The sequence below is a fragment of the Pseudophryne corroboree genome, chromosome 3 (assembly GCF_028390025.1).
Source record: "Pseudophryne corroboree isolate aPseCor3 chromosome 3, aPseCor3.hap2, whole genome shotgun sequence".
NCBI classification, from domain to species: domain Eukaryota; kingdom Metazoa; phylum Chordata; class Amphibia; order Anura; family Myobatrachidae; genus Pseudophryne; species Pseudophryne corroboree.
This window is the reverse complement of record NC_086446.1, coordinates 464,414,672-464,486,760: the sequence shown is the minus strand read 5'-3', so window position 1 is coordinate 464,486,760 and position 72,089 is coordinate 464,414,672. Positions and strand designations below refer to the sequence as shown.

The window sequence follows — 72,089 nt, the reverse complement described above, 5'->3', positions numbered from 1 at the left end:
CGTCCAACTCTGTATAGCCTGCAACTCCGCTGACACGCCCTCGCTGAACTTAAGAGCATATTCAGTTGCCCACAATGTTAATTGCCCAGACGTATTTAATTAATTGCAAATTCCCATGGTGTTAAACCCACAAGTAGTATGTGGTAACTTATAGATTCTGCTTTATGTGCTGGAATCTGTGGGTTTCCACTTTCCACGCATGTAAGTTCCCACAGGGTGCATTTTCATGCATATTTCCCTTGCAGCTCCTGTGGCTGTGATAAGAAAAAAAAATCTGTATTAAGTGTACCCTCTGGAGCACTACTTGAATAAGTCCAGGCAGACAATTCGCAGTGGGGAAAACCCTGCGGCTAATTAGATCTGCCCCTTAATCTATGTCAAAGTGCCCAGTTACAGTGCAGTTTTGCTTGATCAGGTGGTGATGCGGTTTAAATGTATACAGCTTTTTATCATCTGTATTTGTGTACCTTTGGCTCTATTACATTCACAGGGCAAATCCACGCAAGATATGCCCGTGAATGGACACTTCATAGGGTTAAAGCCTCATAGTGCTTAATGTGTGCATTACTGGTTTTGTTCAAATCATCTTTGTGAGTTAGCTAGAACAATGTAATGATTTTTATCATGACAGTGTCTCTTCTCCTCTTCCTAACACATATTTTATCCCCGTCAAGTGACAAATGATCCCAATCATCTTGACTCTGAAAATATAATTTGCCTGACAATTAATGTCAGTGCTCTCAGCTCTGGACAATACTGTTATTTGGGAAGGGATGGAGAAATGCTGCAGGATCTTGTAATGAACCCATCTTTTCGTAATGGGACACTTTACTTCAAAATAATTTATGGTGTCTTGGAATTGAAACTGCAAAAAAAGATAAACTGTCTCAGAGTGAGTTTTAGATACTATTTAGTTTGTGCACATACTGTATATGTGCTTATGTGAGCAGAATGTACAGTATACAGTCATAGTAATAAAAGTACTTTTAGTAATACAAGTATAAATGCACATGGAGTAAATAGCAATATATATATATATATATATATATCAGATCTGGCAAGCCCTTAACCATCCCCTTGATGAAGTCCACAAACTAAGACGAAACGTGTTGGGACTTATGCCTTCTGGACCCCTTTTGATGGACAGATAAGCCTTCTTTTAACTTATTTCTTGTACGTTTTCTACCTATTGGTTACCATTTGGAATATCTGTGTTTAAGGAACCGGTTGTCTCTGGACCCAATGTTTGTGCAGATAAGCTTATTGTTTTTTATCTTGTACGTGCAGTAACTTTCGGTTGCCACTTGGAATATTATGTCGATTAAATTATTGTTTTTATATATAAAAAAACATTCTACACTGTTTTCTTGGAATTTGCAACAGTTTCTAAATACAGTTCCTTTATATGAGAAAAATGTATATATGCACAACCATTCCTTGCACCATAACAGGTTGCACTATGTTTTTATTGTTCTTTGTTTGTTTTGCATATAACTTTAATTCCACCATGGTCATTTGACTGAAGACTGAAGACTTTAATATAAAGGAAGCTAAGTCTATCTCTGTATCCATAGGTGTGCGCAGGGGAGGTGCCTGGTGCGCACAGGCACCCCCTAATGTCTGGCACCCCGATCTCACATGCCTGATGCAGCGATCGCCGAGCAGGCTGATTGCTGTCCCCTCTGCGCTGCACCCTGTCAGGACTGCATTACTGACTGGACGTTAATCAAGGGAGCCACTGTCACCGGCTTTCAAACTCCTGGTTCCACCTCCATGTACAAAAACAGCGTAATGTGACGTGATTACATCATGCTGCTCGCACGCCCACCCGTCACACCCGCCACATGCCAACCTCTCTCCTTCTATGCTATGCCAAAGCCAGCCACTGATGAGGAGCAGCATGCAGCCAGCGTTCCTCTTAGGAAGACAAATTCAATACTGGTAGGCGGTCGGCAGCAGCATTGACACGTCACTCGTTTTTCCAGCAGCAGTACTAGTCTGCGACTGTCAGTGAGTGACTGACTTGTAAGTAAGCTGCTGCAGCTTGCAGGGGAAAGAGAGGGGGAGCCAGACCAGGCTGAGGAGGAGCAGTATAATTGCAGTGAGTGCCATCAGGGGTGTTTGTTTGGTGCACACCACAACATCTGACAATGTATCTGCTTTATTAGAATTGCTACAAAGGTGGATATTTTATATGCGTTGACCGTCAATAGATGGTGCTAGACACGCCCAAAAGGCGATGCTAGACACACCCCTCCAATGGTGCACCCCCTAATAAAATGTGCTGCGCATGCCAGTGTCTGTATCTTAATTATTTATTATTTTTCCACACCATTAGGCCCTATATTCACTCCAGCGTACTATATGATAATATTCAATACCCAGTTTGATGAAAGATCGTTGTTGGTTGCCATAGCCATCAAAGAACTTTGGCAGATTTTGTCCACTGATTCTTCATTGATGATGCACAACAAAGAAGCGCCAATGATGGCATACAGAAGGGGTAGGAATCTAAAACAACTCCTGATGCACCCCAGTAGATCGAAAAATACTGAGGACAATACCTGGTTGATGACACAGAAACTTGGTTGCATCAAATGCATTGGATGCACCTGTCGTTCTATGGTTCCTGGCATGAGTTTTCTGCATCCTCAAAATGGAAGGCTGATCCGGATTCGCTATAAGTTACCCTACCATATGGAGTATGTTATCTACTTATTGATGTGCCCTTGTGGGTTGTCCTACGTGGGGTTGACAACATGTGTTTTCCGGGAGAGAATGGCCAACCATAGGATGACGATTCGCCAGGCCGTAGCCACTGGGGTAACTGATAAACCAGTTGCTTATCACTTTATGACATCTGGACACCAGAATTCTACGTTACAGTGTTGTATTATTTATTACGTACCACCTCTGTCACGAGGAGGAGACAGGGCATCGATCCTCAAGAAGCTCAAGGCGAGATGGATTTTTCATCTAGGAACTGTATTACTGTCGCTATGTATGTGATTTCTGTCCAACTCCGCTCTGTATTATTGAGTCTTTTGTTTACATACACACCCACTAGCATGGGCGTGAGTGTGTTCTCAGCGCCGTTGCTATGGTTCTTTCTGGCGTGTGAGGCGTCCTATGAAATATAGATGCTGTGCATGACGCGGCCGCCGGAAGTGACGCGGCTGCACATTCATGCCTGTTACCAGAAGCAATATGCATTCCACCGGTTTCTGGTGGAATGCACGCCAGCCGCAGCCGCTGTTTTAATTATTTTGGTCGCCATTCTCAGCGGTGAATGCCATTATAAGAGGGGTCTTGCTGGATGTTCTATTCTTAATAACATATTTATATCAATGTGATGTTGGACAATACCACATCTTAAACCATTATGGTTCGTTCCATAGTTGATGATTGGTGCATGGCCTTTGGCATTGGTTTTTTAGATCACTCGGGGTATTTTAAGGGGCATGTCAGGCATTATCCATTTGACACTGGTGAATATGGACAGCTGAACTACACTGTATGTGCTGTAAAAGTTGTGCATCCTGATGATGATCCTGATTGGATCGAAACGTTGACTGAACTGATAAGCTGTATCATCATGCTAATAAGTATGAATTAAACTGTGTGACTTTTTAAGTGCAAATTTCTATTTTGCTTTTATATATATATATATATATATATATATATACACGTCATAAATAATAAAGAGCGTCATACTGTGCTTACCTTGAAATGGATCTTTGTTGGTCCATGATATAGATGATGAAAATTGTTTAATGTGCTCAGTATTATACAAGAAATTGTATAATCCTGAAGCTTTATCCATACTTGAACTTCTGATTTTTGTAGAGATTTTGTCAGGCAAAATGAATTACTTAAAAAAAAAAGGGGATGGGGGGGTGGGGGGGCTGGACTGCACACCCTATTACTAAAGATATTAAGAGGTGCTGTCATGCTGAGGCTTCTAATACTATGCTGGAGGAAGAGACATGCAGATGCACACTCCTAGCACTAAGAACACTGATAATAAGAGTTATTTAAATAAACCCTCACAATTAACATGGAGTATAAGTGAAGTTCTTAGCACACATTTACGCAAATATGCGGGCCCATGTACCGCGACCAGGTGACTTCATCACATGGGTCCTAACATCCCTAATAATATCACATTATATAAAATTTATCAAGAACTTACCTCCCAATAGTACCCTTATCAATGTGTGATCTGAACAGCAGAACCTTGCTAATGAAACACTGAGGGGAACTTGGTGGGGTGGTAGTACCAGAGAAAGGAGCCTTGCCTTTCAGTGTACAACATATACACAAATATAGAGAAAAAAGGATTGGGGGGGGGGGGGGGGGGCTGGACTGCGCACCCTACTACTTTTAGTAATAGGATGTGCAGTCCAGGTCCCCCACCCCATTTCTCTATATTTGTGTATATATTGCCAGCGCCAGCTACCCCCGGCCCCCAGGAACAGCTTTAAACAATCAGTCCTGAAGTAGCACTGACTCGCCTCATTCCCCCTTTCCCTGAGGCCATGCCCCCTTTAACAGGATAATGTTTGAGGGTATGTAGATCGTTCTGTAATCTATAATTCTTGTCTGAGCAGAGATTGTTTAAGCAGGTCTGTTACAATTGGGGATACAATTGGGTGGTTTAACTACAGAGAATACTTAATATTTAGAACCAAGTATTTACATAGGATAGATCACTCTGCAATTCATGATTCTTGTCCGAGCAGAGATTGATTAAACATGTCTGCTTAAACATACATAGTATGGAGTGCCTGGTGCTTGGTTTAGTTAGCCATGTGATTTTAAACCAAGGATATAACTGGCTAGAGCAAGAAATTTAAGGCCATCAGAGGAGGCAATCAGGTTTTCCTTGAGAAAGCTACACAGTGAAACGTGTTGGAAGCAGGGGCTCCGCTGTATGTTAAACTTTTATGCAATACACACATTATGTTTAAAGCTATGACAGTGCGGCTAATTCAGGGAGAGAAAGGAGCAGTCCAAATGATACAAATAAATCATATATACTAATATAACAGATGATTGTTTGGTATAAAAACTGATATACTGTTCTCCTGAATTAAGTGGTTACTTTTTAACATAACAGGAGAAATTTACTTTAATACTTAAATAATACTATTGTAACCATTTAATTGCCAGTCCAGTCACCAATACACATTACGGTTGAAGTGTGGATAATTGAGGTGGACACACAAGATACTTTTACATGATTAATCCAGAGTGACCTAAAAACAATCTTTTTTTTTTTTAAAGAGGATATTTCATACCCCAAATAGGGAGATAATGTATCCTTCGGATTATTGTGCAATTTTTCCTCTGTGCTTTTTGATCTGCACACCTACAGTTATTCAATTAAATGGTGGATATTCTAGCTGAATCATATAAAGTGGCATCAGCAAATCAATAATATGAGGATTTCAAATGGATACATTATATCACATCTCTGTTGTGACTGGGATCTATACACAGCCACATATTGTTACCAATATTCTGTCCTCTTTAAACAATTGAGGAAATAGTAAATCATATACTATGACTGTGTATGATCATATTTGATCCCTTTAAGTGTCACTCCACGTTGGTAAAACTAGATCATTTTCTATGTTATACTTAATTTCAGTCCACCACAGGATACCACAGACTATCTTATATCAGAATATTATTCAAGATTTGTGCTTATAACACAAGATTATTAATTATTACTATTAAACACAGTGGAATCTCCTTGAGTTTTAATTTAAAACACTTTATTTTATTTATTTTTTCACTTGAATCTTCATCTATGCTTTTTATTCTTCATTAGTGTAGTTTCTTTAAACAATTTGAATATGATATACAGATGTAGCCACGCTAATTGTGGCTACATCTTATCACGATCGTGCCTTCTTAGGCGCGACCGCATGTATGTCTGGGGCGTGTGCATGTCTTACATGCACACGCGCCCCATTTACATGAATGGGAGCGAAAAATGCCACAGCTCAGTACGGCTAGGTGAGGGCGTGCCTAACCACACCGAGAGTGCATGTTTACAGCAGATGTAGCCAAACTCCGGCTGCATAGAGACCTCCAATAAGAGGGTCTATGCGTGGCCAGGGATTGAGGCTTCAGAGGGGTAGTGATGTGGCCACAGGGTAGGAGGGATTGTTTGCCCAGGAGAGGGTGCTGAGTGGTTGTTTGCCTGGAGGTACCTACTTATTTGTGTGGCCATGGGGGTTAGTAGCCTATGGGGGTTATCTACTCATTAATGTGGCTGCATGGGTAGTGGAGGTTATTGTTTGCCTGGGGGGGAGAGGGGGGTAGCTGCCCTGCAGTGTGGATGCGGAAGGCTGGTATGCCAGGGGGTATCCCATTGGTTGTGTAGCCGTGGGGTTGGTTTGCCTGAGACTATACGCTGTAGTATATGTATTAAGCCAAAGACTATGCACCTTAGTATACATGCAGTTATGTAATTTGTAATATTTGGCCAAGCCATTGTGGTGGCTGCCCACACCACTTGTAGTGGCTGGTTACACCTCTTAAGCATGGGCCACTATATTCGCCCTTCATGCCCCACCCAGCCAGACATTAGAACATTCTCCAATACAGTGAAATATTTGTTTCATACCTTATTTTACATGTTTGCTGGCAGATACTTCCTTAACAGCAGTTAAGAACTGTAATGCCGGGTAAACACTTAACGATGTGTGTATCCGGCGATATCTGAGGCGACGGAACCCGGTAGGGTTCCAACATCAACAAGTGCATACGCACTTGCCGATGTCGGCTGTGACGGAGCAGCGGGGGAAGGGGGGGAAGCGGGGTCATGCTGGATTTGACCTTTCGGCCATGCATGCATGTCTGACGGGCAATGTCGCTGAAAACACACGGGAGTACTCATCGTCAGCAACATAGAACATACACACGATAGTTGTTAATCTGCAAGGATTATTGTTCTAGTAAAAAAAGTTCCTCCTTAAATGGACTAACCTGTGTACTAAACTTCTCTATTTATTATTCTTATTGAGCTGCTTATTATTACTAACTTCAGCATTCCAGTTTATGCATGTGGTTATGTTAAATTAACATTTTACAGTGATTCCAATTTTATAAAGTCTATACATTTTTAATTATAAAGTCTATGGCGCAAACGAGATAATCACATTTATTCTTGTGATTATTTTTAGTTTTTTGTTTTTCTAATTAAGACAGCGCTGTAGTTTCCTTTCTGTTTTATGCTTTTCTTGAGATGCAAGAGTTCTATTATTATATGCTACTCATAATCTGTGTCTATGAAATGCTCTTTGCAGACATTTCCTCATCGGAAGCAGAGCCAAATTAAGGGAGGGTCCCTGTGGGTAAGTACCCTGAGCCCCCCTTTCTAAAAGGGCCCCCGCCAGCAGTCACAGATCTGATGCTGACCGATGTGCCTTGGGCTCTCTCCTGGAGTCCAGCCTTCAATACACCCCCAGGAGAGAGGCCCTGCACCATCCACCGCATCCCGCACCCGGCTGCACGGATTGGGGCTATCACTCTTCACCCGGCAGCACCCGGGAGAGTGGCCCCCGTGCTGCACGGACCGCTGCTCCCTGCACCCAGCAGCACAACAGCTGCAACCCAACGAGGCTCCGCACCGTCCTCCATGCCTTACACCTCTGCTCCTCCGGCTGCTGAATACCCGCAGCTGCAGCTCCGGCATAAAGGTGAGCAGGTACAGTAGAACCTGCGCTGGTGCTGACACGAGGGGGAAGGAGGGCATCCCTGTGTTAAGTGCCTCATGTCCCCCGAATGCTTAGGGGTCAATTAGGAGCCAATTGGCTGGTACTTTATCTCCAGCGACTTTATCTCCATCCAAGCCTTGGTAAATAGACCCCTCAATCCAGTGCTGATCAGTAGCAAGTACAGGTAAGAGTACAGTGTGAAATAGAAGCTGATTTGAAGCTCATCTCATTTGCCATGACTAGCGTACCCGCGAATATGCACAAGCACTGGGTACGCACCTTGCGATCCACAGGATCGCATGGTGCACACAGTTCTATGGCTGAGTTGCACTGAAGCGTGAAAAATCATACCCGCAATGCATACGCATATGGTGTAATAGATGAGGAAGTACACATCTCTAGCTTCTATTTCACACTGTGTGATCTTGAAACTGGAGATGATGACATAGGTGATGGTCACTACTCATTAAGCATGTGATTTTGTAAGTGCAGTGTTTGGTTTGTATGTTTTTTTTAAACTATATACAGCACAGGTTCTCAAACTCGGTCCTCAGGACCCCACACGGTTCATGTTTTGCAGGTCACCTGTAGATTTTTAAAATGTAACAGTTGGTGATACACAGTGTAGTTGCTGGGTGACATGGAAAACGTGAACCATGTGGGGTCCTGAGGACCGAGTTTGAGAACCACTGATTAGAGTATATGTACTGTGCCTTTTGTTTGTAATAAAATTTTGGTGCTCATTTATCAACAAGTGATAAAACTTGTTGTGAATAATAAAACTTGTTGCGTATGATAAATGGCGCTCCAGCCAATCAGCTCCCAACTGTCATTTTTCAAACACATGATAGTTACAAGCTGATTGGCTGGAGCACCATTTATCATATGAAACGAGTTTTATCATTCACATGAATTATTAATATTCATTGATAAATGAGTCCTTTTATCTGAGCAATGATTGTTTATGTTGTTGGATAGATGCTAATTCAAGTAATTTTTATCTATCTATCTATCTATCTATCTATCTATCTATCTATCTATCTATCTATCTATCTATATATTCCATAGACAAAAAACCTTACGGTTTCACATGTCCCATTAAGGCTTCTTACACATGATCTGGCATTTCAGAAACCTGTTGTAACTCTTCCACTCAAACTACAAAAAGCAATGAAATTCCGATCATTAAGGCTGACGCCTTAATGGATGTGTTCCTTGCACAATACAGATATGGTATGCCATCACAGCCTGTGGGTAAGTGCAGATTCAGCACTCTCACAGAGTGAGATTGCTGTCACTCACACAATGGTGGAGCTGCTAATTTACAGATTTGTGTGCTCATTGGAATACACACATGCAGTCTATGCAACTGAGGCTCTGAGTGGAAGACAAAGCTTCTTGGATGAGGTAAGAGTGGCGTGAATGGGGGGAGGAGACAGAGCAGTATGGATGAGGGGACAGAAATGTGTGGATAGGGGGAAGACTAAGCAGCACTGATTGGGGGACAAAGAAACACAGAAAACAGTGGTGCAGACGGGAGGAGGTAAGACAGAGTGCAACAGATGGGGAAAGAGTGGGATTCTGCCCTGAGGAAGAGTTGAAGGACTCGAAACGCGTTGGCGGCATCCAGTGATCCCTTACCTGTACTAAGAACCCGAGGGGAACCTTGCCAGGTCCAGTGGTCAGCAGTTTGCGTGAAGGGAGGAGGGAGGAATTCCGGAACCTTCCGATTACACTTTCTTCACTGTTCCATGCTGGGAGCTTGACACGGTACGGTTCCAATTTTACCAGAGAGTGGAGTTATCATTTTAATCTATTTTATGCTCTTTTGTTCATTTAATAAATCAAATTTTAAATTCAAATTACTACACTATATACGCCATTCTTTCCTTCTATGAACCACATCGTCTTACAAGAAAACCAACTTGAAGAGGCGTGAACCTTCAGAAGAAGGAACAGTCCAAGTATATAAAGTGACTTTATTTGGAATCAACATCTAAAGACTAATACATAAGGACATTACATGATTTCCAGAAAGTGGTAGCGCCTAAAGGTTTATTCAATATTTGTTGTTGTATATTAGCCTTCTCGGTGATTGGGAGTCACCCGAATATACCTAGGGCTGCTTCTCCCACTTTAAGCGCTATTTTCTATTCCTCTTTCACATTCATTCTGTATAAAAAGAGTGGCACAGATGGGAGAAAGAATGGTGCAGATGGGGGAAAAGACAATGGCACAGATGGTGGGAAGACAGAGAGGTGTGGATGGGTGGACAGTGCCGTGTGGATGAGTGGGACAGAGCAGCACAGATGTAAAGGGGTGAGAGCAGTACAGATGGAAAGAAACAGTGGCATGGATGATGGGAAGGAAGTCCCAATATCAGAGGGAGTAAGTATTTTACCTACCCTTGGGGCTTGGCAGCTAGGCCTAATCCTCGGAGGGGGGGTGGCTAGTGCTAACACTTCCCCTTCCCCGGGCCGTAACACTAACCATGACCCTGATACTTATACCTTCAGGATGACGGCGATGTCCGCTACATGAATGGGGTAAGAGTGGTGTAGATAGGGGGGAGATTAAGCAGCATGTATGGGAAGGGAGGCAGAGTGGTGCGGATGGGGTCAACAATGCAGATGGGTTGAAAACACTTGCACGGATGGGTAGAAAACTGGTGCAGATGGGAGAGAAGACAGTATAGCAGGTATGGGAGGAGACAGAGTGACACTGAAGAGGGAAACACTGAGCAGTGCAGAGAAGGAAACGGTGGTACGGACAAGGCACAGATGGGGAAAGACAGATGGTGCAGATAAGTGAATACAGACCAGCACACATGGGAGAACACAGCAGTAGGGATTGGGGAAGACAGAGCAGCATGGAAGCATATAGAGGAAGTAAGTGTAGATGCATAGACCGTAGATGGGATATTATAGTTTTAGCAATTAACTAAGATGTTTGAGGGAGCTAAATGTGTATACTAAATTAAGATGGATGTATGGAGTGAGAAGGATGTTGGAAAAAGGTGGGATTGTTGTGGTGACCAAATGGGATGGTTGTGGACACTGAGCAGGATGGGTGAACTACATAACTGCTCAGACCTTCAGTTGCATAGACTGCATGGGGCAATATTTACTAATATTCGTGTTTGAGTCGGTTTGTGTAGTGTTTAAACTCGTTTTGTATCGGGTGCATTTTCATGCAACTTTTTGAATCCATATACGCAAAGTTGCGAAGCAGTTGACTTTATGGTTTTTGTGTTTTCCGATGTCGCTGCCAGTCGTTTTTTTTTTTGGCACATTTACGGCCGTCATTGTCGTTTGCGTACGTGTTTTTGTTGGATTTGCTGTTTTTTCCCTAAGTTAAACGCGGCAGGGTTTTTTTTCCCCGCGGCCGCATTTTCACTTTCAGTTTCGATTTTCATCCCCGTTCGTGATTAGTTGTGTTTCAGATGGTAGGAGTGTCTGTGCACAACCATATAAATACTAGAGATGTGCACTTGAAATTTTTCGGGTTTTGTGTTTTGGTTTTGGGTTCGGTTCCGCGGCCGTGTTTTGGGTTCGACCGCGTTTTGGCAAAACCTCACCGAATTTTTTTTGTCAGATTCGGGTGTGTTTTGAATTCAGGTGTTTTTTTCAAAAAACACTAAAAAACAGCTTAAATCATAGAATGTGGGGGTCATTTTGATCCCAAAGTATTATTAACCTCAAAAACCATAATTTCCACTCATTTTCAGTCTATTCTGAACACCTCACACCTCACAATATTATTTTTAGTCCTAAAATTTGCACCGAGGTCGCTGGATGACTAAGCTAAGCGACCCTAGTGGCCGACACAAACACCTGGCCCATCTAGGAGTGGCACTGCAGTGTCACGCAGGATGGCCCTTCCAAAAAACACTCCCCAAACAGCACATGACGCAAAGAAAAAAAGAGGCGCAATGAGGTAGCTGTGTGAGTAAGCTAAGCGACCCTAGTGGCCGACAGAAACACCTGGCCCATCTAAGAGTGGCACTGCAGTGTCACGCAGGATGGCCCTTCCAAAAAACACTCCCCAAACAGCACATGACGCAAAGAAAAAAAGAGGCGCAATGAGGTAGCTGTGTGAGTAAGATAAGCGACCCTAGTGGCCGACACAAACACCTGGCCCATCTAAGAGTGGCACTGCAGTGTCACGCAGGATGGCCCTTCCAAAAAACACTCCCCAAACAGCACATGACGCAAAGAAAAAAAGAGGCGCAATGAGGTAGCTGTGTGAGTAAGATAAGCGACCCTAGTGGCCGACACAAACACCTGGCCCATCTAGGAGTGGCACTGCAGTGTCACGCAGGATGGCCCTTCAAAAAAATACTCCCCAAACAGCACATGACGCAAAGAAAAATGAAAGAAAAAAGAGGTGCAAGATGGAATTGTCCTTGGGCCCTCCCACCCACCCTTATGTTGTATAAACAGGACATGCACACTTTAACCAACCCATCATTTCAGTGACAGGGTCTGCCACACGACTGTGACTGAAATGACGGGTTGGTTTGGACCCCCACCAAAAAAGAAGCAATTAATCTCTCCTTGCACAAACTGGCTCTACAGAGGCAAGATGTCCACCTCATCATCATCCTCCGATATATCACCGTGTACATCCCCCTCCTCACAGATTATCAATTCGTCCCCACTGGAATCCACCATCTCAGCTCCCTGTGTACTTTGTGGAGGCAATTGCTACTGGTCAATGTCTCCACGGAGGAATTGATTATAATTCATTTTAATGAACATCATCTTCTCCACATTTTCTGGAAGTAACCTCATACGCCGATTGCTGACAAGGTGAGCGGCGGCACTAAACACTCTTTCGGAGTACACACTTGTGGGAGGGCAACTTAGGTAGAATAAAGCCAGTTTGTGCAAGGGCCTCCAAATTGCCTCTTTTTCCTGCCAGGATAAGTACGGACTGTCTGACGTGCCTACTTGGATGCGGTCACTCATATAATCCTCCACCATTCTTTCAATGGGGAGAGAAGCATATGCAGTGCCAGTAGACGACATGTCCGTAATCGTTGTCAGGTCCTTCAGTCCGGACCAGATGTCAGCATCAGCAGTCGCTCCAGACTGCCCTGCATCACCGCCAGCGGGTGGGCTCGGAATTCTGAGCCTTTTCCTCGCACCCCCAGTTGCGGGAGAATGTGAAGGAGGAGATGTTGACAGGTCGCGTTCCGCTTGACTTGACAATTTTCTCACCAGCAGGTCTTTGAACCCCAGCAGACTTGTGTGTGCCGGAAAGAGAGATCCAAGGTAGGTTTTAAATCTAGGATCGAGCACGGTGGCCAAAATGTAGTGCTCTGATTTCAACAGATTGACCACCCGTGAATCCTTGTTAAGCGAATTAAGGGCTCCATCCACAAGTCCCACATGCCTAGCGGAATCGCTCTGTGTTAGCTCCTCCTTCAATGTCTCCAGCTTCTTCTGCAAAAGCCTGATGAGGGGAATGACCTGACTCAGGCTGGCAGTGTCTGAACTGACTTCACGTGTGGCAAGTTCAAAGGGCAGCAGAACCTTGCACAACGTTGAAATCATTCTCCACTGCGCTTGTGACAGGTGCATTCCACCTCCTATATCGTGCTCAATTGTATAGGCTTGAATGGCCTTTTGCTGCTCCTCCAACCTCTGAAGCATATAGAGGGTTGAATTCCACCTCGTTACCACTTCTTGCTTCAGATGATGGCAGGGCAGGTTCAGGCATTTTTGGTGTTGCTCCAGTCTTCTGTACGTGGTGCCTGTACGCCGAAAGTGTCCCGCAATTCTTCTGGCCACCAACAGCATCTCTTGCACGCCCCTCTCGTTTTTTAAATAATTCTGCACCACCAAATTCAAGGTATGTGCAAAACATGGGACGTGCTGGAATTTGCCCATATTTAATGCACACACAATATTGCTGGCGTTGTCCGATGCCACAAATCCACAGGAGAGTCCAATTGGGGTAAGCCATTCCGCGATGATCTTCCTCAGTTGCCGTAAGAGGTTTTCAGCTGTGTGCGTATTCTGGAAACCGGTGATACAAAGCGTAGCCTGCCTAGGAAAGAGTTGGCGTTTGCGAGATGCTGCTACTGGTGCCGCCGCTGCTGTTCTTGCGGCGGGAGTCCATACATCTACCCAGTGGGCTGTCACAGTCATATAGTCCTGACCCTGCCCTGCTCCACTTGTCCACATGTCCGTGGTTAAGTGGACATTGGGTACAACTGCATTTTTTAGGACACTGGTGAGTCTTTTTCTGACGTCCGTGTACATTCTCGGTATCGCCTGCCTAGAGAAGTGGAACCTAGATGGTATTTGGTAACGGGGGCACACTACCTCAAGAAATTGTCTAGTTCCCTGTGAACTAACGGCGGATACCGGACGCACGTCTAACACCAACATAGTTGTCAAGGCCTCAGTTATCCGCTTTGCAACAGGATGACTGCTGTGATATTTCATCTTCCTCGCAAAGGACTGTTGGACAGTCAATTGCTTGGTGGAAGTAGTAAAAGTGGGCTTACGACTTCCCCTCTGGGATGACCATCGACTCCCAGCAGCAACAACAGCAGCGCCAGCAGCAGTAGGCGTTACACGCAAGGATGCATCGGAGGAATCCCAGGCAGGAGAGGACTCGTCAGAATTGCCAGTGACATGGCCTGCAGGACTATTGGCATTCCTGGGGAAGGAGGAAATTGACACTGAGGGAGTTGGTGGGGTGGTTTGCGTGAGCTTGGTTACAAGAGGAAGGGATTTACTGGTCAGTGGACTGCTTCCGCTGTCGCCCAAAGTTTTTGAACTTGTCACTGACTTATTATCAATGCGCTGCAGGTGACGTATAAGGGAGGATGTTCCGAGGTGGTTAACGTCCTTACCCCTACTTATTACAGCTTGACAAAGGCAACACACGGCTTGACAAATGTTGTCCGCATTTCTGTTGAAATACTTCCACACCGAAGAGCTGATTTTTTTGGTATTTTCACCAGACATGTCAATGGCCATATTCCTCCCACGGACAACAGGTGTCTCCCCGGGTGCCTGACTTAAACAAACCACCTCACCATCAGAATCCTCCTGGTCAATTTCCTCCCCAGCGCCAGCAACACCCATATCCTCCTCATCCTGGTGTACTTCAACACTGACATCTTCAATCTGACTATCAGGAACTGGACTGCGGGTGCTCCTTCCAGCACTTGCAGGGGGCGTGCAAATGGTGGAAGGCGCATGCTCTTCACGTCCAGTGTTGGGAAGGTCAGGCATCGCAACCGACACAATTGGACTCTCCTTGTGGATTTGGGATTTCGAAGAACGCACAGTTCTTTGCTGTGCTTTTGCCAGCTTGAGTCTTTTCATTTTTCTAGCAAGAGGCTGAGTGCTTCCATCCTCATGTGAAGCTGAACCACTAGCCATGAACATAGGCCAGGGCCTCAGCCGTTCCTTGCCACTCCGTGTGGTAAATGGCATATTGGCAAGTTTACGCTTCTCCTCCGACAATTTTATTTTAGATTTTTGAGTCCTTTTTTTACTGATATTTGGTGTTTTGGATTTTACATGCTCTGTACTATGACATTGGGCATCGGCCTTGGCAGACGACGTTGCTGGCATTTCATCGTCTCGGCCATGACTAGTGGCAGCAGCTTCAGCACGAGGTGGAAGTCGATCTTGATCTTTCCCTATTTTTGGAACCTCTACATTTTTGTTCTCCATATTTTAATAGGCACAACTAAAAGGCACCTCAGGTAAACAATGGAGATGGATGGATACTAGTATACTTATGGATGACGAGCGACTGCCGACACAGAGGTAGCTACAGCCGTGGACTACCGTACTGTGTCTGCTGCTAATATAGACTGGATGATAATGAGATAAAATTAAAATATATATATATATCACACTAGTACTGCAGCCGGACAGGTATATATTATGTAATGACAGACCTGCTGGACACTGTCTGTCAGACTCAGCACTGCAGACTCCTAAAGTAAGCTACTAGTATCAAGAAGATAGAAAAAAAAAACCACGGGTAGGTGGTATACAATTATGGATGGACGAGCGACTGCCGACACAGAGGTAGCTACAGCCGTGGACTACCGTACTGTGTCTGCTGCTAATATAGACTGGATGATAATGAGATAAAATTAAAATATATATATATATATCACACTAGTACTGCAGCCGGACAGGTATATATTATGTAATGACGGACCTGCTGGACACTGTCTGTCAGCACTGCAGACTCCTAAAGTAAGCTACTAGTATCAAGAAGATAGAAAAAAAAAACCACGGGTAGGTGGTATACAATTATGGATGGACGAGCGACTGCCGACACAGAGGTAGCTACAGCCGTGGACTACCGTACTGTGTCTGCTGCTAATATAGACTGGATGATAATGAGATAAAATTAAAATATATATATATATCACACTAGTACTGCAGCCGGACAGGTATATATTATGTAATGACGGACCTGCTGGACACTGTCTGTCAGCACTGCAGACTCCTAAAGTAAGCTACTAGTATCAAGAAGATAGAAAAAAAAAAACCACGGGTAGGTGGTATACAATTATGGATGGACGAGCGACTGCCGACACAGAGGTAGCTACAGCCGTGGACTACCGTACTGTGTCTGCTGCTAATATAGACTGGATGATAATGAGATAAAATTAAAATATATATATATTATATATCACACTAGTACTGCAGCCGGACAGGTATATATTATGTAATGACGGACCTGCTGGACACTGTCTGTCAGACTCAGCACTGCAGACTCCTAAAGTAAGCTACTAGTATCAAGAAGATAGAAAGAAAAAAAAACCACGGGTAGGTGGTATACAATTATGGATGGACGAGCGACTGCCGACACAGAGGTAGCTACAGCCGTGGACTACCGTACTGTGTCTGCTGCTAATATAGACTGGATGATAATGAGATAAAATTAAAATATATATATATATATCACACTAGTACTGCAGCCGGACAGGTATATATTATGTAATGACGGACCTGCTGGACACTGTCTGCAGAATGCGTTTATAAAAACACCACACGACGAGTGTTTAACTATTTCAGGCAGACAATCACAATATACTGGTGGTCAGAAGACAATCACAATACTGGTGGTCAGTGGTCACTGGTCAGTCACACTGGCAGTGGCACTCTGGCAGCAAAAGTGTGCACTGTACTTAAAATATGTACTCCTGCTATAACTGCTCCCCAGTCTCCCCCACAATTAAGCTGTGTGAGCAGTGAGCACTCAGCACAGTCAGATAATGATATACAGTATTACATATGATGCAGCACACTGGGCTGAGCACAGATATGGTATGTGACTGTGTCACACTGTGTATCGTTTTTTTTCAGGCAGAGAACGGATTAATTAAACTGGTGGTCACTGGTCACACTATCAGCAGCAAGTAGTACTCCTCCTAATAATATGCTCCCCAAAATTTGTGTCTCTCTCTAGTACTCTAGTCTAAACGGAGAGGACGCCAGCCACGTCCTCTCCCTATCAATCTCAATGCACGTGTGAAAATGGCGGCGACGCGCGGCTCCTTATATAGAATCCGAGTCTCGCGATAGAATACGAGCCTCGCGAGAATCCGACAGCGGGATGATGACGTTCGGGCGCGCTCGGGTTAACCGAGCAAGGCGGGAAGATCCGAGTCGCTCGGCCCCGTGTAAAAAAACCTGAAGTTCGGGCGGGTTCGGATTCCGAGGAACCGAACCCGCTCATCTCTAATAAATATGCCTTAAACCGTCCGCACCTCGTGGGTTTAGTTAGTGGTGAGGAGGAGGGAGGTTGTGCTGTGGAGGTAGGTGAATTTGTGGTTTGAAGAGGAGTGTTGGTAGCGATTTCTGAGTGTGGTATTGTGTTTGAAAGTCGTCTTGTCATTCTTGTTGTCTTGTATTTTGTGGTTTTGTCTCATTTTTAGTCCAAGTTATTTTTCTTTATAGTCCCTTGTCTGTGTTTGTGTGTGTGTGTGTGTGTGTGTGTGTGTGTGTGTGTGTGTGTGTGTGTGTGTCTGTGTGTGTGAGTTGTGTAGTGGTAGTGGAGGAGTGTGTTGTTTGTCTTTTTTTTTCCCGTGTTAACTGTTTAGACACACAATTATGTGTGACTCAGAGGTGGAGGGTGTGAGTGAGGGGGAGGAGGTCGGTCAGGTGGAGGAGGTGAGTGTTAGTGAGGTTAGTGAGGTGGAGGAGGTGGGTGAGGTTGCTGCTGCAGCCTCAAGTGACAGTCAGAGTGCTCCGCAGCCACGAACCACTACTAAGACTGGGCGGAATGTTAAGTTTAGTTTTGCTGAAAATGTGGCATTGGTGCATGAGCTGATGAAGTATCAGAGGCAGCTATTTGGCCCTGAGTCCACCAAGGTGCCAACACGGAGGAAGACGGTGTTGTGGTCGAAAGTTGTTGCTGCTGTCAATAGTGAGGGGGTGGTCAAGCGGACGGAGGACACATGCCGCAAACGGTACTATGACATAAAGCGAAGTGTCAAGTCCAAAATGGCCAAGGAGGCCAAGGAGGCTCGGCAAACCGGTGGTGGGCAGCCCTATATTGCAAGATATCTGGAGTATGAGGAGCCCATGCGGAGTGTAATACCTCCTGAAGTTGTCTCTGCAACCCATGTCCGGGATTCAGATAGGCCAAGGAAGAATGGTGAGCATGTTTTTTTTTTTGTAAAAAAGTTTTATTTTGGAATCTGTGTCATGTGACGTTGCATATTACTCCCATCTTCAAGTGTGTGTCTGCAAATACATTGTTTTGGGTCATGTGTTAGCTAAAAGCCAATGTAAGATCTTACTTTATTGTATGTCATGTGTTTTTCAGACAGATATTTAGCATGTGTAGTTTGGACTTGTTGTGTCTCTGATTTGTCCTGCAATAATGTTTTCCTTTTGGGCGTTTTTTACGTTAAAAATTATGACTATGTTTTATATATAAGTGATCCATGTTTTTTTTTATTAAAAAAAGTCGTTGTCATGTTAGAGGCTGGAGTACTGGAAAGTGGTTTGTAAACCACTTACATGTTTAATGTCATCTTTAGAGAATGTTATGGGGTTTTTTTTATTTAAATTTATTTTTGCTTGTATTTGTACCGTGACACCAATCATACTGCATTTTTTTAAATCATAAAATTTGCTGGGTTTTTTTTTGGTCATATAGTGGTAATGTGTCTTTGGAGTGCCACATCACAGAGCAAATTAGATATTGCATCTGTATTATTTTTAAAAACAATACAAAATGAAGTTGTGTTTTTTTTAAAATAAAAAACCTTTCCTTTAACTTGTGGCCTATGTCAGTGTCCTGTACATGTACATATATGTATCTCTATATATATCCTGTACATGTTTGCCTGTCTTGATGTTGCCATAGTGCATATGTGTTTTGGTTTTTTTTTTTTTTTTGTATTTCTGGTCCTTATGTTTGTTTGAATTAAAAACCAAGCATTTCTAAATGTAAAAATGTTTATAAGCATAATGGGTGGATGTATACACAATAGCATGATTTAAGAATATATCTCATTTTATACAGTGTCTAAAAAAAGCAGTACCACTCGTCGGCCAGTAAATCCTAACACATCTGATGATGATGACGCTGCGGAAGCAGGTAAAGTGTCCATTGTAGTATAGGGTATGCTTGTAAAGGAATGGCCATAACAAAATTGCACTTTCATTAAAAGGTCCATCAACAGAAGTATGGAGCAGCAGAAGTGGCTCTTCTGTTAGACATCACCACAAGAAACCTGTGGCCGAAAAGAAAGCAAGGTCGTCTGTCCCGCCACAAACACAGCAGGCTACCCCGCCACAAAGATTATCGTCCGTATGTTCTGTCCTCCCACTCCAAATTTTGGACACACCTCCAAGACGTCATCCACACTCCCCTCATCTTGATTGTGAGTATCAAACTGAAAAAAAAGTGTAAAATGTCAGAACATAATCATAATCAGTCATAACCGCATTAAGTCAAAACACATCCAAAACAAAAATACTTACCGCAGTAAGTAAAAGCTGAAATGGAATCCAAACTAAATGGCCTTGTCCACATCCAGTAAAGATATGTATGTCCACTTGAGTCATACAGTATGACATTGGGTATAAGATGCTGCAACAAAAAAGCATGTTGGTTTGTTTGTAAAAAGTAAGTTTGTTTTTCAAAAAATCTCATGTGTGCTTAAGGTAACATTGCAAAATACATACAAAAACATTACTATGTTTGTTTGAACAAAGCTATAAGGTAACACATTATGTATTACAATGTTTTTTTTTATGGTGGAGTATGTGTGAGCTACAATAAAACTAAAGTGTTTGCTTTCACAATTAAGTAACCAGACACATTTGCCACAAACAGGCACATGTATGTATTTAAGCTATGAGTGATGATGTTGCTAGGCAGAATAGTTGAAAGCAACAGTGAATGACATGTGTTCCATGTGTAGTGATTTTTTATCATTTCACAAACATATGGATAGCTAACGGAGATATGTTAAACATTTCAGCTTTGAGTCCTGGGAACAGCATCCCTCCGCAACAACACCAACACAGTGACATGGAGGAGACAAACATCTTAGAAATGCAGCCATTAATGCAAGGAATGAGCCCGCCAGCACCTGTGAGTACACCACCACAGCAAAGCACACCACCACCACAACACAGCCCAACAACACCAGGAACACAAGGCCCTGATCAGCTGTTTTGGACTATTTGGGCTAGACAGCAGGCCACTAATGAAGATTGCCTGCGTAAGCAGACACAAATGTTTGCAAGCCTACCATCTCACCTCAGAAGAATCTCAAGAAATCTGAGTCGACAAAATGAGCAAACAACCAGAATAGGCAATACCATGGAACTCATGCGTACAGACATTACAGAGGTCATGGGTAACTTACAGCGCATAATGGAAGAACAGCACAGACTAATGGAAGAACAGCACAGACTAATGGAAGAACAGCACAGACAACAGGCAAGTTATATGAGCATTTTTCAAAACAGTCAAAAGATTAATGAAAGTTTATTCAGAATAGTAGACAATCAAAATGCTGCTACACGTGAACTCAATGCCACCCTCACTAACCTGAATGAAACACTCAGATGCATGCACCAACAGCAAACAACCAGCAGTTCTGGTACGACTACTCCAAATATCACGCCAGTCTCATCACCACCAAGACGGTCCACCAGAGCACGCCAACATAACAGTGCTAAAGGCAAAGGGCAGGACAAGCAGCCACCAAAAAAAACGTTAAAAAAAAGTTAGACATTTGTGAAAAGTAACTCAAAATAGCAAGTGTTTTTGATGCTTTACAAAATATCACACTTAGCTCCTTGACCCTTTTTTTAACATCATTAATTATAAGTGGACCAAATTAATTGTAAAAAATAGTACGCACATTTATTCCTTTTCATTTTTTTTTATATTGGAGGAGGAAAATGTTGATGGAGCCACACATACATGTTAGCAGGAAGTAAACTGACTACTTGATTTTTTTCAAATCATTACTCTTTCTAGATTCCAATCATTCTCTTTGCCTGCAGATACAATAATTGCCAGCCAGGCAGAATGTCTTTAGCAGGAAGTAAACTGACCACTTGATTTTTTTCTAATCATTACTCTTTCTAGATTCCAATCATTCTCTTTGCCTGCAGATACAATAATTGCCAGCCAGGCAGAATGTCTTTAGCAGGAAGCAAACTGACCACTTGATTTTTTTCAAATCATTACTCTTTCTAGATTCCAATCATTCTCTTTGCCTGCAGATACAATAATTGCCAGCCAGGCAGAACGTCTTTAGCAGGAAGTAAACTGACCACTTGATTTTTTTCTAATCATTACTCTTTCTAGATTCTAATCATTCTCCTTGCCTGCAGACAATCCAAATTACAATGTTAGTGATAAATATCTTAGCTATCTTATCTATACAACATTACAAGATGAACACAATTGAGTGGCGTAAAAAGCTTGTAATATGTTGCCTTTGTTTTGTTTGAAAAACATTGTCCAAATGAATGTCAGTATTGTTGGGACAGGTTTGTGTGTGCTAAAAATTCTTAAGCATGTTTTTACACATGATGCTGAAACAAACAAATATGTACTTTTACCAAAAAAAAAAACCTGTTTATAATAATGTATATGTGTGGCAAACTGTGTATTTACTTACACATCATCAAGTTTACAGCATCAAACATTAGGAAATAAATTATTCCTGATTACAGTAAGTTTGTGAGTCTTAAATATGATGGTGCATCACACATAGGGACACATGTATTCCTCAAGGCAAACATATTATATGTTGAGGAGTGTTTTTTGGGAGCACAGGTTCTCAAACTCGGCCATCAGGAACCCACACAGTGCATGTTTTGCAGGTCTACTCACAGAATCACAAGTGACATAATTAGCTCCACCTGTGAACCTTTTAACATATGTCTGTGAGTAATTCATACACCTGTGCTTCTACTGGGTTACGAGAAAAACATGCACTGTGTGTGGTCCTGAGGGCCGAGTTTGTGAACCTGTGCATTAGGACATTACACACAATGATAAAGTGAAATAGTAAATGGATGATGTGGGCTTGTAAGAAATTAGCATTGCAAGATTTCGAACACTTATCCAGACTTAATGCATGCCACTCATAATCTGTTGTTTTGATATTAAAAAGACACACAATACACATGCAACATTTGTTTATCATATAGCGAGGGTATGTTTGTATGTGTCAAGGAGACAGACACATTCTGAGTAATGGATTTTGACCAAAAAAACAAAACATCTATTTATGAAGACACAACAAATGAAATAAGCAAACCAAGCTTACCTTAGAAATAGAGATTGATGATCTGTTGCCTAACCTGCCTCCCTACATCAATACTCCAAGTATCACCAGATGTCTCTAATTCCTCTGCTTGCTGGCTGCTTTCTTCCTCCTCCTCCTCAACATGTGGTAGATGTTGTTGCAAACACATGTTATGAAGAAAGCAGCAGCAGAACACAATTTGAGTCACCTTGGAGGGACTATACAACAAAAGGCGACCAGACTTAACCAGACACCGAAACCTAGATTTCAGCACACCAAAACATCTTTCTATCACATTCCGCGTGGACTTATGTGCATAATTGTAATTGTGTTCAGCAGGGGTATCAGGTCGGGACAATGGAGTTAGAAGCCAAGAGAAACAGCCATATCCTCCATCACCTAAAAGATAGATATAGTAACGTGATTCATGTTAAGATACAGCAACACATAAGTAACACACTGTGGGGCAGATGTATTAACCTGTAGAAGGCACAAGGAAGTGAAGAACCAGTGATATGTGCAAGGTAATAAAGGCAGCAGACAATCTGATCCTAAATGTTAATTTACATATTGGAGCAGATTGGCTGGTGCCTTTATCACCTTGCACAGATCACTGGTTTCTCACTTCCTTATGCCTTCTACAGGTTAATACATCTGCACCTGTATTTGGACAAAGTATACGCAGGCCTACACATATCAAATTACATACCCAGCAGCCATCCATCTGGCATTTGTCCGTCCTCAAACTTATATGAACATACAGCTAGAGATAAATCTCAAACTGTATATATATCTGGCGCTGAAATGCAATGTATGGTAATAATTTACCAGATGGTGATCAGTAAAAATCGTGACTTATAGGGCTGCTGAGCAAAACAGCTGGTTAGGCTGAACAACTAATTGAAGTACAAAGAAGGAAGAAATGCTCTGCGCACCAAAAATCACTTGGAATTAATTAATTGATTAATTAAGTGCAGTCTAGCAAGGAGAATGATTGACTCAATGAAGCTTGACCTTTTTTTAAAATTAATTAATTCCAAGTGATTTTTGGTGCGCAGAGCATTTTTTCCTTCTTCGTCCTCAAACTTATCAAAGAGGGATGACTGACTGAGGATGAAGGAGTCATGGCAGCCCCCAGGGTAACCAGCAACAACACTCATTATTTTGAGATTTGCATCACAAACCACCTGCACATTTGTGGAGTGTTCAAAATGGCGGTTTGTATATATGTGCTGCCTGCCCCTAGGTGGTCTCAGCTGAATGTGTGTGCAATCTATGGCTCCAAGCACATTGGGCATGCCAGCCAGCTCATAGAAATCTACCCTGACGGCATGCCACTGAGACTCCTGGGTAGGGAAGCAGATTGAGGCCTCGATGTGGGGCTGCAAAACAGCCAAAACCTGTGTGAACATTTTAAAGAACAATAAACTTGAGATTTTAGGACAGAACTGGCCACCGAGAAATTAAAACAAACACAAAACAGAAGAGCTCGTTAGGTATACATCACCTGTGTTAAGATTCTGGAAAATGAGGGCTGTGAGATTCCTATGACATCCCCAGACACAGCCTGAAAGCTGCCAGTAGCCATAAAGAGCAACACAGCCAGGAGTTTGTGCAGGCCTGATACAGGGCGAGAGCGTGCTGTCTCAGGGTCTAGGCCCAGTTTGACAAGGTCATACAGACGGAAAATGTTGTTACGATTTAGACTGAATATCTGTATGACCTTATCATCGGACAATGCGTTCAAGTTTAAACGCCCCCTAAAAAAACGAGGCCTGCGCAGCCTCCGCGGAACCTGTACAACCTGCTGACCATGTTCAGTTTCTTGGCCCTGGGTACTTACAGGCTGATGTCTGAGTCTGAGGAATCCCACAGCACACAAAAGATCTTCGGGCATCGCGAGCGAAGCGGTACATTAATTGGGCTTCCCGGTCACTGTACGGAGAAAACGACACCAAAAAAACATGAAAAACTCATGGCGACCTTTTGACCTGTCGACCTAGAACATGTCGACCTAGAAACCCTGGTAGAGTTGGACAGGTAGAGTTGGTGACTGAGGCAGGGGTGACAGGTAGAGTTGGTGACTGAGGCAGGGGTGACAGGGAGATAGTGGATGACTGGTGAGGCAGGGGTGACAGGGAGATAGTTGGTGACTGAGGCAGGGGTGACAGGGAGATAGTGGGTGACTGAGGCAGGGGTGATAGGCCGATAGTGGGTGACTGAGGCAGGGGTGACAGGGAGATAGTGGTTGACTGAGGCAGGGGTGACAGGGAGATAGTGGATGACTGGTGAGGCAGGGATGACAGGGAGATAGTGGGTGACTGAGGCAGGGGTGACAGGGAGATAGTTGGTGACTGAGGCAGGGGTGACAGGGCGATAGTGGGTGACTGAAGCAGGGGTGACAGGGAGATAGTGGGTGACTGAGGCAGGGGTGACAGGGAGATAGTGGTTGACTGAGGCAGGAGTAATAGGGAGAAAGTGGGTGACTGAGGCAGGGGTGACTGGGAGATAGTGGATGACTGGTGAGGCAGGGATGACAGGGAGATAGTGGGTGACTGAGGCAGAGGTGACAGGGAGATAGTGGTTGACTGAAGCAGGGGTGACAGGGAGATAGTGGGTGACTGAGGCAGGGGTGACAGGGAGATAGTGGGTGACTGAGGCAGGAGTAATAGGGATGTAACCCTGATTTAGGGTTTAAACAACACTTATACTGAGGTAGTTATAATATGGTGACTAAAATGGAGTATAAGCATATATATTATTCATATAAAAGTTAATGGATGTTGTAATACTGTATGCATGTTTTGAGGTAAATAATACAGTTCACATATATGTAATTGTATGTACATTGATGTAAATGTAGTGGTGAATACAATTAAGGCTTATTTTATGGTTTCACAGTGTATCTAAAGGGTTAATGTCCTTGTGCTCCTAACTGTCAATCACCTAGTGGGGTGATTGCCAGTGGGCGGAGCATCACCTCAGAGTGGGTCATGTGACTACTAGAGAGGGGTGGGGAGGTGCTGTGAGTATAGCTGAGGAAGAGACTGCATATCCCTTGGTGAGAAGACATAGTTTTTTGCTGCTCCGGCCGTCGCCCGCATTAGAGCTGAGCGGTATACATTGCGGCGGCCGGAGGGTGCTTAGTGTGTGTAGCCAGAACAGGGCTTCCTTACTGTAAAGGTGGTGACAGCAGCATTGAGACTCAGAACTGTTCATAGAACCCAAGATCAGCGCTCGTCAACTCACCCAGCAGTATTGGAAGGGCACATCTGTGACAGGGAGACAGAGAGGGTTCCTTCCTACCTATTACCGGCACAGACTCTGACAGCCACAGCAAAGAAGCCAGGACCAGCAGCAGAGGCTCCATTCTGTGTGGCTGTAAGTGTAAGGGAGGAGTCGGGGGAGCATTCTGCAGCAGCATCACTAGATGGTAGAAGTGTGAGTGCATAATCCAGCCATTTATATTACCCCTACACTAAGCACAGCAAGCCATAGGTGACTATTGTACATAGTCAATTTCATATTGGGACTAAGGACTCCAGGGCTAGGCCGCAATAATGGCTATTAAGCAGGAGGATAGTAATGGGTCACAGTAGTCAGAGTGACCTATAATGACAGTTCCATGTATGGCTTAATCATAGTGCTAAGGAGAAGGTAGAAAGCACTGGGTATATATATGTAACAGGAGGAGTGGAGTGAAACTTGAACTGTTTAACGCTTCATAAATAGTTTTAAAGCTCCCCCATATATCAGCATCACATCAGTCAAAGGAGAGCCAGAGACATTGTTCCGCAGCGCTAAATAGAAAGTAACACCCTAAAGCTGCCACCTAATGTGTGTATTTATGCCCCTGAATTAGCAGAATTAGAGTCAAGGACATTAAAGGTAGCCATACTACAGTGACATTGGATGGATGTTAAAGCCTCTTAGCCACAAAGGATTAGAATATCATCCCGATTCAAGGACTAGCTTGTGGCACTTTAATACAACTGTGTTATATGTATATTCGTGAACCCGTAAGAAGGACTGACACGTAAGAGACTATTAGTTTTAAAGTTAAAGGATTTGAGCTCGCTGTGACTATGATAAGAGAAACCATCTCTTGCAGATATATTTAATATAGACTCATCCTAAGAGACAACAATAATTTGAGGCATACAGGAATCGAAAAGCTATATATGCTCTGAAATATAGAAAGCATCAGCTACTTCAAATGGACACAAGGACGCAGCATAACAAAGGTTTATCATACCAGCTTCTTAGGAGTTTAGTTTAATACTGGACAACTACGGTAACATTTTTACTGAGGAAAGGATACAGATTCCTTGGTAATCAACTGTTGATGTTACTATCTATGAGCTAAATAGATACTTTCTGTTATCTGCCAAGGAGGAACTATAAGTAACCTTATAGGAGAAAGTAATCGCTACCATAAGTAGACTGAGCCAAACATCTTTCTCTTTAACTGAAGGGAGAACTGATAGTTGATACTAAAACATAGTGTCAGACATTCTGTATTAACTGCTGTTATTTTTAGGAAGTTTATGGGCCCTTATAGTGCACTATCATATTAAGAGTACCCGGGTCACTCTAACACCTAAGGGTGTCTTGAAAGAAAAAGGATTTGTTGTATTGCATGCAGGTACTGTGTATAGGCCTAATTGACAGGGGGTTAGCATGGATTAATGACTTAAAGGGGAATGTGTAATTGATGAAATGTTAATGTATACTTAATCCATTTGGTACTGGTCATTAAAGTGTTATACTTTCCATGTGTGTGTGGTCCGTCTGGAAGTTGATCTGAAGATCCTGGAAGAAAGAGACAGGTATATTAGATAATATATCTATGATATAAGGGAATCATCCCCTAAGGATAGAGATCAGGCTTACTCAAGCAAGCCTTAACGGTAGTTAAATACTACACATAGCTTGAGTGGAGGCACAGCTATTAGGTAACCATCCCTTAATAGAATACATAGACAGCTCTCGTTCAAGGTATTGAGGGTAGGGTTACATTTGGAGGCACCGCGTGAGATAGAAGTTACACTCAGGCCCTGTTACACTACAGGTGTCAGCTGCCATTAATTATTATTGATAAAGTCCTCACATCCCTAAAAATAAAATACAAATATGGGAAAGAAGCAAAGGAACAGGGAGAAGGTTGGACATAAAGCTATTGCTGTATCAGTTGGGAGAGTTGAAGCCATTAGAGAATGTAAAAGTATGGACAAACAAGAGTACCATAAGGGACCAGGCTTAAAGGAAGAGGTGACATGCAAGTTTGTGGGAACTTCTGTAAATAACCTAGGTGTGGAAAATGAAAAAATATTAGATGTCCCTGTAGAGTTGGAGAAGAGAAAGAAGAAATTAAAGGACAAGAAAGTCAGACTTGATCCCCACCTAAAGGATAGTGAGGGAGGTGTTAGTGACAACCTTGCTCATACTTTGGTCGCTAACATGGATTATGGAATGAAAGGAGATAAGAATGTTCTACCACTGAAAGAGAGAGTTCCAGGGGAAGTGAAGATAGATGTAGGTATACAGAAATTAGAAACTGTGCTAAAGCAAATAGCTGAGGATTATAAGAAACATGGACAATTAGTATTAGCTCTGCCAAAAGATCAACAGAAGGACCTGCTTTCCCTGTTTCCAACTTCCATTGAGGAACCAACAAGAAGAGTTAGCCCAGTGGATCTACAGACCCCGATAGAGGTGATAAGACATATAGCACTGGACAGATCTAAACATATTTATCAGTTGTTGGAGGTTCTAGATGAAACCCGATGGAAGCTAAAAGAAGAACAGATGTTTAACACCAAAATTGATGAGAGGAACGAAGAGCTTGAAAGAGAACTTTGGTTTATACAGAGAGAGATGGAAACCATGGCATCTGATGAAAGACAAACCAGAGTGGATCAGGAGCAACAAAAGTTGATAATGTACCAGCAGCAGGAAGACAATATTCATTCTCTGGAATCAAAAATAACTGAGTTGTCTGAATTATTGGAAGTGGGTAAAGAAACTGAAAAGGAGGATCATATTCGTCTGAATGAAATGAAAGAAAGACTGTCTCAGCTAGAATCTGAGAATAAAATACTGAAGGATGCCAACTTCCTAAACAACTGTCCTGAAGACCGTATCCATGAATTTTCTATGCGACCGGATACTAAGGACATAGCATTACAGACTGAGGTAGTGGATGGTATATTGCTGAGACAATCTTCTATGAATAAAGTTGATAGTAAAGGGACACAGTATATGTCTCTTAAAATGACTGGCACAGTAATATGGTTCCATGTGAAGAAAGGCTATGGCTTCATTAAAAGGCATGACACCGGAGAAGACATATTTGTACATTGGACATCCATAACGAAGAATAACCCCCTAAAACTGTTGTACAGTGTAGGAGATGGAGAGAAAGTAGAATTTGAAGTGTTGGAAGGGGAAAAGGGTGTACATGCAGCAAATGTGACTGGCATTGGTGGAGTACCAGTGAAAGGGAGTCGATTTGCTCCAAACCGACGAGGATCATACAGTTATTGTTATCAACCACGAGAAAAAGCGGTTGATGAAGGAAGTGCATATTCAGAACAAAGGCAAGGGAGAGATCCAGCTCCATGTCATCCTTCTACAACCTTACATTTCCGACCTCTCTCGAGATTCAATGGTAGATTAAATCAGTCCCAGGATCAAGAAACGGAAAATTCAGATGCTAAAGACTTGATAACTTTAGAAGCTTCGTCAGAGAAAGAAACTAGTCTCAGTGACAATCGTAGTGCGGTACATGATAACTTTACCCTAGCACAATCTCTTAAATCTTCCATCCGAAGTCCAGTACTAAAAGAAGTCAATAAATCAGGTGTAGAAGAGCAAGGGAAACCAGCACGATCAGAGAACACTATCCCTGGGAGGCATGAAGGCTATGTAGTTCCATCCCTCCCTATTTGGCCAACAGTTAAAATGGTTGAGATGAGGTGGCTTGCTAATGGATGTGAATGAATATATACTATTTTAGCATAGTGAGTAAGGTAGATGGTGCATTGGCACCTAAAGATGTTAAACAGTGACAATGCACCAGGGGGAGAAATGTAACCCTGATTTAGGGTTTAAACAACACTTATACTGAGGTAGTTATAATATGGTGACTAAAATGGAGTATAAGCATATATATTATTCATATAAAAGTTAATGGATGTTGTAATACTGTATGCATGTTTTGAGGTAAATAATACAGTTCACATATATGTAATTGTATGTACATTGATGTAAATGTAGTGGTGAATACAATTAAGGCTTATTTTATGGTTTCACAGTGTATCTAAAGGGTTAATGTCCTTGTGCTCCTAACTGTCAATCACCTAGTGGGGTGATTGCCAGTGGGCGGAGCATCACCTCAGAGTGGGTCATGTGACTACTAGAGAGGGGTGGGGAGGTGCTGTGAGTATAGCTGAGGAAGAGACTGCATATCCCTTGGTGAGAAGACATAGTTTTTTGCTGCTCCGGCCGTCGCCCGCATTAGAGCTGAGCGGTATACATTGCGGGCGGCCGGAGGGGGCTTAGTGTGTGTAGCCAGAACAGGGCTTCCTTACTGTAAAGGTGGTGACAGCAGCATTGAGACTCAGAACTGTTCATAGAACCCAAGATCAGCGCTCGTCAACTCACCCAGCAGTATTGGAAGGGCACATCTGTGACAGGGAGACAGAGAGGGTTCCTTCCTACCTATTACCGGCACAGACTCTGACAGCCACAGCAAAGAAGCCAGGACCAGCAGCAGAGGCTCCATTCTGTGTGGCTGTAAGTGTAAGGGAGGAGTCGGGGGAGCATTCTGCAGCAGCATCACTAGATGGTAGAAGTGTGAGTGCATAATCCAGCCATTTATATTACCCCTACACTAAGCACAGCAAGCCATAGGTGACTATTGTACATAGTCAATTTCATATTGGGACTAAGGACTCCAGGGCTAGGCCGCAATAATGGCTATTAAGCAGGAGGATAGTAATGGGTCACAGTAGTCAGAGTGACCTATAATGACAGTTCCATGTATGGCTTAATCATAGTGCTAAGGAGAAGGTAGAAAGCACTGGGTATATATATGTAACAGGAGGAGTGGAGTGAAACTTGAACTGTTTAACGCTTCATAAATAGTTTTAAAGCTCCCCCATATATCAGCATCACATCAGTCAAAGGAGAGCCAGAGACATTGTTCCGCAGCGCTAAATAGAAAGTAACACCCTAAAGCTGCCACCTAATGTGTGTATTTATGCCCCTGAATTAGCAGAATTAGAGTCAAGGACATTAAAGGTAGCCATACTACAGTGACATTGGATGGATGTTAAAGCCTCTTAGCCACAAAGGATTAGAATATCATCCCGATTCAAGGACTAGCTTGTGGCACTTTAATACAACTGTGTTATATGTATATTCGTGAACCCGTAAGAAGGACTGACACGTAAGAGACTATTAGTTTTAAAGTTAAAGGATTTGAGCTCGCTGTGACTATGATAAGAGAAACCATCTCTTGCAGATATATTTAATATAGACTCATCCTAAGAGACAACAATAATTTGAGGCATACAGGAATCGAAAAGCTATATATGCTCTGAAATATAGAAAGCATCAGCTACTTCAAATGGACACAAGGACGCAGCATAACAAAGGTTTATCATACCAGCTTCTTAGGAGTTTAGTTTAATACTGGACAACTACGGTAACATTTTTACTGAGGAAAGGATACAGATTCCTTGGTAATCAACTGTTGATGTTACTATCTATGAGCTAAATAGATACTTTCTGTTATCTGCCAAGGAGGAACTATAAGTAACCTTATAGGAGAAAGTAATCGCTACCATAAGTAGACTGAGCCAAACATCTTTCTCTTTAACTGAAGGGAGAACTGATAGTTGATACTAAAACATAGTGTCAGACATTCTGTATTAACTGCTGTTATTTTTAGGAAGTTTATGGGCCCTTATAGTGCACTATCATATTAAGAGTACCCGGGTCACTCTAACACCTAAGGGTGTCTTGAAAGAAAAAGGATTTGTTGTATTGCATGCAGGTACTGTGTATAGGCCTAATTGACAGGGGGTTAGCATGGATTAATGACTTAAAGGGGAATGTGTAATTGATGAAATGTTAATGTATACTTAATCCATTTGGTACTGGTCATTAAAGTGTTATACTTTCCATGTGTGTGTGGTCCGTCTGGAAGTTGATCTGAAGATCCTGGAAGAAAGAGACAGGTATATTAGATAATATATCTATGATATAAGGGAATCATCCCCTAAGGATAGAGATCAGGCTTACTCAAGCAAGCCTTAACGGTAGTTAAATACTACACATAGCTTGAGTGGAGGCACAGCTATTAGGTAACCATCCCTTAATAGAATACATAGACAGCTCTCGTTCAAGGTATTGAGGGTAGGGTTACAGGGAGAAAGTGGGTGACTGAGGCAGGGGTGACTGGGAGATAGTGAGTGACTGAGGCAGGGGTGACAGGGAGATAGTGGGTGACTGTGAGACAGGGGTGACAGGGAGATAGTGGGTGACTGAAGTAGGGGTGACAGGGAGATAGTGGGCGACTGGTGAGGCAGGGGTGACAGGGAGATAGTAGGTGACTGGTGAGGCAGGGGTGACAGGGAGATAGTGAGTGACTGAGGCAGGGTTGACAGGGAGACAGTGGGTGACTGAGACAGGAGTGAGAGGGAGATAGTGGGTAACAGGTATAGAGTGGGTGACTGAGGCAGAGGTGACAGAGAGAAAGTGTGCTTGCAGAAAGATGGCGGCCGCAGTGTGCGACCCTGTGCCAGTGGTTTCCCTTCCTGGCTCCCCACTCACCTCACCCTGTGATCCAGGCTCTCTCTTGGGGCAGTGCAGCAGGGGTGCGAGCACACCTTGGGAGGAGATGAGAAGGCAGCAGGCAGCACCCTCCACATATGGTACTCTCCGCGATGTAATGGTCAGGCGGGCCCTGTATATACACACACATAGTAAAAGACACACATATAGCAAAACACACATACACACGTATGACAAAACACACAAACAGCTAAACACACATAGCAAAACAATTGTACACACACACACACACACACACACACACACATATAGCAAAATACGTACACAGCTAAACACACACACTCTGGTACTTACATACTTTATCCCTCCTGGCTAGCTCTCTGGTTCCGAGAAGGCTCTTCACGACTGACAGCAGCAGCAGTGCGGTGCCGGGTTGTATGGTGCGGCCGCTGCCTTCTCATCCCGACTGCCACCTCTCACTCATACACTCTCTGCTCTCTCTCATATTACTTCACATCTCTCCTTTTTCTCTCTGATTCTTGCTCTCTTTTACACACATACTATCTTGTTTTATTTCTGCCACACACACACGCTATTTCATTCTGTCTCTCATACTGTACATCCATACACTGCCGCTCTCATACATCCCTACACTGCATCTCTCATACATCCATATATCCCTACACTGCCGCTCTCATACATGCATACACTGCCGCTGTCATACATCCATATATCCATACACTGCCGCTCTCATACATCCATACACGGCCGCTCTTATACATCCATATATCTGTACACTGCGCTCTCATACATCCATACACGTCCGCTCTCATACATCCATATATCTGTACACTGCCGCTCTCATACATCCATACACGTCCGCTCTCATACATCCATATATCTGTACACTGCCACTCTCATACGTCCATACACGTCCGCTCTCATACATCCATATATCTGTACACTGTCGCTCTCATACATCCATACACGTCCGCTCTCATACATCCATATACAGTATCTGTACACTGCCGCTCTCATACATCCATACACTGCCGCTCTCATACATCCATACACGGCCACTCTCATACATCCATATAACCATACACTGCCGCTCTCATACATCCATATATCTGTACACTGCCGCTCTCATACATCCATATATCCGTACACTGCCGCTCTCATACATCCCTACACTGCCGCTCTCATACATCCATATATCCGTACACTGCCGTTCTCATACATCCATATATCCATACACTGCCGCTCTCATACATCCATATATCCGTACATTGCCGCTCTCATACATCCATACACTGCCGCTCTCATACATCCATATATCCGTACACTGCCGCTCTCATATATCCGTACACTACCGCTCTCATACATCCATATATCCGTACACTGCCGCTCTCATACATCCATATATCCGTACACTGCCGCTCTCATACATCCATATATCCGTACACTGCCGCTCTCATACATCCATACACTGCTGCTCTCATACATTCATATGTCCGTACACTGCCGCTCTCATACATCCTTACACTGCCGCTCTCATACATCTGTACACTGCTGCTCTCATACATCCATATATCTGTACACTGCCGCTCTCATACATCCATATATCCGTACACTGCCGCTCTCATACATCCATACACGGCCACTCTCATACATCCATATATCCATATATCCGTACACTGCCGCTCTCATACATCCATACACGGCCGCTCTCATACATCCATATATCCGTACACTGCCGCTCTCATACATCCATATATCCGTACACTGCCGCTCTCATACATCCATACACTGCCGCTCTCATACATCCATATATCTGTACACTGTCGCTCTCATACATCCATATATCTGTACACTGCCTCTCTCATACATCCATATATCCATACACTGCCGCTCTCATACATCCATATATCTGTACACTGCCGCTCTCAAACATCCATATATCCATACACTGCCGCTCTCATACATCCATATATCCATACGCTGCCGCCCTCATACATCCATATATCTGTACACTGCCGCTCTCATACATCCATATATCCATACACTGCCGCTCCCATACATCCATACACTGCCGCTCTCATACATCCATATATCCGTACACTACCGCTCTCATACATCCATACACTGCCGCTCTCATACATCCATATATCCGTACACTGCCGCTCTCATACATCCATATATCCGTACACTGCCGCTCTCATACATCCCTACACTGCCGCTCTCATACAGCCATATATCCGTACACTGCCGCTCTCATACATCCATATATCCATACACTGCCGCTCTCATACATCCATATATCCGTACATTGCCGCTCTCATACATCCATACACTGCCGCTCTCATACATCCATATATCCGCATACTGCCGCTCTCATATATCTGTACACTGCCGCTCTCATACATCCATATATCCGTACACTGCCGCTCTCATACATCCATACACTGCCACTCTCATACATCCATATATCCGTACACTGCCGCTCTCATACATCCATACACTGCCGCTCTCATACAGCTGTACACTGCCGCTCTCATACATCCATATATCCGTACACTGCCGCTCTCATACATCCATACACGGCCACTCTCATACATCCATATATCCATATATCCATACATTGCCGCTCTCATACATCCATACACGGCCGCTCTCATACATCCATATATCCGTACATTGCCACTCTCATACATCCATATATCCGTACACTGCCGCTCTCATACATCCATATATCCATACACTGCTGCTCTCATACATCCATATATCCGTACACTGCCGCTCTCATACATCCATATATCCGTACACTGCATCTCTCATACACCCACACACTGCCGCTCTCATACATCCATATACTGCCGCTCTCATACATCCATATATCTGTACACTGCCGCTCTCATACATACATACATACATACAACAAATTGACAAGCCCTATCTTTAAAATGGGGCATATTGTACTAAATAAAATAAAAACTATAACTTTCTGAAAAACCACAACCCCAAAAGGCACTACACTGGGACATACTCTATCTAATAAAACAAACCCCAAGTCTTTCTTTGTCCTCTACCCTGAGTTATGCCTTCCCAAAAATCTTTCCATAGACTATATGGGAAAACCATCCTCAAAAGCCACACAGGAAGTCACAGAAAAAAACTGACAGTTGAAACTTTAGGTTACTCCCAATTCCTCATTGTTTATTATTTTGGCATGCAGCACTGGGTGACGATTCTACCCGTCCATGACAAATTTCAGCTCAGTACGTCCAATCACTTTTGAGGTGTAGCCCCTCAAACACCATGCCCCCATCTCAGAAGTTCCCTATGGGAGAATTCCATTTGTTCGATTCAGCCTTAATATAAGGGCACGGCCGTGCCCTTATAATATATATCTATATATATATATATATATATATGTATATGTATATATATATATATATATATATATATATATACACACTCACTTTTCCCATAGCTGAAAAAAGAATTAGACCAGCACTCACGTTTTAGTTGAAGAAAAAAAGGGTTTTTTTAATCCTGAAAAGACATCAAGGATACATCAAGGATACACCCCACTGTTTACAGTACGCCCAACAGCCGTTTCAACACATGGTGGTCTTCATCAGGGGCAGCTGTCACTCTGTCAGGAGCTATCTTAAATAGCGGAGAAGGCGCCAGAATATCCGAACGGGACGGCCGGAAGCAGCGCGTCATAGCTGCTATCTGATTGGCTCCTGCCCGCACGTGATGCGTTGCTAGGGTACACAAACCCGGCTCTCTCCTTAGTGACCGGCTCCAGCAGCGTAACAGTAGTGTAGCGTGGGACGATCTGTATAGTAAGTACAGCGGCATGCAAATAGAAATGCTGCTGCCTGTAATCCCGGACACAGTCACATCTGCAGAGTTTTTAACCCCACAGTGCGCCAGCGGCACGGAACCACAGACAGCTCAATAATGAAATGTAATTACATGTACACATATAGGGCAATTAGACCAAACAATATCAACCTGCGTGGCAATGGTGATAACCAGCTAAGAGCAATATTGATTTAAGCATACCACCACATTAGAATGATATAAAGGACGGCTCGGATGACATGTCGCTCAGGGGTTATGAATGCAATATTTACACTCTGCAACACAACCTGCACAGCAATAATAATAAGCAGCTCAGAGCATTGTTGATGGTAGCATACCACCACTAAAGCATAATATAAGAGAAGTGTCAGAAAAGATGGCAAAGATGACATGTCACTCAGCGGTAATAGATGCAAATTTTTACACTCCACCATAACGGAGTCAATAAATCATGGCTAAAAGGATCAATTGAATCCAACAGGTATAGTACCACATGACAGTGTGGAAACCAGATGATGTCTAGCATGCAGCGGGGATACAAAATGATCAGTATAGGACAATCATGTCTCAGGGTACCGTACCCAGTATTCTCATACCCTTTCCAAGTATGGTACTGACTGGGCCCAACGCTGCTTAATTGCCAAGATCGGACGAGATTGGATGATTTCCAGCGTGGTAAGATGGTATCCGATATTCGTGTCCATATCTATCCGTATTATATGGCGTGAGTATCATCACCTGTGTCACAACCTGTGTGATAATGTAAATATGACCACAAGAAGAACCGTCCACCGATAATTTTAATACAACACCTAGTATTCCCACCTTGTCTCCAAATGTGGTACTTACTAGGCCCATCACTGCTTAATTGCCAAGATCGGACGGGATCGGATGAGGTCCAGTGTGGTATGGTAGTATCAATCAATACGGTGTGCAGTTATGTGTCCATTACACAATTAAGAGTCCAATTGGCCCAGTGAGTGAGAGACTAAATCAGAGAGCATTGACAGGTGTAAAATGATTAACATGACACACGGCGGTGTCTAAGAAAATTAAACCAGAACAATTGACTCAGTATATACTTCTGCCGAGTCACAGGAAGCATCCTAAACGGAATTCCTCATTAAGCCCATTCGGGGCCAATGATTGCAATCTATCAATCCATTGGTGTTCTCTTTGCAAAAGGATTTTGTTGCGATCACCACCCCTTTGTAGTGGTGGGATCTGATCCAAGATACAACACTTGAGTTGATTAATGGAATGTTTAGCCTCCATAAAATGTCTTGCAACAGGTAAGGTTGAAAAGTCACTTGAAATTCCACCCTGTGTAATGCTCTTTTTGATTGTAGAACGATGTTGACTTAGACGTTCTTTCAGCATCCTGCTAGTCTTCCCAACATATAGCAGATTGCATGGACATTTCAACACATAGACTACAAATTTGCTATTGCAGTCAAGTCTCTGTCTGATTGTGTAGGACTTCTTGTCCTGAGGGTTAGTGAACCGATTGCCGAGTAGCAGGAATGAACAGTTTGGACAGCCCGTGCACTTGAAAACCCCTGTTTTGGTAGTTAACCAATTAGAGGCTGTGCTCTTCCTTCTCTTAGAGAAATCTGTCACAACCAACATATCTTTCAGATTGGGTCCTCGTTTATATGCGAACCGAGGCGGTTGCGGAATGGCTTTTGATAATTCCGGATCCGTATCAATAAGGTGCCAATGTTCCTGATACAGGAACATTGGCACCTTATTGATACGGATCCGGAATTATCAAAAGCCATTCCGCAACCGCCTCGGTTCGCATATAAACGAGGACCCAATCTGAAAGATATGTTGGTTGTGACAGATTTCTCTAAGAGAAGGAAGAGCACAGCCTCTAATTGGTTAACTACCAAAACAGGGGTTTTCAAGTGCACGGGCTGTCCAAACTGTTCATTCCTGCTACTCGGCAATCGGTTCACTAACCCTCAGGACAAGAAGTCCTACACAATCAGACAGAGACTTGACTGCAATAGCAAATTTGTAGTCTATGTGTTGAAATGTCCATGCAATCTGCTATATGTTGGGAAGACTAGCAGGATGCTGAAAGAACGTCTAAGTCAACATCGTTCTACAATCAAAAAGAGCATTACACAGGGTGGAATTTCAAGTGACTTTTCAACCTTACCTGTTGCAAGACATTTTATGGAGGCTAAACATTCCATTAATCAACTCAAGTGTTGTATCTTGGATCAGATCCCACCACTACAAAGGGGTGGTGATCGCAACAAAATCCTTTTGCAAAGAGAACACCAATGGATTGATAGATTGCAATCATTGGCCCCGAATGGGCTTAATGAGGAATTCCGTTTAGGATGCTTCCTGTGACTCGGCAGAAGTATATACTGAGTCAATTGTTCTGGTTTAATTTTCTTAGACACCGCCGTGTGTCATGTTAATCATTTTACACCTGTCAATGCTCTCTGATTTAGTCTCTCACTCACTGGGCCAATTGGACTCTTAATTGTGTAATGGACACATAACTGCACACCGTATTGATTGATACTACCATACCACACTGGACCTCATCCGATCCCGTCCGATCTTGGCAATTAAGCAGTGATGGGCCTAGTAAGTACCACATTTGGAGACAAGGTGGGAATACTAGGTGTTGTATTAAAATTATCGGTGGACGGTTCTTCTTGTGGTCATATTTACATTATCACACAGGTTGTGACACAGGTGATGATACTCACGCCATATAATATGGATAGATATGGACACGAATATCGGATACCATCTTACCACGCTGGAAATCATCCAATCTCGTCCGATCTTGGCAATTAAGCAGCGTTGGGCCCAGTCAGTACCATACTTGGAAAGGGTATGAGAATACTGGGTACGGTACCCTGAGACATGATTGTCCTATACTGATCATTTTGTATCCCCGCTGTATGCTAGACATCATCTGGTTTCCACACTGTCATGTGGTACTATACCTGTTGGATTCAATTGATCCTTTTAGCCATGATTTATTGACTCCGTTATGGTGGAGTGTAAAAATTTGCATCTATTACCGCTGAGTGACATGTCATCTTTGCCATCTTTTCTGACACTTCTCTTATATTATGCTTTAGTGGTGGTATGCTACCATCAACAATGCTCTGAGCTGCTTATTATTATTGCTGTGCAGGTTGTGTTGCAGAGTGTAAATATTGCATTCATAACCCCTGAGCGACATGTCATCCGAGCCGTCCTTTATATCATTCTAATGTGGTGGTATGCTTAAATCAATATTGCTCTTAGCTGGTTATCACCATTGCCACGCAGGTTGATATTGTTTGGTCTAATTGCCCTATATGTGTACATGTAATTACATTTCATTATTGAGCTGTCTGTGGTTCCGTGCCGCTGGCGCACTGTGGGGTTAAAAACTCTGCAGATGTGACTGTGTCCGGGATTACAGGCAGCAGCATTTCTATTTGCATGCCGCTGTACTTACTATACAGATCGTCCCACGCTACACTACTGTTACGCTGCTGGAGCCGGTCACTAAGGAGAGAGCCGGGTTTGTGTACCCTAGCAACGCATCACGTGCGGGCAGGAGCCAATCAGATAGCAGCTATGATGCGCTGCTTCCGGCCGTCCCGTTCGGATATTCTGGCGCCTTCTCCGCTATTTAAGATAGCTCCTGACAGAGTGACAGCTGCCCCTGATGAAGACCACCATGTGTTGAAACGGCTGTTGGGCGTACTGTAAACAGTGGGGTGTATCCTTGATGTATCCTTGATGTCTTTTCAGGATTAAAAAAACCCTTTTTTTCTTCAACTAAAACGTGAGTGCTGGTCTAATTCTTTTTTCAGCTATGGGAAAAGTGAGTGTGTATATTGATTATTAGGACCTTGCACCAACTATCTTTTGACTTTAGACATAGAGTGCTGTCACCTTGCTATATATATATATATATATATATATATATTTATATCCCATAGTGTTGTTTACCTGGTAAATTGACAGACCTGTTTGTAATTCAGCTTTTTTTAGTTCATTTGACACTTTCTTGAGTTTTAATAAGGGTGGATATCAGCAGGATGCATTTGTTTACCAAAGTACATGATTAGGGCCGGCCCTAGGCTAATTTTTTTGGTATGTAAATATATATTCTGGCACCCCTTAGTGGGGTGTGGCTTCATGAGGAAGGGGCGTGGCCACAGAACATTATAAATTCACATTACACCACACAGTAGTACCCCTTATACACGTTACACCACAGTAGACCTGATTTTTTTTTGTATGTAATAAAAACGTTTTCCTTAATCACTAGTCATAGAGGTAAAAAAATGCTAAATTTCATGAAACAGACATAATTCAGGTTGGCTAATTGTAGTGCCGTATCGCCGCCAACGCCAATGTGCACATTTCTGTTCAGCAACAAATCAGTGAAAAGTTATTTTCTTTATCTGTACAGCTACAACAGTACCATGTAGGCAGTGAGCATGTATAGATTGGTGAATAATTTAAATGTATGCCTATGTGTGCTTATTAGAAATATGCGCCGAATCTTGTATTTCAGTATTGGTTATAATTCTTCATTGGGTTTTGCCAAAACTGCCCTCACATGTTTTGGTTTTTGAAAAATTAATAAAACAGCTACAATTACTTAATTTGGCCATTTTTTTTTATTATTCCTACAGTATTATTAACCTCAATAACATTAATTTCCAGTCATATTTGACCACTTTACAGCTCATGATATTGTTTTCATCAATATTAGCCAAATGCTACAGCAAGCTTTCTGGCTATTAAGTGAAAGAGCAGCGGCACAAACACACAGCAGTTTATAGCACATCTTTGAAACATTGCCACACAGCAGTAGCAGAAAAGAAAAGCGTTGAAAGATGGAATTGCCCTTGTGACCCCCCCACCCACCCTTATGTTGGATATTAAAAAGTAAATGCACCGTTTAACAAACCAAGCACTCCAGCAACAGGGACTGACACATTTGTAGCTGAAGTGCTTGGTTTGTTTAAGTCCCCACAAACCAATTTTTTGAATGTATTATCTCTGATCAGTAATAAAAAGGTTGATGAGGAGGATGTTAGCTGTGTAGATTGCATGTGCTGGTCCAAACTGCTAGTAGCTGATACTGGACTGCTTAATATTATTTACAAGCTATTATAATTTTGTAAAATACATTTTATGACCTTGCCACAAATGATGTAACATGGAGGAAGTGCCAAGATGTTTACATCTAGAGGTATGAGCTCGCCATACCTCTACTAACTTTGGCCTCACAAATGGAACAGATATCTTCACAAATGTTGCCAGGATTTGTGTAAAAATAATCCAAATAACACCCAAGAGGTGGCTTTTTTGGCCTTATGCCCAGGCATCGCAATGTCTTTCTTTTTATCATGGGCAAGAACTGATGCCACTGTTGGTTGACACAAACAACATCATCAACATCCTCATAATCATTAGCATCAGATAGTACACAAATACTGACCTCATCCTGTTCCACTTCCACACTAGCATCCTCAATTTCTATTATGTCATCATCACTATCCTTACTTGTACTGCCCATCCCCACATTTGCAGATGGTGCTGAAATGGTGGAAGCAGGTGAAAGAGGCTTCTCTATGACTACAGTCTAAGAAATGTCAGACCCACACATAGCTAACGTGGACACCCCTAGACTCTCTACAGGGATTTGTGAACCACAGTTTGTTGTTCAGCCTTAGTGTTATGATTTTTGGGGGAGAGGGCATTAATTTGTTGTTTTTTATTGTGACACCTCTACCCATTTTTTTTAACACTGTGAAAGATTATGATTTCATTTGCCCTTTTCTAAACTTTCTGCCCCCTAGACCACCTTTAGTAGATGTTGTAGTACTATCATGACTGGCAGCAGCCACAGCACTAGTACTTGGTTGCTGCTCCTGCTCTTCTATCAACTGATTGTGATCTATATGGACTTAGTGCTTATATTTATGAACACAGTGGGGCACAGCACTTATTGAACTTTACTAACATACAAGTTGTATGAAACAATAAAAATAACTTTTTTTTTTTTTTACAAATGACAACTCACACTGCGGACTCACCATGCTTATATTTATTAACGCAGTGCGGCATAACCCCTATAGAGCTTTATTGAACACACAAGTTGTACAGAAAATAATAAAAAAAACTTTTTATTGTTTTTTCACAAATTACAACTCACACTGTGGAATCACAGTGCTTATATTTATGAACACAGGGCCTGTTTCATAAATGGATTGAAGTTCAATGCCGTTTGCAAGCAACATTAAATTTCCATCCGATTGGTAGGCGGGTCTTTCAGGAGACATCTCAGTCGAAGAGTACAAATAAAGAGAGGAAAAAAGACTTTTGTTTGGCACACTCTTTTGAAAACGAAATTGTAGTAGACTTATAAGTTAGTAATGTTGTTAATGTATAAAATGTAGCTTTTATTTAATTCATAAAAATACTGCATATCATCCCCTGAACAAAATTGATTATTTAAAACTGATAAATATCGGAAATTATTGCAGCGCGGCAGAGTTAGCGGGAATATAAATGCCGAAATGCAGGTCCTATTGTGGACAAAAAAATGCGCACTTGTGTGTTCGTTAGATAACACAAAGGTCCAGAACACAATTGTTCTCTCTTAAATGATAATAATATAGAAAATCATACAGTAATTATGCTAGAATAGTACACACTGGATTGAGCATATACTGATAGTCAGATATACATTCCTCCTAGTTGGGTAAACGGCGGGTTCCTGTTGGAGAAAAACAATCTCATTATCTCTATAAGGTGTCCCTGACTATCCTAGACCCAGAGAGGTGGAACCTGCTTTCATACCATATTGCATACGCCCAATCTCATCCGATCTTGGAAGCTATCCAGTATTGGGCCGGGCCAGTACCAGGCGGGAGACTACCTGGGAATACCCGGTGAAGCAGGTCAGAGTATTGAGGAAACTCCAGTCTAACGTTGACAGCAGATTCATCTGCGTTTTCGACACTCCTGCTGCCATCATCCAAACCACATTTCTCTTCGATATATTGGTGTAGCGATTACAAATAGGAACATGAAATATTGATGCTGGAGATCTCGGCATATCACGTATAATTTAACCCGTTTGGGTATAGACGAAACAGAGGTATCTTTGAGAGATAATTATTGACCTACTAATGCGGGAGATTGTATGTAAATGCATGGTTCCACCGGACTGGGTCTAGGATAGTCAGGGACACTTTATAGAGATAATGACATTCTGTTATTCTCCAACAGGAACCCGCTGTTTACCCAGCTAGGAGGAATATATATCACTATCAGTATATGCTCAATCCAGTGTGTACTATTCTAGCATAATTACTGCATGATTTTCTATATTATTATCATTTAAGAGAGAACAATCGTGTTCTAGACCTTTGTGTTATCTAATGAACACACAACAAGTGCGCATTTTTTTGTCCACAATAGGACCTGCATTTCGGCATTTATATTCCCGCTAGCTCTGCCGTGCTGCAATAATTTCTGATATTTATCAGTTTTAAATAATCAATTTTGTTCAGGGGATGATATATTTTAATGAATTGAATAAAAGCTAAATTTTATAGATTACAACCTTACTGATTTATAAGTCTACTACAATTTCATTTAGAAAAGAGTGCGCCAAACAAAAGTATTTTTTCTTCTCTTTATTTGTACTCTAGGTTATACATTGACTTTTTGGTGCACCTCCAGCAGTTTTCACAATGACAATTAGTCACATTATTCTATGAATGCTGTTTTTCTGTCGTATGAACTAGAGATGAGCGGGTTCGGTTCCTCGGAATCCGTACCTCCCCGAACTTCACGCTTTTTACACAGGTCCGAGGCAGACTCGGATCTTCCCTCCTTGCTCGGCTAACCCGAGCGTGCCCGAACGTCATCATCCCGCTGTCGGATTCTCGCGAGGCTCGTATTCTATCGCGAGACTCGGATTCTATATAAGGAGCCGCGCGTCGCCGCCATTTTCACACGTGCATTGAGATTGATAGGGAGAGGACGTGGCTGGCGTCCTCTCCGTTTAGATAGAGAGTGAGACACTTGATTTACTGGAGCATTAGGAATTTAGGAGTACTCAGAGAGTGCAGAGTTTTGCTGATAGTTATACTAGTGGTGACCACCAGTTTTATTTATTATTTAATATAATCCGTTCTCTGCCTGAAAAAAAACGATACACAGTCACATACCATATCTGTGCTCAGCCTCAGTGTGCTGCATGATAATATCATCTATGTATATCTGACTGTGCTGAGTAGTGCTCACTGCTCACACAGCTTAATTGTGGGGGAGACTGGGGAGCATTTATAGCAGGAGTACATATTTAACAGTGCACACTTTTGCTGCCAGAGTGCCAGTGTGACTGACCAGCAGTGACCACCAGTATATTGTCTGCCTGAAAAAGTTAAACACTCGTGTGGTGTTTTTTTTTTTTATTCTATAAACGCATTCTGCTGACAGTGTCCAGCAGGTCCGTCATTCATTATATTTCTATCTTCTTCATACTAGTAGTTTAGGAGTCTGCAGTGCTGACAGTGTCCAGCAGGTCCGTCATTATACAATATATACCTGTTCTGCAGTAGTGATATATATATATTTTTTATATCATTATCATCCAGTCTATACTAGCAGACGCGCAGTACGGTAGTCCACGGCTGTAGCTACCTCTGTGTCGGCAGTCGCTTGTCCATAATTGTATACCTACCTGTGGTGGTTTTTTTTTTTTCCATCTTCTTCATACTAGTAGTTTAGGAGTCTGCAGTGCTGATAGTGTCCAGCAGGTCCGTCATTATACAATATATACCTGTCCTGCAGTAGTGATATATATATATATTTTTTATATCATTATCATCCAGTCTATACTAGCAGACGCGCAGTACGGTAGTCCACGGCTGTGGCTACCTCTGTGTCGGCAGTCGCTCGTCCATAATTGTATACCTACCTGTGGTGGTTTTTTTTTTTCCATCTTCTTCATACTAGTAGTTTAGGAGTCTGCAGTGCTGACAGTGTCCAGCAGGTCCGTCATTATACAATATATACCTGTCCTGCAGTAGTGATATATATATATTTTTTATATCATTATCATCCAGTCTATACTAGCAGACGCGCAGTACGGTAGTCCACGGCTGTAGCTACCTCTGTGTCGGTAGTCGCTCGTCCATAATTGTATACCTACCTGTGGTGGGTTTTTTTTTTCCATCTTCTTCATACTAGTAGTTTAGGAGTCTGCAGTGCTGACAGTGTCCAGCAGGTCCGTCATTATACAATATATACCTGTCCTGCAGTAGTGATATATATATATTTTTTATATCATTATCATCCAGTCTATACTAGCAGACGCGCAGTACGGTAGTCCACGGCTGTAGCTACCTCTGTGTCGGCAGTCGCTCGTCCATAATTGTATACCTACCTGTGGTGGTTTTTTTTTTTCCATCTTCTTCATACTAGTAGTTTAGGAGTCTGCAGTGCTGACAGTGTCCAGCAGGTCCGTCATTATACAATATATACCTGTCCTGCAGTAGTGATATATATATATTTTTTATATCATTATCATCCAGTCTATACTAGCAGACGCGCAGTACGGTAGTCCACGGCTGTAGCTACCTCTGTGTCGGTAGTCGCTCGTCCATAATTGTATACCTACCTGTGGTGGGTTTTTTTTTTCCATCTTCTTCATACTAGTAGTTTAGGAGTCTGCAGTGCTGACAGTGTCCAGCAGGTCCGTCATTATACAATATATACCTGTCCTGCAGTAGTGATATATATATATTTTTTATATCATTATCATCCAGTCTATACTAGCAGACGCGCAGTACGGTAGTCCACGGCTGAAGCTACCTCTGTGTCGGCAGTCGCTCGTCCATAATTGTATACCTACCTGTGGTGGGGTTTTTTTTTCCCATCTTCTTCATACTAGTAGTTTAGGAGTCTGCAGTGCTGACAGTGTCCAGCAGGTCCGTCATTATACAATATATACCTGTTCTGCAGTAGTGATATATATATATTTTTTATATCATTATCATCCAGTCTATACTAGCAGACGCGCAGTACGGTAGTCCACGGCTGTAGCTACCTCTGTGTCGGCAGTCGCTCGTCCATAATTGTATACCTACCTGTGGTGGGTTTTTTTTTTTCCATCTTCTTCATACTAGTAGTTTAGGAGTCTGCAGTGCTGACAGTGTCCAGCAGGTCCGTCATTATACAATATATACCTGTCCTGCAGTAGTGATATATATATATTTTTTATATCATTATCATCCAGTCTATACTAGCAGACGCGCAGTACGGTAGTCCACGGCTGTAGCTACCTCTGTGTCGGCAGTCGCTCGTCCATAATTGTATACCTACCTGTGGTGGGTTTTTTTTCCCATCTTCTTTATACTAGTAGTTTAGGAGTCTGCAGTGCTGACAGTGTCCAGCAGGTCCGTCATTATACAATATATACCTGTCCTGCAGTAGTGATATATATATATTTTTTATATCATTATCATCCAGTCTATTCTAGCAGACGCGCAGTACGGTAGTCCACGGCTGTAGCTACCTCTGTGTTGGCAGTCGCTCGTCCATAATTGTATACCTACCTGTGGTGGGTTTTTTTTTTCCATCTTCTTCATACTAGTAGTTTAGGAGTCTGCAGTGCTGACAGTGTCCAGCAGGTCCGTCATTATACAATATATACCTGTCCTGCAGTAGTGATATATATATATTTTTTATATCATTATCATCCAGTCTATACTAGCAGACGAGCAGTACGGTAGTCTACGGCTGTAGCTACCTCTGTGTCGGCAGTCGCTCGTCCATAATTGTATACCTACCTGTGGTGGGGTTTTTTTTTCCATCTTCTTCATACTAGTAGTTTAGGAGTCTGCAGTGCTGACAGTGTCCAGCAGGTCCGTCATTATACAATATATACCTGTCCTGCAGTAGTGATATATATATATTTTTTATATCATTATCATCCAGTCTATACTAGCAGATGCGCAGTACGGTAGTCCACGGCTGTAGCTACCTCTGTGTCGGCAGTCGCTCGTCCATAATTGTATACCTACCTGTGGTGTTTTTTTTTTTCCCATCTTCTTCATACTAGTAGTTTAGGAGTCTGCAGTGCTGACAGTGTCCAGCAGGTCCGTCATTATACAATATATACCTGTCCTGCAGTAGTGATATATATATATTTTTTATATCATTATCATCCAGTCTATACTAGCAGACGCGCAGTACGGTAGTCCACGGCTGTAGCTACCTCTGTGTCGGCAGTCGCTCGTCCATAATTGTATACCTACCTGTGGTGGGTTTTTTTTTTCCATCTTCTTCATACTAGTAGTTTAGGAGTCTGCAGTGCTGACAGTGTCCAGCAGGTCCGTCATTATACAATATACACCTGTCCTGCAGTAGTGATATATATATATTTTTTATATCATTATCATCCAGTCTATACTAGCAGACGCGCAGTACGGTAGTCCACGGCTGTAGCTACCTCTGTGTCGGCAGTCGCTCGTCCATAATTGTATACCTACCTGTGGTGGGTTTTTTTTTTTCCATCTTCTTCATACTAATAGTTTAGGAGTCTGCAGTGCTGACAGTGTCCAGCAGATCCGTCATTATACAATATATACCTGTCCTGCAGTAGTGATATATATATATTTTTTATATCATTATCATCCAGTCTATACTAGCAGACGCGCAGTACGGTAGTCCACGGCTGTAGCTACCTCTGTGTCGCCAGTCGCTCGTCCATAATTGTATACCTACCTGTGGTGGGGGTTTTTTTTTCCATCTTCTTCATACTAGTAGTTTAGGAGTCTGCAGTGCTGACAGTGTCCAGCAGGTCCGTCATTATACAATATATACCTGTCCTGCAGTAGTGATATATATATATTTTTTATATCATTATCATCCAGTCTATACTAGCAGACGCGCAGTACGGTAGTCCACGGCTGTAGCTACCTCTGTGTCGGCAGTCGCTCGTCCATAATTGTATACCTACCTGTGGTGGTTTTTTTTTTTTCCATCTTCTTCATACTAGTAGTTTAGGAGTCTGCAGTGCTGACAGTGTCCATCAGGTCGGTCATTATACAATATATACCTGTCCTGCAGTAGTGATATATATATTTTTTATATCATTATCATCCAGTCTATACTAGCAGACGCGCAGTACGGTAGTCCACGGCTGTAGCTACCTCTGTGTCGGCAGTCGCTCGTCCATAATTGTATACCTACCTGTGGTGGTTTTTTTTTTTTTCCATCTTCTTCATACTAGTAGTTTAGGAGTCTGCAGTGCTGACAGTGTCCATCAGGTCTGTCATTATACAATATATACCTGTCCTGCAGTAGTGATATATATATATTTTTTATATCATTATCATCCAGTCTATACTAGCAGACGCGCAGTACGGTAGTCCACGGCTGTAGCTACCTCTGTGTCGGCAGTCGCTCGTCATCCATAAGTATACTAGTATCCATCCATCTCCATTGTTTACCTGAGGTGCCTTTTAGTTGTGCCTATTAAAATATGGAGAACAAAAATGTTGAGGTTCCAAAAATAGGGAAAGATCAAGATCCACTTCCACCTCGTGCTGAAGCTGCTGCCACTAGTCCTGGCCGAGACGATGAAATGCCATCAACGTCGTCTGCCAAGGCCGATGCCCAATGTCATAGTACAGAGCATGTAAAATCCAAAACACAAAATATCAGTAAAAAAAGGACTCAAAAATCTAAAATAAAATCGTCGGAGGAGAAGTGTAAACTTGCCAATATGCCATTTACCACACGGAGTGGCAAGGAACGGCTGAGGCCCTGGCCTATGTTCATGGCTAGTGGTTCAGCTTCACATGAGGATGGAAGCACTCAGCCTCTCGCTAGAAAAATGAAAAGACTTAAGCTGGCAAAAGCACAGCAAAGAACTGTGCGTTCTTCGAAATCACGAATCCACAAGGAGAGTCCAATTGTGTCGGTTGCGATGCCTGACCTTCCCAACACTGGACGTGAAGAGCATGCGCCTTCCACCATTTGCACGCCCCCTGCAAGTGCTGGAAGGAGCACCCGCAGTCCAGTTCCTGATAGTCAGATTGAAGATGTCAGTGTTGAAGTACACCAGGATGAGGAGGATATGGGTGTTGCTGGCGCTGGGGAGGAAATTGACCAGGAGGATTCTGATGGTGAGGTGGTTTGTTTAAGTCAGGCACCCGGGGAGACACCTGTTGTCCGTGGGAGGAATATGGCCATTGACATGCCTGGTGAAAATACCAAAAAAAATCAGCTCTTCAGTGTGGAAGTATTTCAACAGAAATGCGGACAACATTTGTCAAGCCGTGTGTTGCCTTTGTCAAGCTGTAATAAGTAGGGGTAAGGACGTTAACCACCTCGGAACATCCTCCCTTATACGTCACCTGCAGCGCATTCATCATAAGTCAGTGACAAGTTCAAAAACTTTGGGCGACAGCGGAAGCAGTCCACTGACCAGTAAATCCCTTCCTCTTGTAACCAAGCTCACGCAAACCACCCCACCAACTCCCTCAGTGTCAATTTCCTCCTTCCCCAGGAATGCCAATAGTCCTGCAGGCCATGTCACTGGCAATTCTGACGAGTCCTCTCCTGCCTGGGATTCCTCCGATGCATCCTTGCGTGTAACGCCTACTGCTGCTGGCGCTGCTGTTGTTGCTGCTGGGAGTCGATGGTCATCCCAGAGGGGAAGTCGTAAGACCACTTTTACTACTTCCACCAAGCAATTGACTGTCCAACAGTCCTTTGCGAGGAAGATGAAATATCACAGCAGTCATCCTGCTGCAAAGCGGATAACTGAGGCCTTGGCATCCTGGGCGGTGAGAAACGTGGTTCCGGTATCCATCATTACTGCAGAGGCAACTAGAGACTTGTTGGAGGTACTGTGTCCCCGGTACCAAATACCATCTAGGTTCCATTTCTCTAGGCAGGCGATACCGAAAATGTACACAGACCTCAGAAAAAGACTCACCAGTGTCCTAAAAAATGCAGTTGTACCCAATGTCCACTTAACCACGAACATGTGGACAAGTGGAGCAGGGCAGACTCAGGACTATATGACTGTGACAGCCCACTGGGTAGATGTATGGACTCCCGCCGCAAGAACAGCAGCGGCGGCACCAGTAGCAGCATCTCGCAAACGCCAACTCTTTCCTAGGCAGGCTACGCTTTGTATCACCGCTTTCCAGAATACGCACACAGCTAAAAACCTCTTACGGCAACTGAGGAAGATCATCGCGGAATGGCTTACCCCAATTGGACTCTCCTGTGGATTTGTGGCATCGGACAACGCCAGCAATATTGTGTGTGCATTAAATATGGGCAAATTCCAGCACGTCCCATGTTTTGCACATACCTTGAATTTGGTGGTGCAGAATTATTTAAAAAACGAGAGGGGCGTGCAAGAGATGCTGTCGGTGGCCAGAAGAATTGCGGGACACTTTCGGCGTACAGGCACCACGTACAGAAGACTGGAGCAACACCAAAAACGCCTGAACCTGCCCTGCCATCATCTGAAGCAAGAAGTGGTAACGAGGTGGAATTCAACCCTCTATATGCTTCAGAGGTTGGAGGAGCAGCAAAAGGCCATTCAAGCCTATACAACTGAGCACGATATAGGAGGTGGAATGCACCTGTCTCAAGCGCAGTGGAAAATGATTTCAACGTTGTGCAAGGTTCTGCAACCTTTTGAACTTGCCACACGTGAAGTCAGTTCAGACACTGCCAGCCTGAGTCAGGTCATTCCCCTCATCAGGCTTTTGCAGAAGAAGCTGGAGACATTGAAGGAGGAGCTAACACAGAGCGATTCCGCTAGGCATGTGGGACTTGTGGATGGAGCCCTTAATTCGCTTAACAAGGATTCACGGGTGGTCAATCTGTTGAAATCAGAGCACTACATTTTGGCCACTGTGCTCGATCCTAGATTTAAAACCTACCTTGGATCTCTCTTTCCGGCAGACACAAGTCTGCAGGGGTTCAAAGAATTGCTGGTGAGAAAATTGTCAAGTCAAGCGGAACGCGACCTGTCAACATCTCCTCCTTCACATTCTCCCGCAACTGGGGGTGCGAGGAAAAGGCTCAGAATTCCGAGCCCACCCGCTGGCGGTGATGCAGGGCAGTCTGGAGCGACTGCTGATGCTGACATCTGGTCCAGACTGAAGGACCTGCCAACGATTACGGACATGTCGTCTACTGTCGCTGCATATGATTCTCTCCCCATTGAAAGAATGGTGGAGGATTATATGAGTGACCGCATCCAAGTAGGCACGTCAGACAGTCCGTACGTATACTGGCAGGAAAAAGAGGCAATTTGGAGGCCCTTGCACAAACTGGCTTTATTCTACCTAAGTTGCCCTCCCACAGTGTGTACTCCGAAAGAGTGTTTAGTGCCGCCGCTCACCTTGTCAGCAATCGGCGTACGAGGTTACTTCCAGAAAATGTGGAGAAGATGATGTTCATTAAAATGAATTATAATCAATTCCTCCATGGAGACATTCACCAGCAGCAATTGCCTCCACAAAGTACACAGGGAGCTGTGATGGTGGATTCCAGTGGGGACGAATTGATAATCTGTGAGGAGGGGGATGTACACGGTGATGAATCGGAGGATGATGATGAAGTGGACATCTTGCCTCTGTAGAGCCAGTTTGTGCAAGGAGAGATTAATTGCTTCTTTTTTGGTGGGGGTCCAAACCAACCCGTCATTTCAGTCACAGTCGTGTGGCAGACCCTGTCACTGAAATGATGGGTTGGTTAAAGTGTGCATGTCCTGTTTATACAACATAAGGGTGGGTGGGAGGGCCCAAGGACAATTCTATCTTGCACCTCTTTTTTCTTTCATTTTTCTTTGCGTCATGTGCTGTTTGGGGAGTGTTTTTTGGAAGGGCCATCCTGCCTGACACTGCAGTGCCACTCCTAGATGGGCCAGGTGTTTGTGTCGGCCACTTGGGTCGCTGAGCTTAGTCACACAGCTACCTCATTGCGCCTCTTTTTTTCTTTGTGTCATGTGCTGTTTGGGGAGTGTTTTTTTGAAGGGCCATCCTGCGTGACACTGCAGTGCCACTCCTGGATGGGCCAGGTGTTTGTGTCGGCCACTAGGGTCGCTTAGCTTACTCACACAGCTACCTCATTGCGCCTCTTTTTTTTCTTCTTTGCGTCATGTGCTGTTTGGGGAGTATTTTTTGGAAGGGCCATCCTGCCTGACACTGCAGTGCCACCCCTAGATGGGCCATGTGTTTGTGTCGGCCACTTGGGTCGCTGAGCTTAGTCACACAGCTACCTCATTGCACCTCTTTTTTTTCTTCTTTGCGTCAAGTGCTGTTTGGGGAGAGTTTTTTGGAAGGGCCATCCTGCGTGACACTGCAGTGCCACTCCTAGATGGGCCAGGTGTTTGTGTCGGCCACTAGGGTCACTTATCTTAGTCACACAGCTACCTCATTGCGCCTCTTTTTTCTTCTTTGCGTCATGTGCTGTTTGGGGAGTGTTTTTTGGAAGGGCCATCCTGCGTAACACTGCAGTGCCACTCCTAGATGGGCCAGGTGTTTGTGTCGGCCACTAGGGTCACTTATCTTAGTCACATAGCTACCTCATTGCGCCTCTTTTTTTTCTTCTTTGCGTCATGTGCTGTTTGGGGAGTATTTTTTGGAAGGGCCTTCCGGCCTGACACTGCAGTGCCACTCCTAGATGGGCCAGGTGTTTGTGTCGGCCACTAGGGTCGCTTAGCTTACTCACACAGCTACCTCATTGCGCCTCTTTTTTTCTTTGCGTCATGTGCTGTTTGGGGAGTGTTTTTTGGAAGGGCCATCCTGCGTGACACTGCAGTGCCACTCCTAGATGGGCCAGGTGTTTGTGTCGGCCACTTGGGTCGCTGAGCTTAGTCACACAGCTACCTCATTGCGCCTTTTTTTCTTTGCGTCATGTGCTGTTTGGGGAGTGTTTTTTGGAAGGGCCATCCTGCGTGACACTGCAGTGCCACTCCTAGATGGGCCAGGTGTTTGTGTCGGCCACTTGGGTCGCTGAGCTTAGTCACACAGCTACCTCATTGCGCCTCTTTTTTTCTTTGCGTCATGTGCTGTTTGGGGAGTGTTTTTTGGAAGGGCCATCCTGCGTGACACTGCAGTGCCACTCCTAGATGGGCCAGGTGTTTGTGTCGGCCACTTGGGTCGCTGAGCTTAGTCATCCAGCAACCTCGGTGCAAATTTTAGGACTAAAAATAATATTGTGAGGTGTGAGGTGTTCAGAATAGACTGAAAATGAGTGTAAATTATGGTTATTGAGGTTAATAATACTTTGGGATCAAAATGACCCCCAAATTCTATGATTTAAGCTGTTTTTTAGGGTTTTTTGAAAAAAACACCCGAATCCAAAACACACCCGAATCCGACAAAAAAAATTCGGTGAGGTTTTGCCAAAACGCGTTCGAACCCAAAACACGGCCACGGAACCGAACCCAAAACCAAAACACAAAACCCGAAAAATTTCCGGTGCACATCTCTAGTATGAACTAAGATACTCTTTGACTGGTGCGGAGTCACAACCAATTTCTTTTGAGTCTCAGTAGAAGAGACAGCTCCTGCACGTAACTGTGATCCCAGCACTGAGACCGACGTCACAAGCTGGGATCCAATAGCACGACCAGTTGAGCTTACCACCGCTTATGCACCTTGCCAACGAAAGCAGGGCCTAGGAGGCCAGGAAGTCTGCTTGGTGACACGCAGACCCTTGGCTCTGTGGTGACACGCAGACCCTTGGCTCTGTGGTGACATGCAGACCCTTGACTCTCTCCTCCCAGATAATGGGAAAGACACACTCTTTTTTTTCAGGAAAACAGCCCTCCATCTGCCCCCTCCCCACCCCCTCCACACTACTGCCTTTCAGTTAGGCAGTGGCAGAGGGGAACTACGGGCAACAACACATGGCCCATTCTGCACATGCATAGAACAGGCCTTGTGCAGCTGCCGATTCTCAATAATGGGAATCTGCATACAGCCCCACTCCAGCGGAAAGTCTGAATCAGGCCCACAGTGGGCCATGGCACCTATTGAGCTTTATTGAACACACATGTTCTAAAAAAATAATAATATTATAGTAATAATGGTATGTACTAATGTGCATCAATAATGGGTTAATGCTGCACTGCCGGCAGTGACAAAAACAAACAAACAAACACCAGTGTGCACTATGCACCAAGGGTTAATGAGGTCCTCTGGTCTGTGCATAAAGGTGCTGCAGTTACGTTACAGCACATTAAGCAAAAATGCAAGTAATAATAGATGAGATGTTCCTTCCAGGACTATTAAAATAAAAAATAATGTTTTACTATCTGCCTACAGGATCCATCTATTTCAGTCAGTACTATTAAGTAGTGATATGTGGGCGTCCTGACTCTCCCCAGTAATAACTAGGGACATGTGGGTGCCTGTCAGTTTCCTGAGTCTCCTGACTCTCATGTGGGTGTCCGTCAAACAGTGCCCCGACTCTCCCCTCTGGCGTTCCTGTGTGAATTGACATCTGAATCATAGCGGGAGGGACTTCTATCAAATCTGAAACACACAAGATTCAGAATTCAAACATGGTGGAAAAACCCAAGCCATGGCTCAGATTCCCTTGGATCCCAGAGGTTCGGGTCGGCTTGATTCTCTTTGATGCTAAAATAACTAACTTGTTCTATATCTTCTGCTCATATATAAGCATAGCAGGTAAGGTTATTGTAAAACGTATGGTATATTTTTCCAGGTCGTATACCTCATTATCTGTATCTGCATGTAATAGTAGAACCCACAGTGAAAATATGTTAATTATTTATACAGTATTTTTAGAAGAAGATCTGAGGGATGATCTTTAAAACGGGTCACCCTACTGCGCATTGCATAGAGAGTTTGATATACATTTGAGCACTGAAGGTTTGCAGGAAAAAAATACACAAAAATACATGCGGAAATAAATCCAGCATTACGTACATTTGGATGCAGCCTTCTCTTGATTTTGCTATTCCGTGACTCCTTGCACTGAAAGATCTTAAGGTACTTTAATAGGTTTTAAAATTACACTGACTATAGTATTCACTGCTGCTGTTGCTGCATCCGGCAACCAGAACTATCTGCAGGTATAGCCTACTTAATTGCATTTTGTGTGAAGTTAATTTTTCTTCAACATGCTGAGATAATTACAAACTGTTTTCACAATGCATGTTCTGATTGAATCAGAGAGATAAGACTATTGCATTAGTCTAGTCATCAAGTTCCGTTATATTATTACAATACAGCTGATTATTGATGATTTTTTTTATTACAATTTTTGCAAGCTTACTTTACTGCCATAGTTTTTAAAATATCTAGGGCCAAATGTAATAGAGTGGGAATTTCAGAAAGTGAGAGATTTGGTAAGGTTTTTCAGGGTTTTTTTTAAAGTGCCAATCATTTACACTGCAAAACCAGATTGATCATGCTGTGTAAATGATTGCCACTTTAAAAAAAACTGAAAAACCTTACCAAATCTCTCACTTTTTGAAACTCTTACTCTATTACATTTGGCTCCAACTGTTTTTCTGTCATCAAATACAGCAGCAATTCATCTACTATCAATACAGGCTTTATTTTTATTAAAATTACCACTTTCTCATAGACACTCAAAAATGCATAGACGCCCCCATTGACATTCAGAGGGGGTGTGGCCTTGCTTAAATAGGCATGGCCTCGCTAAAATGGGTGTGGCCTTGCAGGAAAAGACTACCTTACACCCCAGTGCCCTACAGTGAAGCTTAGAATTACTTTGTCTAGGTGTCTTGCTCGTTGCCAGGGGTTTCATGCACTGTGTCTCACGCTTTTCGCCAGGGTTTTCATGCACTGGGTGTCATGCTCATTGCTAGGGGTTTCTGTTCTGGGATCCATGTTCGTTGCCAAGGGTAATGCTCATTGCCAAGGGTACACATGCGCTGTGTGTCATGCTCATTGCCAGAGGTTTCATGCTCTGGGATCCATGCTCGTTGCCAAAGGTAAAGCTCATTGCCATGGGTAATGCTCGTTGCCAAGGATGTACCCGCACTTGCGGCGCCAGCACTGCTATGGTTATGGCTAAAACCAAGTTGGCCTGCTCCCCCTCCTCCTGCCCATGGTACTCCGCTCAGGGGGCAGAGTTTCACAAAATGATGCAGTTGCATTGCGATGTCATAAAGCATCTGCATCATTCCATGAAACTCCGCCCCCCGAGTGGAGTACTATGGGAGGGAGGAGGGGGAGCACGATAGGAGCAACAGCGGGCACCCCGTGTGATCACAATGCTCACCCCGCCACTAGAAACAGCACTGTCTACAAGCCAATATGTATAAAGTGGATGAGTAAATCAACAGATTAATAATAAAAATAATAATAATAATAACAACAATAATCATGATGGGCAGTACGAGGATCTTTTCACTAAGTGCTACAGGAATCTTTCTGAGATTAATCAAGTACAGTATATATTCCATGATTTCCTTTTTCGGTGTGACACTGTATACTTTAATAACATTATAATTTAGTTCTTAACTTTGTATTTGTATCAATACTTTGTAAGACTATTGCTTCTTAATCTCTGAGACAATAACCTTTTGCTAAACTCACATTTTACAAAATCGTCAATTCATCAGAAACTAGTCTTTTATCGCCTCAATCACTGCTCTTGCTAAAAAATGTGTTTAACCAACAAGCTTAGACGCAGAGAAACGGCATGGAGCTGTCCAACAGCCAGAATACAGACGCTCAGCCAGCACAGCAGCAGTCTCTAGAGGCAGGAGCTTTGAATTCTGACACTGGGGTTAATTCCTTTTTCCAGCTTGTTCTAGCTATGGGCCTGATTCTGAGTTGGGAACAGTGGCATACCTATAATGGGTGCAGGGTGTGTTGCACACGGGCCACCGAGTCTTGGGCAACCCACACCACACACTGAGCACACGGGCCCCTGAGTCTTGGGCAACCCACACCACACACTGAGCTCACATTTTTTCAATACTCACCTCTCCGGAACCTCCCGTTGCTGGTAGCACCTCTCTACAAATCACCGGGAAAATGGCATGATGGCCATTTTCCTAATGTTTTGTGGATGCACAGTAAGGAAATCTTCATGAAGATGTCCGCTGCACTATTTCCCCGGAGATCTGCACATGCGTAATAGAGTCTGTGTCCCCTAGTGCTCAGACTCTATGGCTCACCCGAGTTTCAGCTAGAGATGAGAAGGTCAAACGGAGGAGGTTGCACAAGGGCCTCCTCCTCTGATATTATGCACTTGTTTGGGAATAAAGTAAGAAACAGTGAATAACTGTGCTCCTGGACAAACCATGTTGACAGTAGCATATCTATAATGGGTGCAGGGTGTGTGTGCATATGGGCCCCTGGGGATCCAAACCACACACCCTGCATCTATTTCTTTAATACTCTTCTTTCTGGAGTCCCACATTGGCAGATTCAGCGCTGCACAAATCACTGGGAAAATGGCACAGAGGGCATTTTCCTGTTTTTTTTGTGCTTGCACAATTGAAAAATTGCTGTAAAAATGAGCACTGCACAGATTTCCTGGATACCTGCACATGCGCAGTACAATCTGTGACAATGCACTACTAGTGCTCACTAATCAGATACAGAGGAGGGGGCCTGTAGGCAGACCACATACACGCCCCCTTATCACTTCATTTTCCCATGCATATTTAATGCAAGGGGTACAGATACGTACATTTTTTATGCATGGAGGGTAAACACTGGCTGTTTTTGCATGTAGCCCACAAATGCTGGACAGGTTTAATTTTACACTGCAATTTAAATTTCAGTTTGTAACATTTCAATCTCTCTGTACAATTTACTTCTGCCCCACCTGCAGTGCAACATAGTTTTGCCAAAGTGCACAGTTGCTTGCTCTTTCTTTAGGGCCTGATTCTCAGTTGGGAATAAATACCCTGCCTTCCTATATATATTGTATGCAAGGTGCTGTCACCCCCTCCTTACCTGATATTGTGATCTTGTAAGTAGAGATGAGTCCTAATACATCATTGCTGCAGCTGCGCCCAAAAGCCTCTAGCTAGTATCGGGCATCTTTTTTGCATCTTCGCAATGTGACGTGAGAACTGTGCACCAGGAGACTGCACTGATTAATTTGATATGCAACACTTGTACACTGTATCTGTGTATAAGTCTCTGATTCTGTATATAGCACTAAGTGCTACAATGGAGCGAAGGGGGATGCGATACTCCATTCGGCAGCATTGGATCACTAGTGATGTAATCTGATTGACCCTGTAGCAGGGTAGACCAGAAGACATCGCTGCTAGCAATGGCGGGGGCTCGCAGATCGGATGTACACACTACATGATATGGCAGGGTGATACATCGTCTAGTGTGTACCCAGCTTAAGAAGATCAAATGTAACAGTACGATAATGTATTTATTAGGGATGAGCGGGTTCGGTTCCTCGGAATCCGAACCCGCCCGAACTTCATGTTTTTTTACACGGGGCCGAGCGACTCGGATCTTCCCGCCTTGCTCGGTTAACCCGAGCGCGCCCGAACGTCATCATCCCGCTGTCGGATTCTCGCGAGGCTCGGATTCTATCGCGAGACTCGGATTCTATATAAGGAGCCGCGCGTCGCCGCCATTTTCACACGTGCATTGAGATTCATAGGGAGAGGACGTGGCTGGCGTCCTCTCCGTTTATAGAGAAGAGAGTGAGACAGTAGAGAGAGACACAGTAGTAATTTTGGGGAGCATTAGGAGGAGTACTAGTTACTTGCTGAAGTGATAGATAGCGTGACTGTATATTATCTGACTTGTGGGGGAGACACTGACAGTGGGGAGCAGTTAGAGTCTGAGAGCAGGACTCAGGAGTACATATAACGTACAGTGCACACTTTTGCTGCCAGAGTGCCACACTGCCATTGTGACCACACTGACCACCAGTATAATATATATTGTGATTGTCTGCTTAGGAGTACTACTTGCAAGTTGCTGATAGTGTGACCAGTGACCTGACCACCAGTCACCACCAGTTTAATATATATATATATATATATATATAATTGTATATAATATATATATAATATTGTATACCACCTACCCGTGTTTTTTTTTTCTTTCTTCTTTATACATACTACTATAGTAGCTTACTGTAGCAGTCTGCGGTGCTGCTGAGCTGACTGTGTCCAGCAGGTCCGTCATCAGTCATTACATAATAAATATATATACCTGTCCGGCTGCAGTACTAGTGATATTATATATATATATTGATTTCATCTCATTATCATCCAGTCTATATTAGCAGCAGACACAGTACGGTAGTCCACGGCTGTAGCTACCTCTGTGTCGGCAGTCGCTCGTCCATCCATAATTGTATACCACCTACCCGTGGTTTTTTTTTTCTTTCTTCTTTATACATACTACTATAGTAGCTTACTGTAGCAGTCTGCGGTGCTGCTGAGCTGACAGTGTCCAGCAGGTCCGTCATCAGTCATTACATAATAAATATATATACCTGTCCGGCTGCAGTACTAGTGATATTATATATATATATATATATATATATATATTGATTTCATCTCCTTATCATCCAGTCTATATTAGCAGCAGACACAGTACGGTAGTCCACGGCTGTAGCTACCTCTGTGTCGGCAGTCGCTCGTCCATCCATAATTGTATACCACCTACCCGTGGTTTTTTTTTTTCTTTCTTCTTTATACATACTACTATAGTAGCTTACTGTAGCAGTCTGCGGTGCTGCTGAGCTGACAGTGTCCAGCAGGTCCGTCATCAGTCATTTCATAATAAATATATATACCTGTCCGGCTGCAGTACTAGTGATATTATATATATATATATATATATATATATATATTGATTTCATCTCCTTATCATCCAGTCTATATTAGCAGCAGACACAGTACGGTAGTCCACGGCTGTAGCTACCTCTGTGTCGGCAGTCGCTCGTCCATCCATAATTGTATACCACCTACCCGTGGTTTTTTTTTTCTTTCTTCTTTATACATACTACTATAGTAGCTTACTGTAGCAGTCTGCGGTGCTGCTGAGCTGACAGTGTCCAGCAGGTCCGTCATCAGTCATTACATAATAAATATATATACCTGTCCGGCTGCAGTACTAGTGATATTATATATATATATATATTGATTTCATCTCCTTATCATCCAGTCTATATTAGCAGCAGACACAGTACGGTAGTCCACGGCTGTAGCTACCTCTGTGTCGGCAGTCGCTCGTCCATCCATAATTGTATACCACCTACCCGTGGTTTTTTTTTTCTTTCTTCTTTATACATACTACTATAGTAGCTTACTGTAGCAGTCTGCGGTGCTGCTGAGCTGACTGTGTCCAGCAGGTCCGTCATCAGTCATTACATAATAAATATATCTACCTGTCCGGCTGCAGTACTAGTGTGATATAATATATATTGATTTCATCTCATTATCATCCAGTCTATATTAGCAGCAGACACAGTACGGTAGTCCACGGCTGTAGCTACCTCTGTGTCGGCAGTCGCTCGTCCATCCATAATTGTATACCACCTACCCGTGGTTTTTTTTTTTCTTTCTTCTTTATACATACTACTATAGTAGCTTACTGTAGCAGTCTGCGGTGCTGCTGAGCTGACAGTGTCCAGCAGGTCCGTCATCAGTCATTACATAATAAATATATATACCTGTCCGGCTGCAGTACTAGTGTGATATAATATATATTGATTTCATCTCATTATCATCCAGTCTATATTAGCAGCAGACACAGTACGGTAGTCCACGGCTGTAGCTACCTCTGTGTCGGCAGTCGCTCGTCCATCCATAATTGTATACCACCTACCCGTGGTTTTTTTTTATCTTTCTTCTTTATACATACTACTATAGTAGCTTACTGTAGCAGTCTGCGGTGCTGCTGAGCTGACAGTGTCCAGCAGATCCGTCATCAGTCATTACATAATAAATATATATACCTGTCCGGCTGCAGTACTAGTGATATTATATATATATATATATTGATTTCATCTCATTATCATCCAGTCTATATTAGCAGCAGACACAGTACGGTAGTCCACGGCTGTAGCTACCTCTGTGTCGGCAGTCGCTCGTCCATCCATAAGTATACTAGTATCCATCCATCTACATTGTTTACCTGAGGTGCCTTTTAGTTGTGCCTATTAAAATATGGAGAACAAAAATGTTGAGGTTCCAAAATTAGGGAAAGATCAAGATCCACTTCCACCTCGTGCTGAAGCTGCTGCCACTAGTCATGGCCGAGACGATGAAATGCCAGCAACGTCGTCTGCCAAGGCCGATGCCCAATGTCATAGTACAGAGCATGTAAAATCCAAAACACCAAATATCAGTAAAAAAAGGACTCCAAAATCTAAAATAAAATTGTCGGAGGAGAAGCGTAAACTTGCCAATATGCCATTTACCACACGGAGTGGCAAGGAACGGCTGAGGCCCTGGCCTATGTTCATGGCTAGTGGTTCAGCTTCACATGAGGATGGAAGCACTCAGCCTCTCACTAGAAAACTGAAAAGACTCAAGCTGGCAAAAGCACCGCAAAGAACTGTGCGTTCTTCGAAATCCCAAATCCACAAGGAGAGTCCAATTGTGTCGGTTGCGATGCCTGACCTTCCCAACACTGGACGTGAAGAGCATGCGCCTTCCACCATTTGCACGCCCCCTGCAAGTGCTGGAAGGAGCACCCGCAGTCCAGTTCCTGATAGTCAGATTGAAGATGTCAGTGTTGAAGTACACCAGGATGAGGAGGATATGGGTGTTGCTGGCGCTGGGGAGGAAATTGACAAGGAGGATTCTGATGGTGAGGTGGTTTGTTTAAGTCAGGCACCCGGGGAGACACCTGTTGTCCGTGGGAGGAATAGGGCCGTTGACATGCCTGGTGAAAATACCCAAAAAATCAGCTCTTCGGTGTGGAAGTATTTCACCAGAAATGCGGACAACATTTGTCAAGCCGTGTGTTGCCTTTGTCAAGCTGTAATAAGTAGGGGTAAGGACGTTAACCACCTCGGAACATCCTCCCTTATACGTCACCTGCAGCGCATTCATAATAAGTCAGTGACAAGTTCAAAAACTTTGGGCGACAGCGGAAGCAGTCCACTGACCAGTAAATCCCTTCCTCTTGTAACCAAGCTCACGCAAACCACCCCACCAACTCCCTCAGTGTCAATTTCCTCCTTCCCCAGGAATGCCAATAGTCCTGCATGCCATGTCACTGGCAATTCTGCCGAGTCCTCTCCTGCCTGGGATTCCTCCGATGCATCCTTGCGTGTAACGCCTACTGCTGCTGGCGCTGCTGTTGTTGCTGCTGGGAGTCGATGGTCATCCCAGAGGGGAAGTCGTAAGCCCACTTTTACTACTTCCACCAAGCAATTGACTGTCCAACAGTCCTTTGCGAGGAAGATGAAATATCACAGCAGTCATCCTGTTGCAAAGCGGATAACTGAGGCCTTGACAACTATGTTGGTGTTAGACGTGTGTCCGGTATCCGCCGTTAGTTCACAGGGAACTAGACAATTTATTGAGGCAGTGTGCCCCCGTTACCAAATACCATCTAGGTTCCACTTCTCTAGGCAGGCGATACCGAGAATGTACACGGACGTCAGAAAAAGACTCACCAGTGTCCTAAAAAATGCAGTTGTACCCAATGTCCACTTAACCACGGACATGTGGACAAGTGGAGCAGGGCAGGGTCAGGACTATATGACTGTGACAGCCCACTGGGTAGATGTATGGACTCCCGCCGCAAGAACAGCAGCGGCGGCACCAGTAGCAGCATCTCGCAAACGCCAACTCTTTCCTAGGCAGGCTACGCTTTGTATCACCGGTTTCCAGAATACGCACACAGCTGAAAACCTCTTACGGCAACTGAGGAAGATCATCGCGGAATGGCTTACCCCAATTGGACTCTCCTGTGGATTTGTGGCATCGGACAACGCCAGCAATATTGTGTGTGCATTAAATATGGGCAAATTCCAGCACGTCCCATGTTTTGCACATACCTTGAATTTGGTGGTGCAGAATTTTTTTAAAAAGGACAGGGGCGTGCAAGAGATGCTGTCGGTGGCCAGAAGAATTGCGGGACACTTTCGGCGTACAGGCACCACGTACAGAAGACTGGAGCACCACCAAAAACGCCTGAACCTGCCCTGCCATCATCTGAAGCAAGAAGTGGTAACGAGGTGGAATTCAACCCTCTATATGCTTCAGAGGTTGGAGGAGCAGCAAAAGGCCATTCAAGCCTATACAATTGAGCACGATATAGGAGGTGGAATGTACCTGTCTCAAGCGCAGTGGAGAATGATTTCAACGTTGTGCAAGGTTCTGCAACCTTTTGAACTTGCCACACGTGAAGTCAGTTCAGACACTGCCAGCCTGAGTCAGGTCATTCCCCTCATCAGGCTTTTGCAGAAGAAGCTGGAGGCATTGAAGGAGGAGCTAAAAGGGAGCGATTCCGCTAGGCATGTGGGACTTGTGGATGGAGCCCTTAATTCGCTTAACAAGGATTCACGGGTGGTCAATCTGTTGAAATCAGAGCACTACATTTTGGCCACCGTGCTCGATCCTAGATTTAAAACCTACCTTGGATCTCTCTTTCCGGCAGACACAAGTCTGCTGGGGTTCAAAGACCTGCTGGTGACAAAATTGTCAAGTCAAGCGGAACGCGACCTGTCAACATCTCCTCCTTCACATTCTCCCGCAACTGGGGGTGCGAGGAAAAGGCTCAGAATTCCGAGCCCACCCGCTGGCGGTGATGCAGGGCAGTCTGGAGCGACTGCTGATGCTGACATCTGGTCCGGACTGAAGGACCTGCCAACGATTACGGACATGTCGACTACTGTCACTGCATATGATTCTCTCACCATTGAAAGAATGGTGGAGGATTATATGAGTGACCGCATCCAAGTAGGCACGTCAGACAGTCCGTACTTATACTGGCAGGAAAAAGAGGCAATTTGGAGGCCCTTGCACAAACTGGCTTTATTCTACCTAAGTTGCCCTCCCACAAGTGTGTACTCCGAAAGAGTGTTTAGTGCCGCCGCTCACCTTGTCAGCAATCTGCGTACGAGGTTACTTCCAGAAACTGTGGAGAAGATGATGTTCATTAAAATGAATTATAATCAATTCCTCCGTGGAGACATTGACCAGCAGCAATTGCCTCCACAAAGTACACAGGGAGCTGAGATGGTGGATTCCAGTGGGGACGAATTGATAATCTGTGAGGAGCGGGATGTACACGGTGATATATCGGAGGATGATGATGAGGTGGACATCTTGCCTCTGTAGAGCCAGTTTGTGCAAGGAGAGATTAATTGCTTCTTTTTCGGTGGGGGTCCAAACCAACCCGTCATTTCAGTCACAGTCGTGTGGCAGACCCTGTCACTGAAATGATGGGTTGGTTAAAGTGTGCATGTCCTGTTTATACAACATAAGGGTGGGTGGGAGGGCCCAAAGACAATTCCATCTTGCACCTCTTTTTTCTTTCATTTTTATTTGCGTCATGTGCTGTTTGGGGAGTGTTTTTTAGGAAGGGCCATCCTGCGTGACACTGCAGTGCCACTCCTAGATGGGCCAGGTGTTTGTGTCGGCCACTAGGGTCGCTTAGCTTACTCACACAGCTACCTCATTGCGCCTCTTTTTTTCTTCTTTGCGTCATGTGCTGTTTGGGGAGTGTTTTTTGGAAGGGCCATCCTGCGTGACACTGCAGTGCCACTCCTAGATGGGCCAGGTGTTTGTGTCGGCCACTAGGGTCGCTTAGCTTACTCACACAGCTACCTCATTGCGCCTCTTTTTTTCTTCTTTGCGTCATGTGCTGTTTGGGGAGTGTTTTTTGGAAGGGCCATCCTGCGTGACACTGCAGTGCCACTCCTAGATGGGCCAGGTGTTTGTGTCGGCCACTAGGGTCGCTTATCTTACTCACACAGCTACCTCATTGCGCCTCTTTTTTTCTTCTTTGCGTCATGTGCTGTTTGGGGAGTGTTTTTTGGAAGGGCCATCCTGCGTGACACTGCAGTGCCACTCCTAGATGGGCCAGGTGTTTGTGTCGGCCACTAGGGTCGCTTAGCTTACTCACACAGCTACCTCATTGCGCCTCTTTTTTTCTTCTTTGCGTCATGTGCTGTTTGGGGAGTGTTTTTTGGAAGGGCCATCCTGCGTGACACTGCAGTGCCACTCCTAGATGGGCCAGGTGTTTGTGTCGGCCACTAGGGTCGCTTAGCTTAGTCATCCAGCGACCTCGGTGCAAATTTTAGGACTAAAAATAATATTGTGAGGTGTGAGGTATTCAGAATAGACTGAAAATGAGTGGAAATTATGGTTTTTGAGGATAATAATACTTTGGGATCAAAATGACCCCCAAATTCTATGATTTAAGCTGTTTTTTAGGGTTTTTTGAAAAAAACACCCGAATCCAAAACACACCCGAATCCGACAAAAAAATTCTGTGAGGTTTTGCCAAAACGCGGTCGAACCCAAAACACGGCCGCGGAACCGAACCCAAAACCAAAACACAAAACCCGAAAAATTTCAAGTGCACATCCCTAGTGTTTATAAGACAAAACATACACATGTTCACTGAACACGTAACATTTGTATACATTCACTAATCTATAAAACAGTGGTTCCCAAACTTCCTTGAATCACGCAGCTCTATAGTATGACCTTTTTTTTTCATGGAACCACTAGGCCAAAAGTGTCTATTAAATAAATTCAGAAAAAGATCTTTAAATTCCGTATTACCTGCCAACCTTGGTGTTAGACAGGGTTTGTCCACATATTTTATGATTGCCAGCCACCAGCACTGATTTTGCATTACATTGACTAGAAATTATTTTATTTGGTTCTGGGCCACCACCCCGTAGCACCCCTGAAGTGCCATGGGGCACCTCAGTTTGTGTGGCACCCTGGCAGAAACTGTGTAATGGAAGTGTTACACCTGACATTTTAATGGCTGGCACTGCAGGAGTTAAGGCATAGACCAGAGTCAGGTCACGTGTCCTGTTTTGTGAAGTGGCAAGATCAGATTGGATAGAGAAGGAGAGCAGGCGGAGCCTTGTGTGAAGAAGGAGGCGTGGATAGAAGAGTTGGAGAGAAGCCATTGCGGGGAGTAGGCATGTTTCGAGGAGCAGAGCAGCACAGCTGAATTGAGGGAGAGTCAGGTAGTAACACAAGGCAGTAGAGGACAGCGCTACAGAGCTAAGGTAGCGGGGTGGTTCCGTGAGTAAAAGAGAACCAGGAGAGCCGGCGTGAGATGTTGCCGCTGGGGAAGGGACATTGCCAGAGGCGCGGACACTGCACAAATTTTGAAGAGAGCTGAAACAGCTGAGAGACCAGTGAGGGAGTGGAATAACCTGAGATGTTTGGAGTGAGTAACAGAGACTATTGTTGAATGCAGGAGGGTGACTGCTAAGCCCTATTGTCCATTGTCACACACACACACACACACCACTCAGGGCCGTCTTTTCGTATGGGCTCAATGGGCTCTTGCCCAAGGGCCCCAGGGGTAAAAGGGTCCTAGGCTGATAGCTGAGGGTCCCCTCTTTCCAGGGGTAGCAGATTTTTGAAAATCGGCCCTGAGGAACCAGAGATATCCGACTTCAAAGCAGTGGTCCCCATCCAAGCCTGTTAATTGCTCTTCCCAGCCAGATATCTCGAGTTCTGTCTGACTTAGAGTTTTTCTGAGGGTATACTCCAAAAGCTGGGACTCTCCTCTTCTGGAGAACAATGTCAGCTTTTCTCTACTATGCTCAGAACCAGAGATATCAGCTTTCAAGCAGCTGGTCCCTGCTCCAGCTCCACACGCCTAATATGCAGTTTTATATTTTCGTCGGTGGATTGCTCTGGTTCCTGAACTCTGATCCCCAAGTCCCCAGAACCTCCTGACAGGTTGGACTCTCTAGTTTTAAAGCTAGGAAATCTATTTCCAGGAACTGGAGATATCTGCAGTAAAGCAAACTGCCCTCCCACCAGAAAATTATGAATATTAAGCCCACTCCACTATTGACCCCTCCCCTGTGTATTAAACACCCCTGCCACCCTGGAAATCATGTACCGGGGCCCCTTCATTCAGCCCAATGCCCCCTTCTACAGTTTAGTGTTCTCCTTCCTGACCCATCTGTGCAGTAAAGGAGTAATTAGCAGAAATTATTTCTCCAGGTCCCACATACTGAGCGAAAGATAGAACACCCCTTCTGCCCGCGGAACTTCAAAGCTGCTGCTGATAGAACCCCCCACCCCTACCGCTGATGGGTGGGTAGGGGGCCCAGTGCATTGCTGTGCAAAGGGGCCTACACTGCTGTTAAGACAGCTCTGACACCACTCACGACCGCATGCAGAGGAAGTGTTTTCAAGCCTATAAGTGAACATTACGCAGAGTAACCCCTGTTCAAACACAGTGCAGAAAATACAAGACATTTATTGTTGGGACAATTAGTTTACAGACACCTATTCATTTGGATAATCATTCCAGAGACATTAAGTTGTTTAATCATTCCAGAGACATTAAGTTGTTTTGGAGAGTAGAGATAAAGCCATTTATTTCAAGGGATAATTACTACAGTACAGAGACAGTTGTTTGCTAGAATGTCCAACACACATCCTCACTGAGATCAGTACTCTTGCTCACAGAAAAGCTGGTGCACTGTCAGGAGCCACATTCAGTTTGTTTCCCCATTAGACTTAGTAAGGGCCGGCAGGTGATTGAGATGTGCAGCCTGCAGGCAACCATGTTCTTCCTCACCCCTTCCTTCTCCCAGGCATGCGTTTACATGGAGATGGCACGTCAAATCCCACTGTGCAATGTGCACCGGCTGAAGTTGTTAGGATATGGGTGGTCATTCCGAGTTGATCGCTAGCTGCATTTGTTCGCAGAGCAGCGATCAGGCTAAAAAACGTCAGTTCTGCGCATGCGTATGCGGTGCAATGCGCATGCGCGTTGTACGGCCACAACGAACGATGTAGTTTTGCACATGGTCTAGCGACGCAGTCGCACTGGTGGCCGCAGAGTTATTGACATGAAGTGGGCGTTTCTGGATGTCAACTGACCGTTTTCAGGGACTGTTCGGAAAAACGCAGGCATGACAGGAAAAACGCAGGCATGCCAGGAAAAACGCAGGCGTGCCAGGAAAAACGCAGGCGTGGCTGGGTGAACGCTGGGCGGGTTTGTGACGTCAAAACAGGAACTGAACAGTCTGAAGTGATTGCAAACGCTGGGTAGGTTTTGAGCTACTCTGAAACTGCACAAAAAAACTTTGTAGCCGCTCTGCTATACAACCGTTCGCACTTCTGCTAAGCTAAAATACACTCCCAGCGGCGGGCGGCATAGCATTTGCACGGCTGCTAAAAACTGCTAGCGAGCGATCAACTCGGAATGACCCCCATGGTGCGCTCTGTACCTGTCTCCTTCTGTAAACCAGTCTTTCCCCTAGTGTTAGACCTCTAGTGCCAGGAGTCACTCAGAGGCGGAGTCATATGATGTAGTTCCTGTTCCTCCATCTCAGAGAGAGTGAGGAGAGCGTGACACACACAGAGACTGAGAGACAGAGTCCTGGTATACAAGTGTGCAGAGCTGAGACTGGGAGCAGATCTCAGCTACAGATACTCACAGTGTTCCAGTGCATGCATCATCTTCTCTACAGTAGGAGTCAGACTACATGGCTGTGCAGTCCTCCATGCTTCACCACCACAGACATCTCCTGATAAGTACTGCTACCTAATGCTGTTACCTTGTGTGATATATGGGCTCCTGATTACTGCTGTCAGTGTTACATCTGAGTCACCTGTGTACACTAAATAAACATGCATTACTATTTATGTCACAAAGTGTGTGGACTGATGTCACTGCACCAGATAGCCCAGAACACTCTGCCAACAGAAGTCACTACTACAATAGTAGTAGTATTGTACAGTATGCAGTTAGGTTGCCAGCAGTCAGGATTCCGGTGATCAGGATACCGATGCCAGGATCCCGATCGCTGACAATGCTGCTATCCGGAATCCCATCTAACAGGGGCTATTCCCACTCGTGGGTGTCCATGACAGCCATAGAGTGGGAATACTGTAGAACCTATGGCGAGCCCGCAAGGGGACTCTTTGCACTCGCCATGCTGCCGACATACTGGCAGCCTGAATGCCATTGTAGGTATACTGGTGGCCGTCATCCCGGCCACCGTTATCCCGGCCGCCGTTATCGCATACTGAACCCTAAGGTACTTCTACATAACCGTTTTAAAATGTAGCAGCTAAGGTTGAAGGAAACAAAGCAATTGCAGGGTGCACCAGTGAGCTGCTGGGGAAGTGTGTCCTGAACAGTGGGCCTGATTCAGGTATGTTCAAACTGAAATGTAAATTGCAGTGTAAAAATAAAGCTGTCTAACATTTGTGGGCTACATGCAAAAGCAGACAGTATTTACAGTAATTATCCTGAATAGAAACAATATAACCTTTTGCCTCGCTGTGCTGGGCACAGGTTACTATTCCCAATCATTGTCCATGTGGATGGCAAAGTATGAAAAAGTTGAAAAAAATGTAAAAACAAACGCATGTCGACCTTTTCATGTGTAGACCATTGTCATGTCGACCATTTGAACCTGAGACCTTTTGACCATTTCGACCAAATGCATGTTGACCATTTGGTGTCAACCTTTTGACTGTTGACCTTTCATCCGGATACCAGTCTGAAGAAATTTTTCCTTAAACATATACCTATTATGTGTGTAGAACAAATGTGACCACCTCAATGAATTCAAACTATACAATTCTATATGTAGCATTGAAGCGTGCCACAAGCCCATGCTCCTTCTCATGTGACAACGCTCTTTTTTTGGGTGCGCGCCATGTCCCTATTTAAAATATTGGGGTACCAATGCTTGTTTCTGGCACAGGGCACCAAAATGTCAAGTTACGGCTCTGCACAGCAGGTGTCTCACACCATATGGTGCAAAAATGATAGGTGTATGAGGACACATCTCTCTCTCTCTCTCTCTCTCTCTCTCTCTCTCTCTCTATATATATATATATATATATATATATAGAAGAAAAATACCTCTTACAAGCAGCGGCACTCGGAGACTGTCACCGTATTTCCAAACAAAAGTGCTTTAATTCATCATGTCTAATTCATCATGTCTAACAAACAGCCAACGTTTCAGGGCACTAACACCCCTTTGTCAAGGTGAAGCAAAAGTCAGCTTTTGCTTCACCTTGACAAAGGGGTGTTAGTGCCCCGAAAAGTTGGCTGTTTGTTAGACATGATGAATTAAAGCAATTTTGTTTGGAAATACTTACGGTGACAGTCTCCGAGTGCCGCTGCTTGTAAGTGGTATTATTCTATGACTGGTTTCCAGAAGGCACCGGAGAAATTAGTTTATGGGTAGGCAGGGTGAGTGTCAATCCATTTGCAACCTGTATATATATATATATATATATATATATATACTGTATATAATATGTATATGTGTAGTAGCCAGTGAATTGCAGGCATTTTCAGGTTCCCAGCGAGTCTGTCCAATTTTTTAAAGTAGCAATCACTTAAAATGCAAAACCACGTTTGCTTTGGCTTTTAAATGTTAAATGTTGTCAAATGACTGTTTCGGATGAACCACTACAACAGTAGTGGTCCACAGTTTGCTAACACTTGCCTTTTCCAGTGGTGCAAGTAGAAATATTTTCTTATGGGTACTGAGTGCCAAAAATTGGGTGTGGTCATGTGTTGTGATGAGGTGTGGCCACATGTTGCTAGTGGGAGTGGCTACATGACACTAGCAGCGTGGCCACATGACACAGCCCCTTTTCTTGGGATTCTGGAGGCAAGGCTAAAAATATATAGTAATGCATCCAGTATAATAGAAATATATAGTGATACCTCCAGTATAATAGAAATATATAGTAATGTCCCCAATTTAATAACAATATATAGTAATGCCTCCATTATAACAGGAAAATACAGCCACTGTCGCACTCCCAGTAACCCTGACAAAGTGGGAGGAGCCGTCATGCTGCCAAGCACCATGGTCTTGTTGCTTTTTGGCACATTATAATTGTGGCAATGGCAAAGTGTGTGGCAGGTTGTACTGTGTACCCGCTGCTAAAATCTTAAGGGTACTCCGTACCCAAGCATAACCGCATACTTGCACCACTGCTTTTGTCCATAACCTCTCTAAACCCTCTTTCCCACACTTTATATTTTTCTTGTTTTCTCTCCTTCAGCCCTCTTGTTCCTCACCATCAGGCGTTGGCTGGTGCTTCAGAGGCATTGGCCTTACTGTATTGCTAATGCTTTAAAAAAAATCCTCATCTGGTAGCTACACTCCATACTAGCCTTTTGTTATATTTTTGCACCCATTCTGACAGGTAGGATTAATAATGCAAGAGAGTGGGGGTTCCACACTTTCACACTTTTCTAAATTAGTGTTATTTAAATATCAGGTATCATAGTAAGAACCAACCTTATACAGTTATACTCCAAATGTTTAGTCTAATAACTCTGTAGGTGGTGCACCCTAGAGTTATAATTGTAACTGGCACCAAGGAAAGAAAAATAAAACTCTTTTTGTTGTGGTACTTTTGGAAAAAATTAAGAATTTATGTAGTTAAAACATCAGATTTTTTTTTATTGGTATGCATTAAAAACAGGAGTGGTTTTTGTACTTAGGCACACATTCCATAGTATACTTACTGTTACAACTCCTACATTGTGTCCAATACTTACCTCAAATATTGCATGCACATATCAGGGATAAATTATGTATAACTATTACTTCACAGCGCCTGCACTAGGTGCACTTCTTCAGGCATATCAATTTATGGATAGGTTATGTGTATTACACCCACACACACCACTTTAAGGCCT

The 72,089-nt window shown here is 43.7% G+C and overlaps 3 pseudogenes; 2 read left to right on the top strand and 1 right to left on the bottom strand.

Moving 5' to 3' along the window:
- Positions 1 to 36,989: 36,989 nt before the first annotated feature.
- LOC134896526 (5S ribosomal RNA) lies at positions 36,990 to 37,109 on the bottom strand (annotated as a pseudogene).
- Positions 37,110 to 38,728: 1,619 nt separating this feature from the next.
- Positions 38,729 to 38,848, top strand: LOC134896525 (5S ribosomal RNA; annotated as a pseudogene).
- Positions 38,849 to 43,024: 4,176 nt separating this feature from the next.
- On the top strand, positions 43,025 to 43,142 carry LOC134894202 (5S ribosomal RNA; annotated as a pseudogene).
- The last annotated feature ends 28,947 nt before the right edge of the window (positions 43,143 to 72,089 follow it).